At 44.1% G+C, this 55,109-nt stretch overlaps 1 protein-coding gene across 1 annotated transcript; it reads right to left on the minus strand.

Moving 5' to 3' along the window:
* Positions 1 to 2,354: 2,354 nt before the first annotated feature.
* Positions 2,355 to 29,282, minus strand: WDR44 (WD repeat domain 44). The gene is made up of 20 exons (XM_064462987.1): positions 29,068 to 29,282; positions 22,474 to 22,507; positions 19,105 to 19,179; positions 17,988 to 18,615; positions 17,237 to 17,367; positions 17,050 to 17,142; positions 15,955 to 16,091; positions 14,847 to 14,930; positions 14,437 to 14,543; positions 13,309 to 13,460; positions 11,673 to 11,811; positions 11,513 to 11,577; positions 10,170 to 10,283; positions 9,245 to 9,367; positions 8,111 to 8,302; positions 7,843 to 7,944; positions 6,290 to 6,405; positions 4,693 to 4,820; positions 3,878 to 4,009; positions 2,355 to 3,439 (listed from the first exon to the last, which is right to left on the minus strand). Exons 1-20 carry the CDS (start codon positions 29,142 to 29,144, stop codon positions 3,345 to 3,347), a joined length of 2,724 nt encoding a protein of 907 aa, XP_064319057.1. The 5' UTR covers positions 29,145 to 29,282; the 3' UTR covers positions 2,355 to 3,344.
* Between the last annotated feature and the right edge of the window lie 25,827 nt (positions 29,283 to 55,109).

Here is a 55,109-nt window from a genome sequence, read left to right on the forward strand (position 1 = left end):
CAGTTAAAAAACAAAAAAACCCCCTCACAAACCAAAAGGAACAATTACCCCCACCCTTTTTACTTGAGAAAACATGATTGTGCAGCATTTAAAGATCCAATTTTAGCATTATTCATCTACTTGAACTGTTGTTTTTGTCCTCTGCACATGCACTGGGTTTGATGCCCAGCACTAAGAGACAAAGGTAGTAGAGAAACAGCTTTGTTTCCATTCATAGCTGCTTGCTGCCAGAAGTAGCTGGCAGGAGCCAGTTACAGTAGAAATTAGTTGTTGAAGGGAAGAGTTCAAGTGATCTATGACGCTGCCGTCAGCTCATTTTATTGGTTCTTGGGAAGTGAATGAGTTAATTCACCCATCTCCTGCACAACGGCAATTCCTCGCTCCTGCCTCCTGAGAATTCTGAATCATATTCTGTAAGCAGAATTTTGATTACATGGATGTCAACAACTTCTGTTAAAGAACAAAAGGTTAAGTAGGCCCTTGGCAGTAGCTGTCCAGAGAGGAACCCTCCAGCACAAGAAGTGTTTTACTTGAACAGACCTTTACCCGTGCTTTGCTTGTGCTCAAGGGAACATCACTTCCCAGTGCAAGGGCACTACCTGATGTACATACAGTGAAGGCACTTGACTGAGCAAAACAGGCTCAGTGGAGTAACTGACATTTACCTACAAGGAGAACTTGGAGGCTCAAGACAAAAGCAGAACCCAGCCCTGTAAGGTACCAGATGAACCTTAAGACCCAGCAGTGGATGAGATTAGACAGGACACAGCACCACTCAGGCTGGAGTTCCACTTAATTGATGCAACTTTTGGAAGGAAAGGGAAAGAGGCACCGATTTCTGAACCATTAAAAATCTGCAGCACAGTTCAACTGGGGAGAAAGCTTAGAGAATACTAGATCACTGCAGAGGAGCACCAGAACTGGGAGTTCTAGAAGCTAAATATAGAGATAAATGGAAGTCAAACATCTTCCTCAAGATCCGCTTTGTTTACTGCCTGCCCAAGATCCTGCGCAATGAAAAACAATAACCATTTTTTAATGATTACCCGAGTACTTAAGGCATTGCGTTGGACCTGTTGTTAATAGAGCCTCTGGCAGATAGAAGCAAAAATGACAGTTCAACTTAGGTCTCCAATGCAGTCATGTTTAAATCTTCAAAAACCCCCAAACATTCAGATCATTAAGGGGTTCCAGAGGAGACTGTTTGTGTAGAACACCTAAAACAACCTGCCAAGATGTATGCCATTAATGTTGCAGGATCCCTCCTGAAGCCCACTTAGTCGCAAATCCACACCAAACACTGCACGTTGACAGGAACCAGGCCTTCAGTCACTCTGAAAAGATGATGAGTCCAAGCCCAGCTTATTTGTATTTCTTACCAGCTAACAAGTGGCCCCCTCCTCCTGTTACTCACTACTAATTTTTGTCATTGCTATTTTAACTGTAATACGGGGAAAGCAGGAAGGGACAGCAGCACACCTAAAAAAAAAATAAGCACACTCAAAAAACCCAATGCAAAGCCCATATGCCTCTTCCTCCACTCTGGGCCCTTCCTTCCACGGACAGGAAGGACGTACGTGCCAAGACACTAGAGGGAAGGTACCTGTAAACAAAGTGATGATGTTCCCACTGCACAACGCAGCTTCTTAGCTTGTCATTAGACACATAGAATATCTATAGCAATCTGCAGAAGCGTCTGGGATCAGCTCACAGGAATCACAGTCAACTACAGTCTTTTGCATATATAACCTATGACAGAAACTCATTTCTGGCGTCACAAACAGAATGTCGTCTTGTGATTCTCCTCACTTCTGTCAATTCAGTGGACATAAATCTTGAGAGAGTTTAGCTTGTCTCCTCTATACCGGTATTTTCAAATCAGAGCAAACCCATGTCAACCAAAAATAATTTTATACAGCATGTTATCATTTTTGTATTTATTTTGTCTGATAATATACCCCTTGCAAGTGCCTTTCTTCTTAAAGACAATTTTACACAGAGTCATGGTTAAATTCACATGAGTAAAAAAATAATTAAAAGAAGAGTGAGACTCATTTCCTGCCTTTACATGCCTTCATTCTTCCACTACTGGTAAGGGGGATTCTTTACACACTTTCAAAGTCTCCTCCTCACACTAAACTATCATATAACTACTCTTAATTCTGCTTCATATCCAGTTCCAGTACTCCATTCCCCATTACTTCAGAAAGAAAGCTGTTGTCAAAAAAATGGTAAGGTAGGAAAAGTAGAACTCAAAAAAGTTCAGTGCATGCAAGATCCATGATCCGAGAAAAAGGTCAAAACTACTTAGACACATGGCACACTTATGAATCAAAATAGAAAAGAAGCAACAATTTCCAAGTGTGTGACCAAGTTTAATGATACATCTGTTCTGAAACACTTGACCATCAATAACATTTCACGGGTTACGATGCCCAGAATGTTACTTCATAGGTGTTTTATACGAATATTTACAAAGACTTTCAAAATTCAGTGGCACTAAACAGATGAGAAGAACTTAAAACTTTAAGCTACAATGCTTAAAAAATGTAAACAGTTTATTTTACATAGTTGTAAAATATAAGAACTTTCTAATGCAGCTTAATTTTATCTGGAAGGCGAATATATCCTGGTGCCCGTGAACAAGGAATGAGAGAATTCTTTACACAAGTATTGTGCTCCAGTGTGCAAAAAATTATATATAAGAAAGGAATCTAAAGTCCACAACAATTAAAAGACAACAAAAAAATTTTCACGTCCTGAAGTTGAGAAATCTATAAAAACATTTACACATGGTTGCTGACCCATCAAAAACTTGCATAACTTAAAATTCTGAACAACAGCTACTACAAATTCAAGATCTTTCTCGAATGGAATTTTGTGCGAACATCAGACTAGATCATTCAGCATTTTTCCAGCCATACCTCCAACCTTCCTCTCCCATCCCCATTCCTGACATCTAGTGGCCACCAGCACCACCAAAATCCTGTTGATATATATTCAAATTAGTGCATGTAACCAAAAGGCACACACATGTGTGAATACAGTTTCGTGCAGAAACCTGTGCAGGTTCACAATTATGTTGCAGAACAACTGTTCGTAGAAAGTTAGAGTCTAATGTTTGGCAGGATTATTCTTACACATTCCTTTCTATTCTACAAGCCCAGGTTTTAATAGGTAGACACTGCTTTCCAAGGATCCAATATTTGAGTAGCCTTAAAATAAAGATTTAAAAATAAATCAGCCTGTAACATTATTATATTAGATACTTTGCTTTTGCCCGCATTATTTATGGATTTTTAATCCCACAGTACCGTAGCTTTATGCTGTCAGTTGCAAAACAACTAAGATACATATTTCTTTTTGTTAATGAAGACTTTGATTGCTCCAGTAAAGTCAGCTGATAAAAGCACTTCTGTGTGATCTGTCTTCAAAGCTCCTTAATAAGGAAAGAGAATAAACTGTTAGTTCATTGAGGGGGGGGGAAATTGAGCTCTCATTCAAACATAAGCTCTCACTGCGACACCCTTCTATCACATTCCTGTTCTCTATGCCAATACTTCAAGAAACATCTGCATTTCTAGGACAGAGACTTTTTAATCATATATTGGTAAATCTCTACCTCCTAACAGTTCAAGTGTAAAACCAATAATCCTAACTATCACAGGACAACAGCTATGTCCCTCACTTCACATTCTCTCAGGTTTTAAGAATGCAACAGCTGCCAAAATGTTCAACTGCTATGGCAGGAATACATACCCATGCCACTGCAAGGAATTTTGATCTCAAGAAACTCCCCTCCCAAACTGAAAGTGTTCTTCATAATCTTTTCCTCCTCATCCCATGGTATCAAGCAGAGCTCATCTTAAACACCTACCAGAGGGTATGGTATCTGATGTTTCAGAATCTTCTCCCTTACTTTCAACTTCTTGCTTTTCAGAAGTTTCCAGTGACACCATCAAACCAGGATTGGGAGCAAAAATTGCAGATGTGACCACTGCATTGTGCGCTTCAGAAAGAAAACCCAATTTTGATTACCTTATTTCAAGGAATTGTTAATTTTACAAGAATAGCAGGCATAAATTTTAGTAAGTATCCAAAAATCTCAGTGGCACCAGTTAAGCTCATCATTCAAGAAGCAACTGTCACTGTTTTAAGCTTAGGGATTTCAGAAGGTCCTGTAAATGCCCAAAACTAAGTGGCAACAGCTCCAAAACACATCTGATATAAACACAGTCCTGCATTTCCCAAAAACTGCCTGTTTGTAGGAGATGAGAGTTGCTTTTTTTTTTTAATCCTGCCATGAAAGAAAACACGTTTGCATTTGTTTTCAAAGCCAATTTTCTATAAAGGACCTAAGGATTGATAATTACTTTGGTTACTACACTTACACAACCAAGTTCTGCCAGCAAAGCATTACATTCATTCAGAATGTCTTAATGAAGCTGGACAAACTCTTTGCTACTCTGTCTCTTGCCATCCCAATCGTGTATTTGTGAAGAGTTTCCTGTGGACAAGATTTTCTGACAGAGTCCCCTTATTGAAAATCCACCAATTACAATGCATCTTGTTAATAAATTGTTCAAACGAAAAGAGTAGCACTGCTGAGCAAATAAAAACTAAAAGATAAAACACTTCATTTTTTAAATCATATGAGCTTTGATAAAACAAAGATCAAAAGTTGATTTTTACCTTTAATGCCTTCCCAGAAATCATTACGGTCTCTTCTTACAGATGTAAACTTGCTCAAGTCATGGTACGTACTCCAAATATAAACGTATTTATCTTCTGAACCACTTACGATGTAGGTAAAGTCATGGCTAAAGATTCAAAGAAACAAACACATTACTTCTCTCAGCTGTTCAAGCAACTGTTACAATAGCTCTACAGAGGACTTGCAGATTTACAAGTGCAACCAGGCTAAGTTCACAATTCAGATTGATCCTATATTTTAGTGACTGCAGCTCAAAAAAACCCAAACAACAAGGTCCTTAAATGAACGTGCATGCTAGCTTCCTGATGCTCTTCCTCTGGAAGAAAAAGTAGTTCTCATGAATAGCACACAGAAGCTGTTCTCCTGCAGCTTCTTGCATAGAAGAGGGTATAGTCTAACCGCTCTACTCAGCAACAGGAAAATAGCATAATCTTGAAGTGCAATTTGCATCTGTTTGAGTCTCGAACTTGAATGAACACCTGACTGTGTAACAGGAATTGTTTACAATACAATCACGGGCAAAAGAAATCCACACAGGTGGAAGATGAAAGGCATTCAACAAGACTAATGAAATGACTGCACAACGCACACTGACAGAGACAAAACAGTACCTGCAAATCCAACTCAAGTATTTACTTTTAATTTACCTACTGCATGAATATGCCACGTACCTAAACTCTAAAGCTAACTATGCTACAGCCCTGTAAGTAGAGACCACTTAATTTGGGAAATTAACCTTGAGCAGGGGGGCTGGACAAGATGACCTCCAGAGGTCCCTTCCAACCTCAGCCATTCTGTGAATTACTGGGTCAGCCTTAAAGGTGCTTTCAGTGGCCAACAGCTGACAATCAAGATTAAACTTGGCATTATTCCTTAGGCACTGCTGCCCTCCTCTGCTCAAGCATCCAGGTTAAACCCAAGCATTTTTCCCCTTTGGCTTCTGCAAGGCTCAAATAGGGAACAGAAAACAATATTCTTCTCCCTCTACTCCCTCTCTTTTACTGCCTTAAAAACCATGACAGTCACAGTAATATACTCAAATTCAGAAAAGCATCTTATGTCAGCACAGAGATAGAAGAAAAAAAGAGTTCCAACTCAGATTTGCAGGCTGTTTCCTGACAGTGATGATACACAGGCAGTGACCAACAGCCCTGGACAACAGTTGAGTGACCAACACATCTGCAACAATCCCTGACAAAATTAAGGAAATAAAACATATTTATCATGGAGGAGAGAAAAGATGTGGTGTCCCAGCCCCACCAGTTATAGCACAGTTCCTGTATTTACAGCAATAATAATGGACATGCATCATACTGTCAATACAAAAGCATTCACTCATCCACAGAAGCTCCCTGCTCATAGGCAGCTTTGTCATTCTTGACCAGAGCCTTCAGTTACCTTTGTATTCTGAGCCAAGTGACATTTCAGAGGCTCAGCTGCATACCAAGACTAAATTTTAATCTTGTATTATAATACAATATTATACAGTAAACAGATTATTTAAATGAAAACCTCTGTACTTCAGCCAAAGCATTTCCCAGATCTGACAACTCCATTGCTGTAATACTGCCTTACCTAAAGCTGGCTTTGATCTGGCTGCTGCTGTTGACATAACCTTTGTATTTCATAGATAGAGACAGATCTCTTAGGTCATACAATCTGATTCTGGAATCATTTGATGTCACTAGTATCTAAGAAAGAAATAAATGAGATTTAGAAGTGGAAACCATTAGCATGCCCAAGAAGGAGCAAAAAGTTCATTCAAACAGTCAAGAAGTCCTTGTTCGTTGATCAAAAAAAAAAGACATAACGAAGAATAGGTCCAAAGCAGCAGAACAAGATTTAGGACAATGACGTCAAGATCACCCTGACTGCTCTGAACCAGAACAGCTGCTCTTTACTGAAGTGAAATGTGGGCCCAAAGAACAGTCACCGATTTGCAAAGGATATTTTGGACCACATTCCACAATAATATAGCAGAACAGCTATTCTAGTGAGGTAAATTTCTGGAGAGTCACAACCTATCAACCATGAAGCACAGACCAGAGGCCATTACCTGCTACGTAAGTGAACTGAGCTTTTCTTGGTTAATGTGACTTTGCTTCCTTTTCACATTTTTCAAATCAGAAGCTTAAATATACTTATAAGGAGCGGAGAAGTCTATGAAAGGGTTGTCAAAATGAGTAAGGACATCCAGCTGATTAGCCGTTTTGTGGTACCTTAGAAGTGGAGCAGACTGCAGGTTAGCAACAAGTCTCAAGGTGACGCTAGGGAAAGGGTATAGCAGAGTAGCAGTCAAATACGGACCTTGACTTAACTAATCATTCATGCCAAAGTGGCAACTCTCAGAACACCATTAATATCAGATTACAGAACTTCTTATTTGTTTTCAAAAGAGTTTGTGCTGAGCTGTGTTTCATTACATCATCTAACATGCCGATGCACAGGATTTGATGCACACCCAAAGGCACTACTTATTTCTGTATCTTCTACATGTCTTTGGAACGTAGTAATTTCTGTGTCATTGGTAAGAACACAATATAGGTGGCAACAGCTGCTGATCTCTCTCTCTACTAGAGCCGGCTGTTGACCCAACATCACCCCTGAAACTGTATATACAAGTGAGAAACTCTCCAGCTTTAAACTATTACTTTAATAGTCAGCAGCATGTTCTTTGCTTGATGAGAATTTGACCCTTTCAACACAAGACTTCAGCTTAGATTGAAGCTAAACAAAAGGACTGATTCTGAAGAATGGAGTACACTTGCTTGGATAACAGCTTCTGAGCGTTCAGCAGTTTTTCCAGCTCCTGTATGAAGCACATTTCCAAATGAATATTAAATTTGAGAGAGGTTAGTTATGCTAAAGATGTTCACAGAAAGCCATGTGTAAGCATTTTCTCACATTTACATTAATCAGATCATGATCTTATTTTAAAAAGTCTATTTTACTACTGTTTAATATTGTATTAGTCTAAATCAGCTACGAGTAGTGTTCAATTTAGTAGTGTTAAAAGGTTTATGATTTATGTCAGTGACTACAAACAACACTTAGCACAAACTTGATTAAGTATTAGATATAAATATCAGACTCCAGTACTGAGCCAAAGTTGCACTGAAAGACAGTACCTTATTTTCTCCAGGCAGGGGTTCAATGCCAGTAATTTTTCTTCCAACTCTGTTTCGGCCTCTGGTAGAACGCACATGAATTTGTGTATGGTACTTCAAGTGCTGAGAAGATATTAAAATGTATCCCAATTTGAAATAATTGTGTAAAAACTTTAAACTATTTTGCTTCAAGTTCCAATAGATTTGTTTTTTGATATTTAAATAAGCATGATTTTTAGGTCTGTTTGTTATTTAACACCAGAAAAATAGAGTCTCAAAAACTTTTTACCTCCGTGTCATAGAAGATGCATCTTCCATCGTATGTGCCTATGACTGCATATTTGCCATTCTGACAGAAGTTGGCAGCTGTAATCAATTTTGTCTGCCCATCTACTTCATTCCATAATGCCACTTTTTTGTCAGGAATGTTCCAGAGTCGGAGTTTCCCATCCAACGAACCACTTAAGAAGTACCTGTCATCCTGAAAGTACAAACTACATTAATTTCCCCTTGTGCTATGAGTATGCCCTGATTTCCTTAAAACCTTCCCGCCCCATTTCCAAATGGCTTCTCTCGAGAACGTCCCAAATAAAGAGCTCTCAGATGAGTTGATTATAACGTTTAAGATGGCTGAAAAGACAATGTTAAAATCACTCGTAAATGGAGTTAAATTTCTTACAGATTTTTGACAAGGTTACACACACGCAGTGTGTATACCTCAAGTTAGAAAATTGTTCACTGCTACCAGTTACTTTTTACTCTCTCAACGTAAGTCAGAAAAATACTAACCTTGTCAGGAGTTGAAAGCCCTTTTCAGAGTTCCAGATACATCTACCAGTTATGTATGTTCAGGGAACACCAAAAAATGCTGTTCCTCTATTTGAGTTTATTAATATTAGGAAGCTTTATTACAATGTTTTTGTTAAATCATCAAATAAGATAAGTTGGAAGGGATCTCTGGAGGTCTCTGGTCTACCTCCCCTGCTTGTAGCAAGGACAGCCTCAAAAGTTTGATCAGGCTGTAGAGGATTACATCCTGCCAACTTTTAAACATCCCCAAGGATTCTGCGGTCTCTGGACAATCTGTTCTATTTAATTAAATTTTAATGGGAAAAAATCATAACAACATCCCTTACTGGAAATTCTGACTCTTCACAAAGTTACTCAAAACTACTCCAGCTGTGATCTTACAGCCAATAGACAATTCACTTTCAACATCATGCTTACAAACAGTTAAACCACATGGACACTCCTGGTGAGGTTTAATGAAGATGAACACTTAAAGTTATGGTATATTATCCAATAGGGATATTTTTAAAGTGCACAAACTATTATTCTTTTTTTTTTTAATGAAAATAAAGGGGGAGGACTCCTGTAATTTCAAATTCTGCCTCTCTAGAAGGAAGAGGGGAATTACACTTACCCGTGGATGGAATGCTATAGCAGTGACAAAGTCTATATGCTGGAAACAGCAAAGACATTCTCTTCTTGATATGTGCCATAATCTGACAGTCTTGTCCATAGAAGAAGAAAGCAAGAAGTAATTCTGTGAAACAAGAGAATTCCATCTTTATTAATAGACACCAAAGTAACAGAAAATACAGAAGCAATTTGATTGGTAAAGTCCTACCAATTTCTCTGTTGCCATGAAATTAAACATTTTATCCTTTCACATAAAATGTTTTATCAAAATTATCCTCACTCATTGGTGCTTTCCTTAAGCCCAGTACACTGATGCTCAGTCACAGAAAGTTTTCTGGAAAAGTCTCAATGGAAATGAATACTTGGAAAGTAGTTAAAGTATTCAGGGAAGAGTCTCTCCTGCCTAAGATCCTTCAGCCAGACTGCATTCTTAAAACTACAACTGCATTCCAATGTACAGAATTAACTGAATTTGCAAATATTTCACATAAAGCTAAGTTAAGCACAAGGTAATTATCTAATTTTAAGATATATCTATTTATTCAGCAACTTAGAATCTGTACACTGCATAAAACCAGTGACGCATACTGAAGAAAAGCAGTAACGCCGTGAATCCGAAATCACACAGCTCAATGGAAATTCCTCCCAGTCTAAACAATTTAACTTCACTATTGAATACACAATTGTGACTGTTACTAGCTTGATCTTTTTAATTTGTTTTTTTTAAAGACTACTTAATTAGAGAAGCCTAAGAGGTTTGTTCATTTTATCCCAACCATTTCAGCTGGAATAAGCATTGTCTCTACAAATCTTTTCTCTTAACTTCAATGATCATTTCATATCATTTAGATGTATGGTTCCAATGGCAATTGACAAAACAAAAAATGGAAACACAGGAGAACTATGTAGTCTTTAAGGTGCCTTACTTTAGACCAGGAAAGATCAAGAAGATCTGCTGTATGCCCTTTGTATTTGCAAAATGGTCGTTGACGAAATGGGGCATTTTTATCATCTGGGTCTTCATCAACTCCACTGCAAATCTATCAGAGAAGTGTATAGAAACATTTTATAATGTTAGCTGGAAAAATTAACAAGAAAGCAATTACATTGTTACTGGCCCTGTACTTTTTGTAAGAAGTGAAGAACAACTCTTATGACTTTAAAATAAACAACACTACAGTAATAAACAACCAAAGTAAACTTTAAGTATAGTGACCTATGAAACATCTTGAAATTCCAAAATTAAGAAGCTCTATATTTTCCATCCATACAGCTTTTATTAAAGGCATAAGCTGAGAGCAATATAAGCAAACACCTGAAGATAAGCTTTCCAAACAAAGTATATAGGTCTTCAAAACTCCATTCCAATTTAGAATATAAGCTGTAAGTTAAAGCTTCCATATTTCTAGTGCATATCAAGAATGATAACTCCCTAACAAGAGCTCCTTTCAGAATAAACAGGTGCAAAACAAAAAACCCTAGAAGTTCCTATACAATCTCTCTCCAGCAAAAAAAACACTCAAAACAACATCCGTGGTGTGCGTGGCTAAGCAAGCCTATTCACTTACCTAAGGTAAGGAAATATTCCACCTTCCCTCCTCCTCCCCGCCAAAACAGTGTGCCTTAAATAACACTACTGCTAAAACCTTTAAGTTCTTTGTCATGTTTCTTACACTACTAGAAACCAAATATAGTAAAAAATAACCTTAAATAAGTGATTTTAATGGTAAGTTTACTAAAGTATCCGAACACTCTATAAGTAAGAGTGTCTCAATACTTTTGGTCAGTCATGTTCCACTTTATTCTACACAGATGTGAAAAATTTAAAAACGTCAGGCTTTATTATGCTTCCGAGTATCCCATTGTTGAGTTTGGCCTTCCTCAGAAAAGACATCAGGTCAGATGTTAGCCATAAGCAATGCTCCAAGGCAAAACACTAGGACAGGAAGTTCCACAATGTAAGTGGGGAAAAAAAAAACAACCTAGCATTTCACTCAGAAATCTACTCTGGCAGAAGGCCACAGCAAAGCTCTGCAGCTTTTGTAATGCATTGTTTAGCGGTGTACTTTCTTGCTTGCACCCCATACACTTGGGTAAAGCGTATGGGGTAGACTGAAGGCATCTATTGATAAGATAGTTTGCCTATGCCTCAGTGACACAGGGCAAGAACTCTTGAATGTGTATTTGCTTAAAGCAACACTGAAAATCTGGCATTACAGAACAAGGTGACCCCCCCACCTCTTCCCCTCCCCATACCTAGCGTACATACCCCTGCATCAGTATCAGACTTGGAAGAATTCAGACTCTCTTGAGATGGGGAGGGAGAGACACGGCCTAGAACACAGGCAGAAACATCATGGTCAACTCTAAGTTCCCAAGCAACTAGGATTTCTTGTGTTTTAGAGCTGTAGCAATGCATAGAAAGATACCTTCTGTGTTATACTTCATTCGCATGTTATTGAAGTAGTCAAAAGCATTCTTTAAAACCCATATTCTTACTACATTGTCCTGTCCTGCAGATGCAAGTAATCGACCGCAGTGAGAGAATTTCATTGTCCAAACAGCACCCTGTCAAAATGAAAAAAAAAAAGATTAAGTTACATAAAGCACCTTTTTCCATATCAAAAAGTCTTTCTATAATGTAAACTGACAAGATTTAGGACATATACAAGACACCACAAGTAAAATAAGTCGTAGCTCAAACAACCGAAAAGTAACTGTTAAGTCTGGTGGATTGTGCAACATACTTGCAGAAACAGTTTGAAAGGAACAGCCCACAAGGTGGGTTACTGCAAGGAAGGAATTATGGGAGCTCAGCACTACCGCAGCATTCTAGGTAAGACCGGCACAGTTAGTAACAGTCAGCAAGCCAGGGTTCTGAGGGACTTACAACCTGCTATTTGATTTGTGAAACTGGCAAGTATTTGTAGCTGCACTTTTTGCAGCTGTGCTAACACTTTTTTTTTAAATAGAAGTTGTGCTTGGTTACATCAATTCTGGCAACCAAAACGAGTACTACATATAGTTGTTGAATTCAGAATTGCAATGAGGATTTTGCAAAGTCTATGAAGATAACAATTCTTTCTCCACTGCAAAGACCGAAGAGTGAATAGTCAATAAAACACAGTACCACACAAGCAATATTCAATTTCCTCCTGATGTTTAATGAACAGCCATTATGCACTTGACTCCACCAACCTAGCACCCTTTTAGGATGCTTTTGAGGAATTTTGTAGGTTTTAAGAAGTCAAATACTGACATGACGGAAATTAACACAGACGGATTACCAGTAGGACTGGAAACCTTAGCTGTGGATGACAAGCTTGAACTCTCCAGTCACCAAACTGATTGCCACAGGTCATTATCCTTAGCCTAACTCTTCAAAGATGGGAGACTGGTTCAATTGTTGTCAGACAGTTGCTGTCAGCAGAACCACCTGGGAAGTCAGGAGCACTAGAATGTATTTCAGACCCTGCCGGGGAGCATGCACACTTGCAACAGTGATGAACAGGTAGGTTTTTCTGCCTCATTCTCCACAGGCATCTCTGCAAATATTATATTTCCTGGTCTCTCCCCTCCTTATCATTCTGATCCCCATACCCCATTACTCTCTCCCACTTTTGCCTCCAGAACCTATCTAGTACTCCTGTTCAATACTTGTGTTCATCTCTCTCACAGGCAGACTAGTTTATTTGCTGAGTAAGTCAATCCTGCTGCTCTCTGCTCAGTTCTGGCCGTGGCACAGAGCCTATTTCACCCTAAATCTGTAATTGCAGGAACCAAGAAACCAAGTACTACTCGATACCAAAACTCTTTTTCAAGAAAAAGCTCTTGAGAATCCCTGAAGCCAGAGTATCTACAGACTTTATTTTTTTCCTGAACATCTGATCAAACCAGCCAAATTTTCATTTCTTGCCGGAATGTTATTTTCCTGAATGAAACTGCTCTTCAAGAAGAATAAACCTGACAGTAATTTCTGGAGGTCACCAAGTAGATGAAAACTAAAAGCTGAAACTTGGGCTGAGCAGATTCAGCAAAACCACATATGAAATTTGAGAGACCTACCATATGCTCTCCACTGAGATCCTGAACAACTTTAATTTGTTCAAAATCATAAGGTCCCTTGAAGCCATGTGCTGCTTTGAACTTAACTGGTCTTGTATATGGCATCCCTTCATCATCACTGGAAGAGGGATCATCTTGATCTGTATGGAAGACTAAAAGGAACACAAATTCAGCACTACATATCACAGCACACATTTATTAGTAAGCATTTGCCAACACTTTTTGGTAGCAGATCAGTTTTGATTTAGCAAATTTTTATAGGCAACATTAAGATCTTAAACCAAAACAAGAATACTGTTGCATCAAGGACTACAAATACATCTACACTAATCTTAGGTTGCAGTGAATCCAAATACTTAACACTCAAAATAAGAACTGCTATCCTTTTTGGTTCTGCCTCTTTCTTTGCACCAGGTCTTGCATTTATCAGATCCCGCACTAAGTGATTTCTGCCAGTTCAGCATACGCTGAAAATTAGCCATTTCATTATATGGGTTTCTTTGACTGAATATGCCGAAATGGCCTGGTGATTTGCCCATGAAGACTAAGAATTGAAAGAGAGCTGGGGCAAACAACCAGTGGCAGCGTAAGATGCTGAAGTGCAGCAGTTCTACAGCATTTATCTGAGGCTGTGGTTAGACTGGCTTACTGCAGTACTAGAAATCTGTCTGAAAGAAGCACTGATGAAACCAGGAGAATACAGCTGTAGCTGGGAAATCGTCTAACAGGAGCTCAAGCTATATGAGAATTCTAATGGTGGTACTGGTTATCAGACAACAATCTGATTTTATTGAAGTAATGAAGACAACCCCCACTTCTACCTTTATTGGAGTAACTTTCCAAAAAGTTTTACATTTTGATATCCGGACAGCTTTCTAACAGCGTAACAAAAATTATAGTATTCAACTGGTTTAGCTGAAATGGCCTCTCAACTACTACTTTACAAGAATTCATCCTTATAACCCACTTGTCTCAGAATGCCTACCAAACTATAAGCTTTAACTCTAAAAAGCCACAGCAACTATACAGTGGTAGTATACAGCAGTATATGATCCTCAGACAGCTTTGAGTCCTAGAAACCAAGAATAAACAGACTATCCTATAAAAAAACAAGTCAGTGTCACTGACCTTCGTCTCGAACACTCTTAACTTTATTTACAGCACGTTCACCGTATTCTTCAGCAAGGTGCTTTGCTCGCTTTACAGACTTGCCAAGGAATTTTTTCAGCTGGGTCCTTTAAAAAGCAATGACACTTTTTCACCACATAATACTGGCAAATTCTCATTTTTTGCTATTATGAATCAATAGTTTTGATTTGAAATGCAATATTATCTCTTTCTGTTACTGCTTCCTAGAATAAGCATTTAATTTGCCAGCAGTCCTGTAATCTTCAGTTTAACTGCAGAGCAATGGACTTACGTAAATTCAGGTATCGCTTGTAGTTAAAATGTAACTTGTTCAGAAATCAGATGGAGAGCTTCAGCTTAGAAAAACAAACCCTGCCTCTCCTTTGCAGGGACATGAAACAGCATCTTACGTTTTTTGTTTTAGCCTCCCTCCGTCAGTATCAGCTTGTTGTGTCTGCATTTTGTCTTCATCATCAGACTGTACTGCATCATTACTAGAAAATACAGAAAACTTGTTTAATATGAACTCATAATAAATCTAAATGGAATGAAACATTAGTAAAGTAGGATCTGCATTTTAGGATCCATCTTTACTCCTTCATGAAACACATTGGAAATACATGGACGTGATGTTAATCAAATAATAAAACAGACATTTCAACTCTCTGGCATCTTGATACTAAAACTGTGTACGGACTCCAGATGCCAAAGATCCATTACTACCTTCCATAAATTCAAGACTTTCAGCTTATTGTGACACTTTGAAAGCTAAAAACAGACACAATACACTATGTTACTAGGAACTGGTAAAGTGCCACCTTGTTCTCCTACCTTGTTTTCCATAGATCAAATAAATACTGGTTAATTCTGAAGCAGAAATTTGTACACAGAGTACAGTTCTACAGAAGTGAGCTTTCAATGACAATACAGCACTGCAAAAAACCTAAAATTATCTGATGTATAATTCACATAAACGTAGGTTTTTGAAAATAACATCTAGACTAACACAATCCCTGATCATTAAGAAACTATTTTCCTATCAAAGTTTACAGACTCAGTTTTAAATGTTAAGAGGACCTAAAGCCCTGCTGAGGACAGGAAAACCTCAAAGTAGTCAGCTGTACTGATGACCACAGATCTCCAGAGCACTGAATTCTACTAAATTAAACACTGAAAAAGCTGGAGAAGGTGGTAGCATGAACAACAGACAGTACTTAAACATCAACTGTGTTTAATTCAGTATAGAAATGACAACATTTAACACACCAAGTACTAACAGCAGTTCAGCTAGATTTCCAGAGATACTTGCCTGTCAAGATCCAGCAACAACATCAACTTTAAGTTAACTTAAAAGAATTCAATAAACAGCCTAGTTCCTAGAGAACTGGGAATTAGCACTCAAATCAGTCAGACACAGATGGATTGGGACTCTCTACTTGCATAAGAGCTGCCTCCACGCATGCAAAAACGATGAGAACAATGGTATCAGAAAGAGCTGAAAGCTATCATCATTCATACCTGACGTATTCTTTAGTTCTCCTCATGATATGCAAAGTTAGGGGATTAATGCCTGTTGGCAACTTTTCTTCTGCCAAACTCAGGGGTATTTCTTCACCTGTATCAAGGTTTTTTATCATTACACTTGCTAGAATTTCCTATGGAAAAAGTAAGATGTAAAATCAAGATGACTTGATTAGATTCCAAAACCTAGGGCAGAATATTAATCATCCAATATTACAGATTATTTATCTTAATGGGAAATTCTGTAGCTGATTATATATTTATTTTTCAAAGACTAAGTTTAAGTTAAAATTGCCTTTAGCATGTTAGCACAAATATTATCAACCACTATAAACAGATGAACAATTACACATCATTGTAAGCTTCAACTTCGTCAATCAGAAATGCAGCTGTACAGATGTCAGCCGCTGCCTGACACTTTCCACGTTAATACCAAACATATTACGTAATTAAGAGATTTTGAAGTCTTCTCCGTTCAGATATTCTAACAGTTGTAGCTTAGATTTAGTCAAAGTCAACCTTTACTCACAGAAAAAGACATTTAGATGTAACTAGTACTACAAAAAGGAAAAGGGTTTTTTGGAGAATTTAATGATCTGTTCACGATCATGCATTTGTTTAGCAGCGGCAAAAAAGCTATACACAGATACACATAAAAAACCTCGCAGCAGCTCGATAGTGTCATTAGGAATAACGGAAGTTGCCAGCTGAAGAAACTATTTCTTAATGTTAGGAAAATCATTCTCCTATTGCTGACTCCTTCCCCCTTCAGACACAAACTTGGAAACACCAAGTTTCCTGGTGTTTCCTCACATTGAAATCTTGTAACATGTTTGCACAGCTACAAGCACAAAGTCATAGCATTTCAGGTCTAGTACACCTCACTCTTTCAAACGCTAATGCTACATATGACTCAAGGACCAGAGTGCTTAGGTGGATAAAGCCAGCATGCCATCACTCCTGTTCACATCCCTGGTCATGGCATATAGTGGTTCAGAGCGCAAAAAGTGACATGAGACTACTCCAATTCATGTGACAGACTGGAAAAGCAAGCACAAGAACGTACTCTGTACAGACCACATTCATTAATACCTCATCCGTGAGCTCTCTTCCAGAATTAGACCTGGGTCTTTGTGGTCCAAGTACTTCATTTGTTGTTTGGCCATCAGCTGCTTTCCCATTTTCCTGAAATTTTGGAGACAGAACATATTACCTCTAGCGTAACACTGATGTGGTAGACAATGGTACAGTTATTGGACTTAAAATTGTTTCCTGATACCTGTGCAGTGACTATTTTATCTCCACTAGTTGCACTTGCCAAATCCAAAGAAGGCTGAGAATCTTTGGGCATGCCTTCTGTCACTGTACTTGGAGTTAAGAGACCACCAGCTGTGAAGTTCTCGCGAGAAACTGACAAGAGATTCATATTAGAAAGAAGAGCACAACACTTGCCTTAGGATTCTAACAATCTGTAGACTAACATCACACTCCTGAGCACCCTTTCTGACAAGTTTGAGTTTTTTTAAACATCAACTGCCACCAAATCTGCCTCATCAATTGCATATTCCATACATAGTATAGCAGGCACAGGCTCAATTTCACACCTAGTCCTCCTAAGTTTTATTAACAATTTTTAATTCTTTTTAGGCATTTCCCTAGTTACCCAGGACTACTCATTTTCATAGGGCCTCAATCTATATCTTGACTTGTAAATCTATGCAAATACAGATTGCACACATTTTATCTGAACTTTTTTCAGTTTCTATATTGATGAGGCAACTTCTTGCTACAGAAGAACTATTTTGGTAGGAACTATTAGTTTACATCTATGTAAAAGTCTATGAATTAGGAATACTTGTAATACAAAAGGGTGTTTCTCCACTGGAAGAAACTAAGACTGCTGAAGAACTTTTTTCCCCTCATTCATATGTCAACCTAATTAAAAATCACAAGATTGAACAATTCTTCACTTAAAACACAAAAATAGTAACCATGTAGATAACTAGAGCCATCTAGAATAGAATACTTGCCTTCTAGAACAGGTTTTTGCACTTCGAAATCCAGTTCACTCTTCTTCTTCCGGGGTGGTGGAGCTGGCCGTGCAGGCGGTGGTGGTCTTGGAGGAGGAACATTTGTTGGAGGTGGTGGCCGTGCTGGGACAGGCTTCTTTGTGCTAGCAACTATATCAGGTTCTACAGTGAGCTGCCTTGGTGGTTTTGCTGGAGGAGTTTCTTCTGCTGTAGAAAGGTCTTTGGTAGATAAATCTGAAGCCACTTGTTCTGAAGTATTTGCCTCTTTCTTGTCTGTAATGTCATTATTTTTTGATGTTTCTTCCTGTGCTTCAGTTTCATCCATTTTATGGTCAGTTGCATTTGTTACTTTTGTTAGTTTTTGAGTTTCCTGTTGCTCAGAAGTCAAGAAAAGCTTCCCTGACTCCAGTTCAGTGTCCTTGCACACACTCTGATACACCGGTTCTTTAGGGTCTTCTTGTAATGATATTTTAGCAGCTAATACTTCTGGAATACTACTAATGATACCTGCTCCAGAAATCCAAGCATTTGCATCTGAAGTTGGAACAGTTAGTTCTTTTCCTCTGGAAGCTAAAGGATCGTCATCCAGTTGTGCCTTCTGGCTTTCTTCTATAATACTGTCAATAATCTAAAAAACAAAAACCAAAACCATTCAACTGTTAAATAGCAGGCATTTCTAGGGTACACTTACCAGTTAGTCTGTACAACACCCAAAAGGGCTCTTTCATTGAAGAGTTGCTTTGTATACAAAATGTATATTTTGTTTAAAAATTCTGGAGATCTACATACAGAAATAGGCATAACTGAAAAATAAAACAAAGTGAATAACTTCCATTCCTTTTCAATATAATTTGAGAGAAAGTTAGGAAACAAGAACTGTTCACTCTTCAGAGTTCTCATGCACTGCTAAATATGATCCTGTAAATTGCACATAAAATTCAACACTGGTGAATCCTAAATATGTTTTTAGAACACAGTTTCATATTTTCCCTTTAGGTGGACACTCTTACTAACATTAATGACAAATTCTAACCTATGTTAGTTTTAGGATGAAGACAGTTAAATTATTTAATATTTCTCGTGTGATGCTAGAAGCACATAGTAGTATTTAACTAACCTCTTTTGAATCATCTTGTTTCATTTCTTGTACAAAGGTTTCATTTCCAGCTTTGTGTAGATTGCTATCTGTATCCTGTCAAAAAAAAAGATGGTAGATACCATAAGATGATGGTAGTAAGTCCTTCAGTAACATGATCTAACAGAAATATAGCTACAACAAATTAAATAGTATAAAGGGCAAGAGTTCTGCTACCTTTTCACACATAACTGCTGCGAGATAGATGTTTAAACAGTAATGCACAGTACACAAGAGTATTTCACACCACCATACACAGAGAGAAAGCCTGCACAGCGTTAAACAAAGAATGCAGTTATCTTTAAGAGGTTTCAACCTCTACTAAAATAAAATTGAAGGTAGCATGAAGTCTAAAGCAACATACACATTTAATAACCTGCAGCAATATTAAAACTTTTTTTCTTCATCAGCTTGTGGGAAAGGATGCAAGAACTGTATTATCACAACATATAACAAACTTCTTTTAGAAATTTCCAGGTTAAGTCAGGCAGACCTATCAAATGGTCACAAATATGCCTTTGAGGTTTTGACATGGAATTTTGCATTCTAGAATTTATTTCTCATGCACACTGTCTATTTTTGCCAGTCATCTTCATGCAGATCCTTCCAAAATCTAAATAAACTGCAGCAGAACAAATTAAATAACTGGATTTAGGCAAAAACCAAGAACATTCTCAGAACGTTTGGATGAAAGACTGCATGAATAGTCAAAGCTGAGTATACTGTTTATTCTTTATATGTGTATAACCAGCACTACCAGGATATTATACTACTGATGTGAAGTCAGCTTGGAGTTTAAGAAGTACAGTTTCAAGATACACAAAGAGCATCAACACTTTGGCATATCCTATCAAACAAAGACTTAATAAAAGCAATTCACTAAAGGTAGCCTCGTGTGCCAAAATACTGTAGTAAATCTTTGTAATAGTTCTAAGTCTTATTTAATTAAAAAAATATAACGCTTAAGATAGACAGCCCTAGGAATATTAGAATTAGATTATACTTTGGGCATGTTAACTATGTTAACTGAAAATATTCTAGTTGTGAGTGAACATATTCATCAATTCCTGAAAAATCTTAAGTTCAGAAAAGCAAGTAGTGTATATCATAGAAGGATACTGCTTTAACCCGAAGCCTGCTTTAACCTCAGTTAATATGGTCTAGTAGGAACTTCATCATATGCATTCTGTTCTACAAAAATATTGATCACAATGCCTATAAGCATATATATTAGCAATATTTAAAGGGGAATCTGACAGAATCCTTGACATTGGAAGGGTCCTGGAAGGTCCTGTAGTCCTCAAAGCAGAGCCAACTAGAACAAGGTGCTCAGAGATGTGTCCAGTCAGGTTCCGACTATATCCAAGGACGGAGTCTGCACATCATCTCCCTGCAACTTGTCCCACTGTTTGACCATCCTGCACAGTCTATTTATTGACCAAAGATGCAGGCAAAAGCCTGTATGTCTCTCAAAAGAGGAAAAACTCCTCAAAACTACCTCAAATAATTAAGTTACTGAGCTTAAACGTTAAAGAAAAACGAAACGCATCTCAGCTGATTCCCTGAGTTGAGATATAGAACTGCTGTTCTACTCTCCTTCCTGTCCGCAGTTACGAAACTGTTCTGTTGAGGTCAGCAGTCTTCAACTGCCTCCCCACAAGGTTAAAGCGCCCAAAGGCTAGCTGTTACCATTATAAACTATTTTGTTAGGCTACTAATTTAATTCCACTTATATAATTTTGCATATAAACAGGATACCTAATCTCCATATTAAATAGGTATTTTAAAAGACCTCCCCATCTTTTTTTGGACCTTGACAAGATTTAGAGTTACTGCCTAGTACAGATATCTAAGAAATTTCTCCTTAAACTTTTTTGAGACACTTAGCTAGTCAAGCAGAATCTTTATAGCATACTAACATACTATAATGTGTTTCAAAAACAAAAAAAACCCCACACAACTTTTCTAGACATCCATCTCTGAGAGTTCTGACCTCAAGAAATGGCATATCATGTAGAGACAGCTGCAACTATAGAAAAATTCCTCCTTCTCCACTCACTCCCCCTCCTTCCACAAAGTTTTTCTAATCTAAATGCAAGTTCTACTTTGCTTTATTACTAAAATCTAGCTTCAAAGGTATGAAACTTAAATACTTGAGTGTAATCAGAGTCTACAGAAGCTCATTATATTAATTTCTAATTTTATTGACATTAAACTCACACACCTGTTAAACTTTGGACTTAGGAAATATTTCTTACCCATTCCAAGACTAACAATACCATTAGTCACACATTCACTCAGCTGATATGGTATCAAGCAGAGAAGCAAGTACTTTTTCCCCCTTCAGAAACTTAGCTTTGAACAAGTGACTTAGGAAGATACTTAAAAAAATAAAATATCTACAAGCCACATACAGAATGTCATAGCTAATAATTCCATCAACAAGACACTGAAGTTAGTTTTGAAGTTCATTGACTGCATTGAGTTTAGTCAGGATGATAGAGCAACATTTCTTGAATGGCTTACACATGTAACACAATCATTAAATGCACATTAAAAGAGAACACAGAATGGGATAAGTTGCTGTTCCATAAGAGACACTGTAAGGTATGGCATCACTGTAAAAAGATTATTGATTCAGAGCAGAGTGTTGCTGAAAAATCAGAAACGCTATTTCCACTACGATTCCCCAACACTTTGCAGACAAAACAGCAAGCCTTCTTTATGCAGCAGTGTTGCACAGCATCACCTCTGGCCCTTCTGAGACCAGGAAATGAGTGTTATTTGGACAAGGTTCTAATTCCTCACTTTTTAAATGTGTGCCAGATTCAGCTGCACTGTCACTATGCACAGATGCAGCATACCAATTACCTGCGTGGGAAGTGGCAACGCTGTCTTATTAAGCTAAATATAGTGTTCTATCTTCACATAACCTAGAGGGAAGGCTTTTGAAGTACAAACACTAAGATTTTTTCATATTTTCAAGACAGAAGAGAGCAAAGTCAACTATTTAATATAAATCAAGACCAAAAACCAAGTGCTGCAGAGACTTGCTTACTACTCACAAATCACTTGAAAGTAGTTAGTCTAATAATTAAGTAGAGCTCAATTAAATTGCACATATACATTTCAGAATAAAATTAGCTTCAAGATATGTTAACATACCCTAAATAAAAGTAAAATTGGAACTTCAAGAGACATAAGCACAACAATTGCTACCTATCACAAGAAAAGCCTATAATTTCCTGGCTGTGTAGATGTTAGGGCTACCATAGCACATCTGCTTTCAGTAGAAGTGCTCAACATTACATTCACCAATGAGCATTTGATTGATATTAAGAAGAAACTCACCTTTAATACATAGGATCCAACTTTTGTTGGTGACCTGTAAGAAAGAGAAGGCAGACTTAGGTAGAGCTCCAAGAAAAAAAAAATCTTTTGACAATAAGCTTCATATTAAACCGCCTATAATACCATCTTCCTTTACAGTGAATGTATACTTGATACTTTAGACCAGCAAAGTGAACACTTCTCATACCATTCCTTTACACAAAAGGCTCCAGAGTTAAGTGCTCAATTGTCTACAATGCACAGATCCCCAGCTTCTACAATCCCTGAGTTCTCAGTAAAATCTTCTAGAAATCATATTTCTATCACCCTTTTCTAATAAAGTGATGCTATTCCAAGTACAAATTTCAAAACATTTCACATCACAGAGAATTTAAAATTAGCACGTACAGGGAGCACAGGGTGGACATCAAAGAAACCAAAACTCTCAGAAAGCAGAAGTACAAATGCTCTAGTAGCTTGTAAATCAAGTGCCAGAGCTCTCATCTGTAGAGCTGACACTATCATAACCATTCTGCCCTTCAGCCTCTGTAGTAACTATAAGGTCTTATTTCTAATCATGACTCTCAGTATAAATATAAGTATTTACATTATAACGGGAGGGAACTAGTTTTGCACTACTTTCCAAAATGCATACTCTGAAATAATGAATTTGCGTTAGCATCCACTCATATATAATCTTTCATTTCAGTAATTACATGAAAGAACAAAGTATCTTAGGGGAATGGTATAGAATAATTACTTCTCTTCAGGTCACCACTCAATCCAATCAGTGAATAGTCAACTCCTACTATATCCTGAACTTATATTTGCCACAAGTTTTCAGAATTCTTGAAGATATTTAAATATTGAGTCACACTGCTTACTCTGACTATGGGATCTTAACTCTATATATAAAGACGTTGAAAGGCTGGACCAGATGATCTTTTGAGGTCCCTTCCAAACTGGGCCATTCTATAACTCTATTAGTTTGTCAGTCACCAGCAGTGACCAAATTACAGATTACTTCCTTAAAAGCTTACTACCAAATGGACTACAACCTGGATTGTACAAGCATCCCAGCTGGCTACCAAGGTCAGAGACACTTGACAACTTTGAGTATTGTCTTGCACCAAACAATACAGACAAGATGGAGATCTCAGTCTAATTTGCCCCTCCTGCCTCCAACATGATGGTTTCAAGGGACAATACTTCTGAAAAAGGAACTTATTTCCATTTCATTTTAAAGAATTTTAGTTCTTCTCTTTACTGTCTAAAAGTGTTTCATTATGAAAAGAAAAGATACAGCAGAGTTAAGTAAACAAGAAAGTACAGTGGATGATCAAGTATAAAGCCTGTATCATTTGTAACTAATTTAACACCTTAAACCTAGATGCTTCCATCCAGATATTGACACTTAAGATGCACAATATCGATAACACTGTTTCGAAGCATAATCCTCAGAGAAGGTGCTAACCCAGTGTGCAAAAAAGAAAAATCAGTATTTTGACCTGAAAACACAAATACATCTTTTGTCTTCCAAAATGTGTTGTTGGGAAAGGCCACAGACTGTGTTGAATTTCTGGCTACTAAAATGTTTTCAGTTCCACTATCAACTCTTGGATTTCCTTAGAAATAGTGGAAGAAATGTGTGTCCGTTCATTAAATCCACAAGATGACTTTAAAAATAAAATATATTTATAATTACAACATGAATGCCTAGGCTTCATCAAGGTGTAGGGTCCTATCGTATAAGGCACTGCTAAGACTTTACAACCTAAATAAAACGCAAATCCCCCAACTGCAAGTAGATACTTTGGTTTTCTGTTGTGACACTGACCACCAATTAGCATGTCACTTCTGGTACACGCAAACCATTCCTCCACTGGTAACACAAAATAAGGTTCAAAAGACATAGCTAAAGAAGTTGAAAGGGTAGCAATTAGTTTGGTGGAAAATCCACACTCAAGCTAAAACAAATCTTATTTCCCGTGCTCATATTTCACCCTGGGAAAAAACCGCTCAAGTGATAAAGGTTACAGAGATAGCAGGTATAGAATGCAACATAGTGCTGATAGTTTCATATAGCACATGCACATGTCTTACATTAAGGTGAAACTTTGTTGTTAAAATTACACGCTTTTAAAACCTTGCAAAGCTCATAACTGTTTGGCAATAATACCACTTTCAGACCAGCTTATAATATATTTAAATAAGTTTATTGGCTTGCCTGAGATTATTTGAGCTAAGGGTTTATAAGCACCATTGCTCCTTTCATCATGATCAGGTGCTGCTTACGTGCCATTACATTCACAAAGTCAGTCACAGAATAAGTTTAGTAATTGAAGCCTCTTGTAGTTCAACATTATTCTGGCACGGCCTCACCTTCCAAACCTCCTGAAGTTATCAGCCTTCCCCACTCCCTAGTTTTACTTCACGGCCACTAGTTTTATGGACGCAGTATCTGAAATGCTTGCATTTTTTAAAGAAGTATATATAGTGGCAAAAGTGTCGGAAAAGATTTATATGAAAATAAATCCAATGATCAGATACTGATTTTGCTTTGAAAGGTCCATAGCTTTAGTGTTACAAGGCAGAACATCAAGACTGAGCTAAGGCACAGAAAATGTAAGGTGAAAACTTAATCTTGTTGTCTAGTGTGATTGTTTGGTAAACAGTGGGATTTAAAAACTGATAACAATAGATCTTGTAGACTGCAAGTCTACATCAAACACTTCTAACAAGTTTTCTTACACTAGTTTAACAAAGGAAGGTTTCAAGGTTATTTACAAAGATTGAACAAAAATCAAAGAAAAATCCCATTTTACCTACACAGACATAACCAGATGCCTGATTAATCTGAAAGTCAAGACTACAGGAAGCTGCCATTCCCACTACAAGGTAGCTCCAGTCTAGTACCTATTTGACATTTTCAACACATTGTTGCTAAGTTTTGTGACAGAAAACAAAACATTTAGCTCATAAAAACAAAACAAAACACCAATGACATGAATGACCAGCCCTGGTCAAATCCCAGAACACCACTGCCTGCTTTCCTGGGAGGATGTACATTGTTACAAAGCAGGTGTGCTAACAGGCAGATGAAAAGAAGTTTGAAGTGTATGTATAGCAGCAGTGCGCTGCACAGAACATACAGGTTCAGCAACCAGCCCACTAACTGTATTTACTTTACAAGTCCTTCGGCTTGCAGAAGCACAGAGTGTTCTCCTCCCTCTAACTGATGGCTGGCCTGGAAGCTACAATTATTCTCGATGTAGCGCTCTGTGGCAGTCCACACCTTAAAAACCGCAAGGATTCATTACTGCAATGCACTGCTTGTGCTGCCCTTGGAAAGCGTTTGGGAACTTCAGCTAACTCAGAATGCAGAAACTCGTCTGCAGTGTTGCGAGTCACTACATCAACATAACTACACTTCCCACTCCATCTGCTTGCTGCCGAGATCAGCTTTGCATGTTGGCTAAAATACACACCAACAAAGAAGTTGTACTAAGCAGGTCCTGTGTGTCAACAAGGCACATCTTAACCTTAGGTAGCTTCCTACAAAGAAGAAAGCTAGATTCTTTAGGAAAAGCATCGAAGCAAATAAGACTACTGAAGTTAGAATTCAAGACCACCATCTCTTGAATTCAGTGCCTTTTGTTTGGTTTCTCATAACGATTTTTAGGATACGAGTACTCTAGAAACAAACTTGCCCCTTACTGTTAGGCATATGATGTTCAAACTATTAGATTTGGCAGTTCTTGATTTCAGAGTGCATGGATCACTTTTCTTATAAATAATATATAAGCAGGTTTGTCACATGCCTGCATCCAAACAAGTGTGCCTTACATCACATTTTCCTTCTCTCAAAACTGACATCCTCCTTCATGGAACAGTTTGTGCCTCTAAATTTCAGGTCTTTCTCTAAATCTCTTCTGTGGTTAGCCTTTTAAAAGCAGAGTGACAGAGGTTAAATAGAGGCATCTTCTGTCACGCTACCTCTCCACTCCTCTGGCTACACAACAAGCACATGCCCTCACTAAGCAGTCTACAAAGGCACCTAGATCTTCTTTCTAGGGTCTAAAAGAGCATGTAGAAACAGACATTGTCTGGGACCTAGTTATCTAACAGATGGACATTCTCCACACATCCTGTCAAAAGTAGAATTACATGTAAAAGCCAAGATATACAGCAGAAGTGAAGCATACAGGCCTGGCCAGAGGGGATACAATAGTCTCCAAACATCTGGTTTAAACACACTTTACTTTATGGAAGTCACGAATCCAGGAGAGCTATCTCAGTCCATTATCACCTGAAAGAAACATTTTCTAACAAGTTCTGTAATTTTTGCCAATTAATTGTTAAAGAGCACCAATTATATATGTACTCGAGGATGCAGATATGGTGCTTTCCTTGACAGAGGGGCTTAAGCATCAGTACCTATTGACTTACAGTAGGAATTGGGAGCTTATATCCTACTTAAAAATTCTGGTCTTTCACATCACATGAGACAATAAAACAAAAACAGCAAACAAGTCGCAAGTTTACATAAACAGTTGTCACCACTTTCAGAATTTCTGTATCAGCAGTTATTAAACTTCCCCACACGGAACTCGGGACAGGGGGAAGAAGCTACAAACCCCATATTTTTTATGAGGGCAAATATATCTATGCCGCTTCACTAAAAACTGGCTATAGGACATGCTGTCAAAAAGGTTTCCCAAATGTTTTTGCTGATCTTCAGAACACTGAATGCACAAGGAAATGCTCAAACTGCAGAGGGCAATACTCAGTTGTTTTTGATTGCCCTTCCTCCCACAAGAAGGTTTTGATTTTTCTTTTGTGGGACCCAACTCAATGCCATTACGCACACACAGGTCTCAAATCTACAATCTACGAGCCTGCTTCCAAGAAGCGTCCAACGTAAATGTGAAATTAGCTCTCAAGAAATCTCAAAGCTTATGTAGAGAAAACACTAACCATATTGTTAGCACAGATTCAATAGCAGACTGAATTACAGATTCAGTATCTGTATTGCAAACTAAGTCCTCTGAGATCACCTCCTTATTTGACTCAAGCTGACAGGATTCTATTGACTTGAGTCAATAATGCACCCTTATAGGTTACGGAAGAATAATAGAAAAGTTAAAAGCATCTTCCATTTTAGTTGCTAGTGAGTGGCTCCATATCATTGTGTTCTGCTTAGATACAGGTTGAGGAAACCTGCAAGGTCAGGACATATAGCATTATCTGTATCAAGTAAAAGGCAGGATGTGCAGTTGAGCCACGTGTAATCACTCACTTCTACCAAAAGGTCTGGTTCCCCCTTCCTGCCTGCGGCTTCCAGCCACACAAATCCCATACCTTCGCCCCCTCCTGTCCCCACCCTGCCAGGTTCCAGATGCTTTAACCTCTAGAAACAGCAAAACCTATTCAATTTTTCAGCTGTTTTCAATAACTGTGAGTTAAGGCAACTCACAGAAGAGTCTGATGATCACTAGTGTCTGAGCAAGGTAAGCAGCTGGAGCAAAACCTCATTTCAGCACAAGTACTGTTAACTTGGCTTACCACATCTTGCAGAACTGTATGCCAAGATGTGCTTTTCACCAGGCTACATAAAAAGCTGAGTTCAAAGAAGCCTTGATACAGGATGTGCGGGTGAGGAGAACAGATCTAGTCGTTTGTTTGTTCTAGGCATCCAGTGACCACTGACACACAGACTGAAACAAGCCCTTAGTCAATGATTAAAGCTTCAAATGGACGGATCCCACAATCCATATCTTACTGCTCTTCGAACAAGCTACATGAAACCTCATCCTGCAAGGTCAAATAATGGAGAGGTTTGGTCCAGGCTACATGAAAACAGAACTGATACAAGCCATAACCTGTTTAGCACACATCTGGAAAGAGATATCTGCAGTTTGAAGAGAGGGAGCATGTTTGGCTAACATCAACAACACGGTGACACTGTTCGTTAGTTTTGGCGTAACAGCACTAGGAATCTACATTACAAAATGCTGTTAAAACTCCAGTACACAGAACCATACACTGGCTAAGCACAAGACATCGAAGCAACACCATTAAAAACAAATGACAGCGCACACTAGAAGTTGCTTTACACGCAGCAACTGCTAGCCTGTTGCTGAAGAAGCTCGTTCTGTTCTTTTCCTCAGAAAATCTGTTACTTTTATCGTATTTCAGGGATTAATTCTGTCGGTCCCGGTTTCATCTCCGCACGTCTTTCCTGAAAACTACGTACGCCCAGCCCGAGGAAGACAGATATGATCTCATCAAGATAATGGCTACTGCCATCCCCACAAGCCTCGGGTTGTGCACCGAGAACGGCTCCGTTTCTTCACAGACTTTCGGGCTTGCCGCCCGCCCGCCCAGCCCGCCGCGGGCGCAGCCCGGCCCGCCGCCGGGACGGCCGAGCACCGCGCTCGCCGCCGCAGGGCCCTCCGCTCCCCGGCTGGGGGGACGCGGGGCTCGCCCCGTCCCTCCCCCGCAGGAGCTGCCGGCGGCCGCGCGGCGGGGGCGGCCGGCTCCCCTCAGGGCCGCGCTGAGGGAGGGAGGGGAGGGCAGGGAGGGGAGGGGGAGCGGCGGCCGCGCCGGACTCACGGCGCGGGGGAGGCGCCCGCCAGGTGCACGTCCTCGGGCGCATCGTAGAATTCCTCGGTATCGCTGTCGGAGGCCATGGCGGCGCCGGGCCGGGCCCAGCCGCCGGCAGCGCAGCGCAGGGGACGGCAGCGCAGCTCAGCGCAGCGTAAGGCTGGGCAGGGCGGCCTCCGCCGCCACCTCAGGGCCGGACGGGCGGGAGGACGGGCGTGGGCCGCGCGGCTCTCGCGAGAGCAGCGCCGACCCCGCCCTCTGCCGGGCGGAAGCGCCGGCGGAGAGGGGAGGGAGGGCGCGGCCCGGCCCCGCCGCGTGACGTCAGTGCGCCACCTAGCGGAGCCGCCGCGCGCGGCCCTCAGCAGGGGTGGGGGCGCGGTCGCGGGTGTGGGGGGGGGCAGCGGCGGCTCTCGGGCCTCCGGTCGCCTTGGCGCTGCTGTCACGGTGGCTCCTCCCGCCCAACGCAGCCGTGCTGGCTGCGGCCTTCCCCGTGACGGGCAAATGGAGGCCCCGCTCTTAAACGCTGTGGAAGCACTTGGGGAGCGAAGGCCTGGCCGCAGAGGGGAACCAGAATGAAGGAAATCGTGAGAATCAGAGAATCAAGGCACTCTGTTAGATCAATTGCTACAAAGTATTTAAAGGATTTTTTCTCATCAACTTCTGTGATGGATGCTTGAAACTGGTAGCAGGAGTTAAATTACATGGTTCCGTATCTGATTTTCCCTAGATTTTCCTTCCAATAAATTGCCATGTGATCTTCCAGTCATTTTTCCTCCGCCATTGAATTATGAATGACCAGGCAGCAATAACTCACAGAGGAAAGTGGCTTCCCTTGAAACCTGGAGTGCTTTTCCTTTGAATACCCGCACAGCAGACACCTGCTGTGACACACGATACCTGTTTCTGAGCCGAAGCAGCATTCCTTCACTGATGCGTGTGATGATGGCGGGCTGTTTATAACTTTAGGCTTCCTTTGATGCTCTCTGTGTGCTGACCTCCCACCCCTGTTGCTCTCTGGCACCCTTAGCTGGGTTACAACTGCTTTCTGATGGGCTGTCTCTGACTTCTGACAAGCACAGCGTTTCCCGAAGCAGCAGCACAAACCAGAGCTCTCTGCCTATGCACTTAGTTTTGTAAAATGTGTAAAAGCTTTGTACATTTGAGGCAGCTGCCATCGTCAGATTGGTCGACGTGGAGGTGCTTGTGTGTATACAGACATGCACACACGCACCTGCCCTTGCACGTGCGTGTGGTGTGAGGCCATGTCCTCCTGTTCCCTTAAAAAGTCATGAAGCTTCTCAGCCAAACCAGCAGAAGGGCTGGGGTGACAGGAAGGAGACAAACTGGAAGCTCATGAGCAATTTCTCTGATTCCTTTTAAAAACAATGGAACATGACCCTAACATACACCTTAAGAATTGTTGAAGAATTTGGGCAAATAAGTAGTACAGAAAATTACTGACTTGTGATTCCACTGTTCCTGCTCTAACTGACAGCCAAACACGATGATTGCATTAGCGTAAGTAGGATGGTCTCTAAATTATTAACAACAATGATGTAACCTTAGCTAGGAAGGCAGACGGCTCTAGAAACTGGGGAAAAAAAGCTATTGAAAAGCATCTTGAATTGTTTATCAGTTTGTCAGTAACTGACGGCAGCTGCATGACTTCATGTTTCGTTAGGCAGAGGAAATTATATAGTTGCAGAATTAAGGAATATTCAAATAAAAGCCCAGTTCTGACATTTAGTCAGGTCTACACGAGGACTAAAAACCAGCCTAACTGCAGTGATCTTGACCTTCCCACTCCAAACCTATTTGCCTTTGGCATCGGAGTGGCTTCTCAGGGGCTGGTAGAGCCTCTAGACCAGGAGGATTACACTCCACCATGATACAGCCCAGACTACCTTTGTCCATGGAGGCAAATATAATATTGGCTAGAAGATCTCATCTAAGCATCAGGAAACCACTGGCCAAGGCAGAGCCTGAAGAAGAAGGTGTTATTGCTGGCTGGCAGGAGCCGGTGGGGTTATGCTCGCTCCTAACTCTACAGGATGTTGCTGGGGCTTTGCAGAGCATTGCCAGGGCTGACTGCGATCTTTGCTGTTTGTAGAGATCAGCAAGAGGACAATTGGGTGTTACAGGGACAAAATGTCCAGAGATAGAAGATAAAGGTTATAATTAGTGTTTACAAATGACCTGGGTGTTTTCTCCACAGGGTTGGCCCAGCCCTTTCCCAGGCTGCAGGCAGGGATGAGCACCGGGGTGGCAGTGAGCATTAGCAAGGGCTCGTCTCGCCTTGCTATGCAAGTGCCTTGCATGCGCTGATGAAGAGTGGCATGCTTTGGCTTGGAGGGGCTGCGGTGGCCAGCTCTGTAAGGGCCGTGCTGTTTAATCCTCAGACTGACACCCAACATTGCCCCTGGGCCAGTTATCCCAAAAGCCAGACCCACATGAGGAGGAATAGGAGTCATAGGTAAAAATCCCTATGAATGGCAGAGTCTTTGACATAGCAGATAGTACATTTGCAAGCATTTTCTAACATAAAATAATTACACAATAACACAATTTAATTACTTGAATTACTTTCTGGCTTCTATTTCACATTTCACACCCAAGTGATCACAGACTGGTCCCAGTGCTCCCCCGGTACCTTGTGGCTGAGCCCTGAGCCTGCTCCGCTCCTGACTAGGTGATGATAGTTTTTATCTTTTTTGGCTTAGATGTGAACTTCCCCCAGGGACTCCCATGAATCAGAGCTCACATGTCAGCTTGTCCCAAGCACCCTGCATCCTACTGAAACCACTGCTGATGTGTGGGAGTTTCCTGGTCTTTTGCCACTGCCAGGCTGACTTCTAGCATGAAGGGTTGTGTCTGCTTCAGTGAGTGTGCTGCTACTTTTCTGGTTCAGAGGCCCAAAGAGCAGAAGAGTCCCCCTCAATTGCCTCCTAGCTTATTTGCTAGCAGCGCTGATGTTGGCAGGTAGGTCTTGCTCCCACTGAATCTTGATTCACTCACTGCAGACAGGTATAGGGTAGATTTGCAGCCTCTGCAAAATACTGCCAGTCTCCTGATTCATCTGGTCACCTAGGGACATAAGCTCTTAAAGCAAAATTGTTTTTTATCATTGCATTAAAAAATTAAGGGCAAGAAGTATGTTTGAAGAGAACTTGGAGCTGGTTCTTTCCTACAGCAATTTTCTGTGTGCCCTCTGGGCCTGTGCCAGAGGGAGGCAAGGGGGAAGATGTGCTGGAAGAAATGCTGGTCCTCCATCACCCATGAGGAGAAGAGGGTCAAAGTCAAACCCAAAATGTGTGGCTGAACTAAGAATCCCACGGAGGTCACCTGCATCGCATCCCAGGGCTTGGAGATGCTTATCTGTGTGACCTTGCTCTCCTGAGATACAGAGTTTGGTGAGAGTAGGAGACACAAACATGACCAGCAGTGACAACTATGTGGAACTGTGATGTGCTTGGGAATGGCATCAGTGGTCAGATAAGGGAGGGTGATTCCCTCTGATTTAAAGTCCTGAGCACCAAGCCCATGCTGGTCTAAGAGAAGCAGGAAAGCAGGAAAACAGGAAAAGCTGCATACCTTGAGCATGCAGGAGCATCTGTCTTTGCCAACTTGTTTGACAGCCCATTGATGTAAATCATGATTTCTGGTTCTCTTTGTGAGAACTGCTCCTTCCCAGTGCTGCAACTGCTGCTGACTCACTGCTGCCGCTCGGGCAGCTTCCCCTGGCACCCGCGCCGCAGCCGTCACGTGGCAGCGCCCTGACCCCTGCACCGTCCCAGGGAGAGGGGTCGCTCGGAGGTTTGGTGGGGTCACAACTGGCTTGCACAGGCAGCTTTGTGCAAACGGTGGTCACACAGTATAAGTTTTAACTATGCACTGAGCTAACAACAGCCTGACCCTGTCCTTAGAGGTGTTCTGTGGCGTCTGCTGCGGCAAATAGCATCTGTACGTGTGAGTGTGCGCATGCATAGGGGCACACACATACACATGCACAGGTGTGCAGACACACATGCACACAGCATGTTGTTAGAGCTGACACACCAGGAAAGCATGCCAGGGAGCAGGGCAGCATGATGCAGGATACAGCAGAAGCTGAGCAGACCATGAGAAGCTGTGGCCCAGCTATGACCATCCAACCGCTGCTTGTGCACAGCTTGGGCAGTCAGACAGAGCTTGTTTTTGGAGGGGCTTGTGTGCTCTGGTCTGGATTTCCATCACTTGCATCTCCTTTTGCTTTCCCTTGCTTTTTCCTCTACCATGGTCCCAGGTGGAGGCCCAGCAGATATGCTGCTCCCTGGTGTTATCCCATTGCTGCAGGCTGTTACAGAGCCTCCAGAAATAACCACCACCCAAAACAGTGCAGGAGAGCCAGGAAGGTCACGGGAGGATGAGGGGTGAGCAGCTTTGGGAGAGTATCAGCAACGAGAGGAAACGGGAAAGGGGAGGAGGGAGGGAGGATCCCTTCGAGCAGGGAGAAAATGCTATGGGGGATCTCAAATAGTCCTGCAAGGCAGTGAAGTAACATGCTGAGAAATGCAAACACAGGGACAACCAGTGGAATGTGGTTCCGTACCCACCTCCAGGCACAGAGGTGTGGAAAACCTGTGCTGGGACATGCTTCATACCCAGCTGAGGGCTCCCACAAAGCCCTCCCTGTGGCATCCAGGTAACAAAAGCAACAAACCCCCCATAAATACCAAATCAGATCACTGCAAACACGCTGACAAAAACATATCAAGCCAAATGTTTCCTGAAGAAGGTGTGGCAAGGGAGAGAGATGTGGCAATGTTGGATGTGGCTGCTACTGTGCATGGCAGGTGTGGAAACAGACAGTGGCATTCACTGCCTGCTGATCAGTAAGTCATGCTGCAAGACCTGTGCCTGGGCTGTTGACACCAGTAGCGATGGAAGAGGTTTGTATTCCATGCAGGTTATGAGGCTGCAGAGAGCACACAGTGCTGTAACACATGCCTTTCCTTTCTGGGAGCATGGGAAGTGCTCAGCGCCAGGCACGCTATAGGAAAGAAAATATCCCACATAGCTGTGAAATGCAGATGTGGAAAATATTTTCCCTGAATGGACTTGATAGTCTTTTCCTGTCTTGATTAAGAGGAAAAGGTCTTCTGGCCTAAAGAGACTTTGCAGAGTTGGTTTTGTTGGACGGTTCAGGCTCTCACCGAACTGCATGAGCAAGACAGGCTGCAGCATCCTTCGCTAGTGCTGGTTTTCTTCTGTTTGCAGCCCTGATGAAGTAGCAGGTCTTCAGGAAAGGCAGATTTCCCTTTATTCCTGAGATGACAGGCCAGAGGAGTAATGTCCCAGAAGGACATAACCCATGGCATAGATGACTCCAGGTGGATGGTGAGACTTTCCTGTAGTATGACTCTTCTGGTCCTTCAGCGGTCCCAGTGCCACCCTGCAGCCATGAGAGGAGCGGTCAGTCAGGGCTGCAGCCTCCTTCCTTACACGGCCGTGCTTCCCATGCCCGGAGGTGCTCAGCAGGGTATTTTTTATGCAGTTGAGATCGTTGACTTGATTTTTCTTTGCAAAGGCCAGTCCCACCCTTGGAAAATGCAGCAGGAAGTCACCTTTCCATGGCCTGAGAGGTGGGAGGAAGAGGGGTCAGTGCCTGCCAGGAGGATGGTGCTCCCAGCACGGGGTGAGCCCAGCCCGGACCCTGCCTCCATCGCACACCACAGGCGTGGGGACACCGTGCCTGGAGCTGTGCAGCGGCAGCGGGTCCCTCGCAAGGAGGAGCCAGGATGGGCAGAGCAAAACTTGCAACAACCGAGGTTGTTTCCTGCTTCCAGAACCAGAGCATCAAACTGTTACTTTGGAAGTGAAATAGCCGTGTTATTTTTACGGGGAGCTACCCAAAGTGTGAAGGAATGCACCTACTAAATCAAAGGTGAGGTGCAGGCTTGGTGCCTGATGGATGGAGTAAGAAATGGTTGAGAAAGCCCTGTCTGCCTCTCAGAGTGCCCTCCCAAAACTCAGACTGTGCATGGGTTTTTATTCAAAGAATCAAAGAATTTTCCTGGTGCTCTGATTTGTGCTATATCATCTGCTCCCACAAATAAACCAACTTAATTACACAGACATGCTCTTTATTCATTCTTCCTGGCATACTGACAATTTCTGCATGTGCAGATGAGTTGTGTCTAAGCTTTTGCCAATGCAAACGCTCTGCCCTCCAAATTGCCATGGTTTATTTTTGTCTGAAAATGCTCGGTGTATGCATATGATTTCATATACAGTTGTTACGTCTTTGTTTTCTCTATGTTCCATCTTTAAATGCCTAAAAGTGTACTGCTAGTTTATGAATCAGAGTTGGTGCATCACTGTGTAGCGGAACCATGAGTTATGCTTTCCTCTGGAGATCTACTTTTGTTCTTCATTGCAGCTCACCAGAAGTCACGATGAAAGCAATGCACTCTAAAAGGGGGTGCATTAGCTGTTTTTGTAAGGAAGAATGGTGAGCAGCTTGTTTTGAACTGCATTTTGTCAGGTTTGAAAAGGTAATTTGCTACTTGTGAAGATTAAAATAGAATCCAAAATGAATACAATTGTTGAATGAGAAACAAATAAGTACCTTTTACTAACATGGCTTTACAGAGCACTCTTATGTTTGAAAGGGAAGTAGAAATAGAAAAGATAACAACATTACAGTCAAGGAATTACATTGCGTACATTTTCTGTATGGGACCCAAACTCACACCAAAATTACTGCATTCTAAAAACACTCACGAAAATCAGTTCGATTTCTGAAGATGTAATAACACCACAAAGTACTGTGGCATCTGGAAGTTATAACTTTATATATGCCATTAGCATGAAGTCAGTCAGTCCTAAGACAACTTCTCTGGCTCCTGTCATTGCACCTGTATTTAATAACCCGCAGTCGCTTGCCTGGACGCTGCCCCTCTGACGTGGCTCGGGGAGAACCCAGACCCTCTTGGGCTTCACCCAGCAGATCAATGTTTTTAACTGAGCTTTTATCAACTATCGGTCTCTGGTTTAGACTCCCTTCCTCCACAGAACAATTGCAGATGGGACTCAGTCACATGAAGAGAAGAATGGTTGTAAGGAATTTTAACTGGAGCAAAATGAAGCTGTTTTGTCGCTGGGCAGAGCAGGAGCTGGAAGTCAGTAGCTCTGTAGGCAGGACCCATGCTGGAGCTGGCTCGGATTTAGGGCTTGCAGTTGGGATTTCAGTGTTCCAAGTTTCACTACTAAAACTTTTGCTTTCCTGACCAGCTTCTAGTGGTCCCATGGGTGGGCGCAGTTCATGTGTGACCTCTTTTGGGAGCCTGGATTTACTGGTGCGTGTATTTGCACCCTTCAGGACTGCGTTTCCAGATCTTCCCTCAAAACTGGCATCCTCTGCCACAAACGCACCAGCCGCTTTCTCCAGCAGCTCCGTTTCCTGTCCGCAAAATGTCCATAAAATGCCACGCAAACATCGGCATTTTCTGGGAGGTCCCACGGACGTGCTGTAATGCCCGACGGCACCGGCAGGAGTCAGGGTTGCCATGGCAGCCCCAGCTTTGAATTCCCGTGCTTTCATGGTTTCCTGCCTCAGCCTTAGTGTTAGTTTAAACCCAGTTTATATATATAGGTATTTTGATGATGATTACTATTTACCTCTAGTGCCGCCTTCTTCTTCTTTTTCTCTTGACGGACTCCGTATCCCAGAGGAAATTAAATAGTTCATTGCTGCTCTCTCCAGTGTCCAGAAACAGCGCGTGGTGAGTATTTACAAACCTGGCTGGCCAGATGTGGGAGAATAGTCTGAAATGGGCCTTTTGAGATTTTATGGAAAGAATCTACCCAAAAACCATTCATTGAATCACCTGCCCCGTTCCTGGGGATGAGCTGTACTCTCTAGTGCAAGAAGTGATGTTGGCAGAGGACAGAGGCGGGCAGAGAAAACCAGGTGGTAGCAGAGAGGTGTCCATGAGGGGTGGCAGTAAAAGCTGGAATAGCAGTAGTGGAAAGCAGAGTTGCTGGGGTCAAATGAGCCAGAGCCCTCCCAGATCAACGAAGTATTTGCTGTGGGTTTTCCAGGGCACCCCAGAGACTCCACTGCAACTAGTCTGTGTTTAATTTCATTCTCTCCTCTGCTTTTCCCTTGCCAGCAGGGAGTGTGCCTTATTCTGCCATCATACTTCATTTGAAGGGTAACACAGGGTGCAGTGAATTCCTGGCGTACACTTCCATTCCTGCCCCTTTGCTGCTGAATATATTTTTTTTTTTCATTATAGCCAGCAGAAGCAATTTATTTGTTTAGTTGTGTCCAGGAAACATACCCGAGGGAGATCTCTGAGCATGACCACAAAGCTGATAAGGATTAATGGCAGATGATAGAACACTGGATAAGTCTATTCCCACATTTGGGTCAATATCTGCTATTAATAGCATGAGCATTAAGTAAATGAGTATCAGGTTATTATATGTTATTATATTTAATAAGAGTCAGTATTTACTTTTCCTCTAAAGACCGCTGAGCACCACAGTAACATCACTGTACGCTCTGGCAGCCAGGAGAGCAGCCTGCCCTATCTCAGTGGCGGTGAGTTTAGCACAACCATCACATCTCAGCTTTAAAAGGGCATTATGTGGCCTGTATGTTTTATCCTTAGACAAAACTAACAGTATTTGTTTTAGTGTCCATTGCTAGCAGAGAATGCTTTATTAGTGGGGATAAATCTCTTTCCTTCTACAGGTGTTGATATCTGCTGTGGAAGCTAATAGACATACCAGTAGCCATTTTTAAAAGTAGCTCTAAGAATCTAGTGTTGATGTTGTTCTGGCTTATCCAGCAGCTCCAGGTCCCTGCTGTGCCCTGGGTGAGAAATAACAAAGCATCTCCTTTGCTGTCACCTGCACTTTCATTCTCGCCTCCCTTAATTTCCTGCATTAATTAAAAAAAAAAATAATCCCAGAAATATTTAGGAAGTGCAAAAACCCAGCTGTGTCCTGCACATGGTGGGCCAGTGTGTATGCATAAGCCAGGAAGCCCCTCTGCCCCCTGAACAGCTGCATCCATGCAGCCGCTTCCGAATTGCTGCAGCCCATCAGGATTTCTTCCTCTACCCCTACATTTCCTTTGCTGTTTGTCAACCGTCCCCTGCTCGCCCACCACTCCAGCCTGCCTGGTGCCTGCTGTGTGGGCTCTCCAGGGCCACGACTGCCTCTCTGCTTCCCCTGGAATGCTCTGCTAAGGCAGAGGCTGGAGATCCCCAGTACTGACCACCACGGAAATGACATCAAACCAAATCCAGCAATACCTTTTGGGTAGAAAGAGGGGTTGACTGGGAAAGTCTAGTTATCTGTTCACCACTTTGAGTCACGCTATAGGCCTGAGGGAGCTGAAACTGCTCTGGGAATTCTTGAGGCTGTGCTAAAAAAGAACCTGATTTATTGTGCTTGCTTTATAGAGGAGCAAAAACGTCTCTGGCAGTGGGCAATGATCAGTCATCTGAGGGGGTGCAGAAAGCAGCAATGTTAAAGAATATAAAATTGAAGGTATTTCTTAATGACACAGTTATTTGAGAAAGCTGAAGTGTTGAGCACTTCACGCACTGCAGCTCTGCAATCCAAGCTCTAGATGAGCAACCTCGCTGGACCAGCATCTGTACCATCGTGGGACAGTGAGAAACACCCTGCCCCACAGAGCTCACTGAAAACCAAGAGGGACCTGTAGATAGCAGGAGACAAAGCCAAAGAAGGGAACAATGTGTGAGAAGCAAGACTACTGGCATGTTGTTTATCCCATTATTTTATGGACTGCTAGGCTGAAAACCAGCACACCTGGCCCTCGGCAGCAATGGGAACAAACCAGAGTGGTTTCCTGCACCAGACCCCTGGGGATGAGGAACATCTGTGTGCTCCAGACTAGGACCAGCGCCCCGCAGAAATGGTTTTCCCATCCTGGGGATATTTTAAATATTTTAGACTTTTCTGTCCCTCGTCAGCCAAAAATTCAAAACTAGGGAGAAATGGAAATCTCAGACATTTTGTTTTGAACAGCTCTCCATAAATCATGCAGCCTAATAGGCAAAAGGGGTTACTTAAGGTCTTTACTTAGACCTTTGTTCTAAATTTACAGCTTTTACTGGCTTTAAATAAAACCCTTGTTGTTGCTTATATACAACATTTTTCCTTCTCTTGGTTTAATTTTAGATGTGTACAGCTAAGTGTTAAATATGCATTACTAAGTAATTGAAATGTCATAGTCCTAGATTAAACTCCTCTAGTGGAATTAAATTAAAGGTTTCTGCACCTGGTTTAGAAGAGCACAGTGTGAATGTTTTATAGCAGCAGCAAAGCCAGAATTACAGGTTAGGCTCCCAATCTGTGTGCATGACTAACACCAGGAAAAACAAAAACAGTTTGAACTTTTAAAGGCTGGAACCGAGAAACGCTGAAGGAGGTGTAACTTATTTTAGAACCAGCTTTCTGCTGGAAAGATGCAGCTCCTATTATGGCCCCAGGCTCTGGGGCGCTTGATTTGGTGGGACTGGTCTTGCTCCTGCTCACAGCAAAGCCACTAAAGCTGTGCAATCACATCTCTATTTCTTGCTGTAAGTGATTTAGGAGCTCACTTCCATAGCGATTACTACCCTGCCAACAGCTGTACCGCATTGCAGGGTCAGAGTTTCAGCAAACATTCATTGGGTATAGGGAAAGAAATCCCACATAAATATCTGGTTGTGACTGCTCATCATGCCCTCTGCATGGAGCCAGTCTGGAGGTAAGGCATGCTTTCAGGTAAGCTTTTGGGAGAAAATTCAAACTTGTGAAGCATCAGGGTGTTAAAGGCCAGCCCTCCCTGTCGCACTGGCTCTGGCCTGCCGGTGGTGGGAGGGAAGCTGCTGGGAGGGAGGCTAAGGAAAAGCCTCCTCCAGATTTTCCTGTGCCCCAGCTGACCCTGCAAAGAACAAGAGAGCTACTTATGTGTGTTCCCATATTTAGTACGGGAGGGAAATGCCCTCTCCAGCAGGAAGGCAGCATGCTTGACCTCCTTTCTGTGTGTCCCAGCATGCAGGACAGCAGTGACCTTCACCAGTGGGGTGAGGGACACATCTCTGCTGGCTTTTGGGGACAACATGGTGCATTCATCACTGTTGGTCTGAGGCAAGTAGGAGCCCGTCACCATCTTCAGCTCCCCAGTGGGATCCTCTGCCTGAGCTCATGGCTGTGCGGAGGCTGGTGTTATGGAAGGAAGCAGCAGAAAGGGGGAAGCAGACATGCTCCCCGCTGCGCTGGTTTGGTTTCAGACTTTCATTCGAGGAATGCTGAGTCTTTCGATAGCTGTCTTGCTCCACACATGGGCCAAAGCCACCTTGCAGGGTTCAGCTGGAAGGCGCTGCTCTCAGCTGGCCTCCGTTTCGTTTCTTCCTCAGCATCTCAGCCACCTTTGTGACATGCCAGAGAGTACAATTTCCCATTTCCTTCCTCAGCTAGTCCTGAGATGGACAATAAATAACAAGAGGAGTCTTTTATAAGCAGATATAAAGTACTCACATCCGCAGCATGTTACTAAAGTCGTATGGTGATTTGTTCTCAGAGTACCTATCGGTATGAGCAATGTTTGGATAGGTCCATGCTACAGAATGTAGCCAAATAAAATTACAGAGTTTTTTAGAACAAGCCTCAAAAAGGTTAAGATTCTTTACCTAAGAGAACAGGAGAGTTATGAGTCTTTGTAAATAGGTTTTCTTTTATAAGCTTCTATCTAACAAATATTTTGAATAAATGGCAAAACTGTTCGCCATGATCCAAATCCCTGCCAGCCCCTGTGTGCTTTGTGAACACTGCATTTTCACAGTGAGGGCAAAGGACCGCCATATGCAGGGCATCTGGCCTGACAGGGGCTAGCAGCAGCACTGCCAGCAGCCACTGCAGAAGGCCTGGAGGTGTCAGGAGTGTCCCTGAGGACAGTGTAGAACTGGGGGAGGCAGACAAAAGTGCTGCAGGAAAAAATCGAGTGCTGAGCATTAGTGATCACCTGGCAGAGTGGGGTGGGGGTCTTGGAGAGCTGAGGGGCAGAGGATGTGGGAGAAGAAAGCCAGAGGAGGAAGGGATCAGTGAGGGACCAAGGTTGGAGGAGTCTGAGTGAGGGCTGGTCCCAACGAAGAGTGAGAGGAGTAAGGACTGCAGGCAGGACATCCCCAGGCAGGCAGCCCAGGGAAGGGTGCTGTGATATGGGGGGGATAATTCCAGCTGTGTAGCTGTTCGGATATTCCTCTTCCTGGGCGTTCATGGGGTATCACAGCAGCATGGTGCAGCCGGATGACCAATAAATATCCTTTTTCCACAGCTGAAAAGGCAGCGCAGAGGTGGAGAGATTCAATCCCCAGCTGTGGGGAGCAGGAACTGTTTGGGGAGCCACAGCACATAATCTGGGAGAGGCATCCCAAACTTAAGAGTCCCTGCCTCCATGTCGTAGCTATGGCTCTGACCCAGCAATGCAGAGCCCTGCGTGTCGCAGGGCTGCTCTGAGTTACACCGGAGCAGTTTATGCCAGCCACGCGCAATGCCCTTTTCTGGAAAAATGCCTGCATCCTGCTCTCTTGGACCCCCACTCATCCAGACTGGGAAGTCAGGGTGCAACGCGAAGTCCCGTATTGCTGGCGCAGCTCCTGGGGTAGAAGGCACACTGGAAAACCAACCCTGCAGTTGTTCATGAGCGCACTCTCACTCCATAAAAAGAAGCCTGTAACCTGTGTCTAGTGTATTATTTTGCTGACCACGCAGGATTGCATAGCAGTCAGTAACGACACTCCAAAGTGCTGTTTGCTGGTTGAAGGTGTCCTGTTGCCGGGGCTGGGGTGCATGTCAGGACAGGCTGTTGCTCAGCCCAGCAGCGTCAGTGGTGGAAACAACATTCTCACCAAAAGTGATGGCCAGCGGCTGGGCTTGCAGGCTGCACTGGTGCCCTCGGTGTGTGCCAGCAGGGCCAGGCTGCTTTGCAGCAGCAGCGTGCTAGAGCATGGCCAGCCCGACCTGGCTCCGCTCTAGCAGAAGCGCCCTGGGGACAGCGCGGCTGTGATTAAACGCACGGTTGTGGTTACTCCCAGCGCCACGCACGCAGCGTGCAAGGGGCCCTAGCGAGCACAGCCCGGTGACCGCTGAGCAAACGGGTCAGCGCTGGAGCATGGCCAGGCAGTCAGCAAACCTGGGCAATTTCAGCAGGACAAGGGAGCAGGCCGGGAGCCAGCGCTGGGAAGCCCGGGCTTGGCGGAGCCCCATCCGCACCTAGCCCCATCTCCCGGCAGCGTGGCACATCCGCGGCACCGGGCTGCTTCCCCACAACGCAGAGCTGCGGGGTGCTGGAGAAAGGCCCATGTTGGGGGGCGGGCGGGAGGCCGGGGAGGGCAGGCGGGGCGGCTCCGGGCGCGCCCCCGGAGGGTGGCGCTGGGGCCCCGCCGAGCGCGCAGCCGGCACCGGGCCGGGCTCCGGCCGCCCGCCGGGGCGGCAGCAGCAGCCGAAAGGCAAGAGCGGAACGCGTGCTGCCGCGGGCTTTCCTCAGCAGCCCGTAACTCCCGGTGCGCGGCGGGCTGCGGGGCATTGCCCAGAGCAAGGGCACGTCCGAGAGGCGATAAATTAACCGGGTTGTAGCGACAAAAGCAGAGGGTCGTGGCTACGGATTTAAAAGTATGGGAAACGTGTTTTGCCTGGCTGAAATTACCTTGGTTTTGCTTCAGAGCGGTGCACTGATGCCACAGACAGCAGCTGGCTGCGGCGGGGTTCAGAGGCAGCCCCCAGCAAGGTGCCACGCAGAGGGCACAGCCCTGACTGCAGGGTGGGCGATGACCCAGCACCTGGGCACGGGACAGGAGCACGAAGCCCCGGCACCCACACCAGTGCCTCTGCCCACCCAGCCCAGCCGGCCCTTCCATGGCCAGCCTGCATGGTGGGGCCCCAGTTTCAAACCCCGCTGGAGGCTTTTGGGGCCACTGGTTCCCCCGGGCCAACATGGGTTTGATGCTCTGAGGAGACAGGGACCGTGCCCTGCCACTGGTGTCTGAGAGTAAAGCCATCCTTAAGGGAAAAAGGGTCATGCCTCCCTCCTGGGGATGCCAAAAGTAACTAACCCAAAGCCCTTTCTTTGACTCCACGTGAGAGTTGAGCTTGGGTGTGGTCTCACTTGAGACCCTTCTGCTTGCTCGTCTTTGTGGCAGCTCTCAGGTTATTTTGATCTTCTCTCCCTTTATTGCAAGAAGACAGACCCTGGTAGCTTTTTGCAGCTCATTTCCAGCAGTTTGGTTCTTGGGTACCAGTTGAAATACTGGATGCAGTGTGTCCGCAGTTAAGCCAAGCTGAGATCTGCCCCTGCCCCATGCCTGGTTTGGCTTGGCTGGTCTCTTTTCTGACTGAGAAACGCAGAAAGCCCACAGGCTTTCCCACACGGATACTTCAGAAAGGCTGAAAGACAAAATCAATTTTAAATGGATTAAGTCTTATGAGTGTACCTCTGTTTTCTTTAATATATATCACAGAGTAATTTAAATAGATTGGCTCTTGTGAGTTTAGCTCTGTACCCTGAATACCATGGAATTAAGGAAATCTTGTTTCATAAGATCTCTGGGAAGGGCACTGGTTCATCGCACAAAGCCCAGGTCTCACCACAGGCCAGTACATATTGGAAAGAGCTTGCTCTATTGCTTAGGTTGCCGGTTGGTGCTTATGGCCCCTCACAATGCCTTAACGCAGAGCAAACAACATTCTACTGCACCCTTCCTCAGGCAGGAGTGAAAGGTAATTCTGGTATAAGAGAAAAGCACCGCTGCTTCTGCAGTAATGACATGGAAGTACATACTGCTGCGGGGAAGAACAGCAATTTGGTGCAGTGGAAATGGAGCTCCCCCCTTCCACAGCACTGGGGCAAAGCAGCCCCTGGGTAGCAGGGGCAGAGGGGGTCCGGCACTGGGCGCTGTGCTGAGGATGGCACCCATGGGCTCCTCTTCCCCTCCTGCCACATGGGTTTTGGTGTTTCCACAATGCCACAGCACTGCCATGTGCAAATGGTACCGCTACAGGGGACGGTGCGTGCAAGAGTCATGCTGCAGGCAGGGGGGATATCTGCTGCCAGATTCCCCGTGGAGTCATTCTGCCTCTAGAGCCAAAGCAGCATCAGGCTCCCAGGCATGCTCCATTTGGCATAAAGGCTGCTGTAGTTTTGTCTGAATACTTGATTTGGAAGGCAGTTTGCAAAGCCGTGAAGGGCTGCTCCCTCCTGGCACAGTGCTCGCAGGGCAATGCTGGCGTCAGGAGAACGGGCAGACTTGTGGCAGCACAGGAGGTCCTGCAGGGATTGCCAGGGACAAGGGCGAGTGGGCTGCAACGTGGGAACACTGTGAGGTCCTTTGGATGCCTTATGTTAATAATCACATTTTTATCAACTGCTGTCATTAATGTTAGGAAACTTACTGCAAACACATGTTAGAATGCTAGCAAATACTCTTGCAGCCATCCCAGCCTCTAGATCTCCTAAATAATGTTGCAGAACTTAACAGATGCCCATCCTTGGTATGCTTGCAGGCGACTGTCAGTGGTAAATCCACTGTCTGCCCTCAGCACAGGGTATATGAGAGAAGGTCTTAGCACTGAGTCTGTCTGGTGTCCTTCAGCCAGACAGAGTCATGTAAATGCACTAACTCCTGTGAGACCAAGGCAATTCCCTAAACCAAAGGACCTCTGTATTTGTTGTAATTGGGACTGGAGTGCACAAAGAGACCAGGTAACCTCCATCATGTGGAAAATCACATTCATTATGGTTTTTATATCTCTGTCAAATACTTCTCTGCAAGATGTTGTTTTTCTATTGCTTCTCAGGTGGCACAGCCATCGCTGCTTTTAATTGTAAAACCTTGCGTCATAAGCGGGATGGATGAAAGCTCATGGAGCAATGCTCCAACTGTGCCGTTCGGCAGGGTAAGCCATGCACCCATCTCTGCCTGTGCTGGCCTGGATCTGGCAGCTGCTGCAGGCAGGGACCCTGCTTCACCCTCACTGCTCCCGCTGCCCGTTGGGGCCACCACTTCCAATATGGCCCTGCTCCTTCAGTGCAGGCTGCGCGTGCCCCACATGGTGCTTGAAAACGCAAGATTTTCTCCTGCCTTGCAAATTTTGACCCTTCATTTGTTTTTACAACAGGAAGATAAGCAGCTAAATCTACTAAGCCCATAAAGAAAGACTTGCCCTTTCTGGGACTGAGTGTACATCCTTGGGCAGATAAGCACCATGCATGCAGCATAAAAAAAATACATCAAGGAACAGAAGAGAACACTCTAAGAGATGATATCTGTGTATAAAAAGCCCAATGAGTAACTGCTAGTATGAACCTTGAAATAAAGGAGCCGTGGCTGGATGTGAGGGACAGCTCTGCAGCGCCGGCTGCTTCCTCCCCAGGGCGCGAGGTCTGGGAAAGCCTCTCCTGGGGGCTCAGAAACACTGGCTGGCAGCTGAGCACATGCAATTTGCAGTGCTATTCAGCAATAAGTGTGAGATGATGTGCCGGCTTGCAGTAAAAGCAAATATTGACATTTTGGTGAGGAGGGAAGAGAAACTTGTAAATAGCATTTGGGATAAAACTTTGTTTAAGTAGACAGAACATTTACGCTCACAAGCAATGTGAAATCCAGCAAAGATCAAATGTCAGACCGTAGCCTTTAAAGAACAAGACAAATGACCACAGTAAAGGACACATTACAATAAGTAAAGCTGGAATCTTCAGCAGCCCTCAGAGCACTTGAAGGAAACAGAGGCTGCTTCTGCAGACCCCCCGTCGCAGCATCCCCCCTGCCATGATGTGAGGTGCAGTACGTGCAGCAGAAGCCGATTTCTAGCTCATGCTACTGAGGGTGGCCCTGAACCAAAGGCAGACAACTTCTCCTCCTTCTCCAGTGCACGGCAATGGTGGTAATGTGCTGCTTCATGGCACAGAGCAGCTGCACCAGGGGGATTTTCCACTGAGCTCTTCTAAGGCAGAAGAGCAGCATTTGACAAGGGGCAAAATTGTGGGGTTCACGCACCATCACCCCAATGCTGAACACAGCAATGTTCTCCCTGGCACTGGCAAAGCAAGACAGGCATCTACTGACGCAAGGGAGATTTGGGCTGAAAGGACCTTTGTGTGAAAAGGCACCATAGAGCATACTCTGAATGAAAAGGGGCAAGGCTGAGCCGAGCTGTGCAGCAGCGCTGAGGCTTGTGGCATCCTTCACACCCAGGCGGTGCAGGTCCCGGCTGGATGCACTGGCAGGGCAGGGAAGCACGCTCCATGCTTTGCCAGCCTTTTGCTTGTGCCTCTAGGTAGGACTAAAAATAGTTCACTTTCATTAACCTCAACTTCATCACCAAAAGAGAGCAGGCAGATTTAATTCTTTTGAACAGAGCTTCGTCTAGTCTTCAAGAGGAAAATTAAAGCCTGGCTTATTGCATTTGTTATTTATACAGAATGGAAAGCTTTGGGGTGCAGTGGCAGGGCCAGGCAGGGACTTCTGATGGCAACTGTGACAGATTGTCCTTATTCCTGCTAATGAGGGTCAGGCCAGATCCAGTCCTGCCTGTGACAGCAGTTCTGCTGAAGCTGGGGATTACACCAATGCTCACATTACTTCCCCTTAGCCAAGGACTGAATAAAGCAAGATCAGTGGGGCTTAAAGACCATGCAAAAGCCCAGCCCAGCACACCAGACTCTGCACACTCACACGCAGAAATGACTTGTTCACCTCTGCATAGGTGACAGCTGTGCAAGAGACTTTCACAGGGGGTGGCTATCACAGAGCTGCGGTCTCAGGGACGCAGCGGAAAGTGTAGTTTGGTCTGTGTTTCAAAGCATTTGACTCAAGTGGGTGCAGGGAAGTGCAGCTTGTTAGGAAACACAATGTTTGTACTTTTGGTAGATATATCTGGCCCTCAGCATACTGAAATTTAGACTCAAGTATCATCTCAGTCACTTGTGTTTGATTTAGTCCTCAGCCAGGAATGTTCTCTGTATTTCTGCCCACGGGTTAGATCTAAAGAATAACCTTCACTTTTTCTGAAAAGCTTTTGAAAGCACAATTGCTTCAACCTGAGGTCTCACCCAATATTTTATGCTGATGTACACTGACATAAAACCGCTCAGGAACGGGAAACTGTGGCAATATTTGCTTTGGGCCCACTAATCTGAAGTACTCTGGGATGAAACCGTGCCTGCGTTCCCGCCCCAGGGCTCTCTGGTGCATTGGTGCCGTGCCGTGCTGTGCCGTGCCGAGCACTCCTGTTACAGTACAACTGTCCTAATCAAAGGGAACATCAGGGTTCCGGCTCAGGGACTGACTGCTGCTCCGATGCAGATAACACCACAGTCCTGGCTCACAAGGAGACTATTGTGGGAGAATGCTAATGTGACTTTTGCTGCTTATTTGCTGTGGGCCAACACTGGCAGCAAGAAACCGCAAATTGTAGCTGGCTGTAGAAAAGACAAAGGCAACCCTGCAGAGTGACTTCAGAAATCAAGGAAAATGACCCACAGACTTTCTGTAACATAACAGCATACAAATGTACCCGTACCCTCTTCCAAAAGTCCTTCCAAATGTCCTGGAGAGTCAACACCGGTCCCTCCCCTCTGCCACCATACACTGGGCTGCACCATCTATCAGCAAAGCTCCAGCCCCAGTTTGTGCCTTCAGCCTGAGCAGCCTCGTGGGAGCCAAGAGCTTGCCCCAGGACACTATGGGCAGCTCTTTGTTCAGCAAAGGTCAGCATTGATGGGGAGGGGCCTGGGGACAGGCCACCGGCTTGATACATTATTGTGCCCTGAATCAGGTCACTGTGCACGTATCACACCCTTGTTAAACAGAAAATTAAATTGAAAAAAAAAAAAAAAAGAGTAAACTGGGATATGTGAAAACCTTTCAGCACTGCACTGGGTCTGCCTGCCCTGCCACAATGCCCAGGGAAGCATCATGTAAGGAGTCAAGTCCCAATCCCTCCTGTGGTGCCAGGCACCTCCTCAGCCATGGGCCTCTCTAAAAGTATATCCTTGCTGCATAGGTATGGCTGGGTGTTTGCTCATTGTGCCAAATACCTGCTCACACTCATGGAGAGGCAGTTCAGGGCCTCATGCCTGCATACTCCTCATGGGAGGCAGCCCCTGGCTGGGGTCAGGACCACCCTCGTCTTGACACGTTGGTGGCTCAGCCAGGAGGATGGAAAACATTTTGATTTGGTACTGCAGAATGACAGACATCAAACCTCAAAGACCTAGCTCAAAATTAAGTATTTCTTTTATTGGTGGGAAAGAAGTGCTTCAGCACAACCAAAATGTTTCAGTGGAAACCACTGAGTTAGTAGATACCACATTATCTCCTAAGAAATTTCAACAAGAAAATCCGGAGCCGAGTCGGGCTGGCAGTGTGCAGGCGCAGTGGCTTCCCAGGGCTTGCTCAGAGCGAAGTTGCACCATCTTCTCACAAGCACATAGATTTGTTTTGTGCTTTCTCAATTGCACCTTTTAAGATAAAGCAAAAAAATCAACATTATCAGAAAAAAAATCTGGCCTGCCTGGTAGTTGGAAGCTGCTGCTCTGGGAGTGACTCATCTTTATCTACAGAGCAACAGCTTGCTCCAGCGCTCTCTGTGGGGATTACAGATGCCCCTGCGATACTTAGGGTGAATTAACCTGCCCTTCAGCGGTGGCTGGTGTGTGCCAGGCGTGGGTCAGCCGTGGGCACTGGAGCCTTCCTTCCACTTTGGCCCCCGTGGCCATCCTCTCACCACTGGCTGCAAGGCTCCAGAGAGGCTCTCAGGCACCACCACCAACCCTTACACCTTTTTTTCCCACCCACCGTGAGGAGAAGACCTGTCCTTAGCCCACAGCCGTGTCCAGGGTCTGCAGTGTCCACCCCATGGGGCTTGGGGCAGGGAAAACCCTGGGCTGAACTGCTTTCCCCGAGCCCCAAAACACCCAGCAGCCAAGACTAGCAGGCAGCCTTGCTGCAGGGAAGACCTTGCATACTGGTGCCTGAACCCTCCCATTCCCAGGGGTAACACTGGTGCTGATAAAAGACAATTTCCCACACATTCTGCATTTTACACAGTGATTAGCTCCTATGCTAATTCCCAGGGGGGAGTAGCTGAATTATAATTGGATATATGATGTAGCCAGGGTGTAATTTAACTCCTCAGAAGCCCTTTCTGAAGCAGATGGGTATCTTGATTATGCTGTCTGCATTTCTAGTCCAATGTTTGTTGAACAAGGCATATTTGTTATCTAGATCCAGTGCAGCCCCTCCTGCAGCAGGTGCTGAGGCAGCAGCTCTGAGCTGATGGGAGAAACCATGTAAGTGCCGGCAGCTTCAGGAACAGAGCGTCTTCCCCCAGCAGGACAGCCCGAAGCGTGCTCCTTGCAGACACGGGGCAATGCACAGGGACGCGTACAGGCACAGCTCCACTCCTTGCTTCTTGGTCACAAGCATTGGGGTTTGAAATATTGACAGCTTTTTAAAATTGTGTTTTTCTAAAAACCTTATGAATAGCTGGGTTATTTTTAAACTGACATTTTTCTAATAACCTTATCAAGTAGTTGAAATTTTTGTGAAACCACGTACAATTTCAATGGCCCTTTGCATATGTTCTGAAAGTGAAAAATATAGGGGAAAGAGGAGGGGAAAGAGCTGAGGTTCCATTTCCAGGCCGACACACACCAATGGTGAGTGATGTTGGGGCCTCAACTGGTGGGCAGACACGGTGTGAAGGTGGGCCAGAAACATCCCTGTAACTCTCCTGGCCTGCACTGCCTTCCTTCAGGCACAAGCAGACTTGGAAGGACACCCCAAACAGTTCATCCCCATCCAGAGGAGACACCTCTCAAAACGAAACCCAGAGAAGGCAGCGTTGTGGCTCTGCTCAAAGCACGGCCCTGTCTGCCCAGACTGTTTAGGGCAGCATCTCCCTGCAATCATGGAGAGATAATTGTGGAATAGAGCACTGAACTGCGGTGTCAAACGTGAGCAGCTGTTTAAAAGTGCTGCGTTACATGACAAAAGCTTTAATCATTGAAGAAAACAGAGATGGATAAAAATAACACTGAAGGCATGTAACACACTGTGGCACATCTGGTTACATGAGTCACTTTCAAGCACAAAAATTTTTTTGAAGGAGTGGGGACCTTTGATGTTATGTTTTTGAAACTTTAGCAGATGGGCTTAATAGCAGGGGACAACTAGAAAATACTCTGAATACAAGCAGGCACAAGGAACTATATATGTGCTTCAAATATATATATATATTTGCAGCAGAGATTTAAGGGAATAACATCCACATCTGATTTCCAAAGAATCTCTAAGTACTTATTTCTGTCAGCCAGTTTCTCCTTAGGGAATCGTTGAAGAGAAATATGACCCAGAGGCAGCAAAGCAGTATCTCAACAAACTCATGAAAAGACAAGCTGTGATTTTAAAGTTACATGAAGCATTTAAAAAGGCACAATAAGTAGCTGTGAAGTGCTCAGATGTGGCTGGATTTCCACCAGTCTATTTTCCCTTTGGTCCCTTGGGAGCCTCTCCCCAGTAAGTGGCTTCACACCGACCAGGAGGCTTAGACATGTCACAGAATCACAGAATCCCAGAATGGCAGGGGTTGGAAGGGACCTCTGGAGATCATCCCGTCCAACCCCCTGCTTGAGCAGGCACACCCAGAGCAGGGGGCACAGGACCGCGTCCAGGCGGGGTGTGAATGTCTCCAGAGAAGGGACCCCACAGCCTCTCTGGGCAGCCTGTGCCCCTGCTCTGGCACCCGCACAGGGAAGGGGTTTCTTCTCATATTCAGGTGGAACTTCCCGTGTTCCAGCTTGTGCCCGTTGTCCCTTGGCCTGTCGTTGGGCACTAATGAAAAGAGCCTGGTCCCATCCTCCTGACACCCACCCTTTAAACGTTTACAGGTATTGATGAAATCCCCCCTCAGCCTTCTCTTCTCCAGGCTGAACAAACCCAAGTCTCTCAGCCTTTCCTCACAAGGGAGATGCTCCAGCCCCCTGATCATCTTCATAGCTCTCCGCTGGACTTGCTTGAGCAGTTCCCTGTCCTTCTGAAACTGGGGGCCCAGAACTGGACACAGCACACCAAATGTGGTCTCACTAGGGCAGAGTGGAGGGGGAGGATAACCTCTCTTGACCTGCTGGCCACATTCCTTTTTATGCACCCCAGGACACCGTTGGCCTTCTTGGGCACAAGGGCACGGTGTTGGCTCATGGTCACCTCGCTGCCCCCCAGCACTGCCAGGTCCTTCACAGCAGAGCCGCTTTCCAGCAGGTCACCCCCCAGCCTGTGCTGGTGCGGGGGGTTGTTCCTCCCCAGTGGCAGGACCTTGCACTTGCTTTTGTTGAATTTCATGAGGTTCCCCTCGGCCCAGCTCTCCAGCCTGTCCAGGTCTTGTTGGACGGCAGCACAGCCTTCTGGTGTATCAGCCGCTCCTCCCCGCTTGGTATCGTCAGTGAACCTGCTGAGGTTACACTCTGTGCCATCATCCAGGCCGTTGATGACTATGTTGAGCAGGACTGGACCCAGCACAGACCCCTGGGGAACACCGCTAGTGACAGGCCTCCAACCAGACTCTACCCGGTTGATCACAACCCTCTAAGCTCCGTTGTTCAGCCAACTGATATCATCATAGGGGAGAAAACATGCCTAGCTGGGGAAAGGAAATCTTTAGGGAGAGATACACAAAATGCAGCTGATAGAGGTCAACTGCTGTCCTGTGACAGCTTCTGGAGGCTACAAAGCAATGGGATCTACAACAAAAAGCACTGAAGTTCAGAAAAGAAATGTTGAAACGCTGGGCCGGGGGACATGTGGAGAGAAAATGCAAGTTGATTATATGCATGCAGAGGTACTGCCCAGTGCAGCACAGACCTCTACCAGCGAACTCCTTCAAAGGGAGATGTGGGTCTGAGAAAAGGTGAGCAGAGATGGTTTCAACTGAGATGTGGTTACCTGCTGCTGCTGGCTCCATGAGGCATCATTCTTGCTGCTGTTACTTCTGTAGTAGCCTTAACCTGTAAAAGGACACTAAAAATTATTTCTAGAAAACATTTTCTTTTCTATGCCACAGCTTCAGCTTTTGGGTTAATACTCTCAAATAGGAATTCCTTGCATTTATTTAAGAAAATGTGCCTAGTCCAATAAATAGGACAGATGTGGCCAAAAGAAGAAGGGAGAAGGCTTTAGGAGGTGAATGCAGGCAAAAACACGGGTGCAGTGTGTCAGCCTCAAGCTTCTACTCTGAAATATGCCTTGGCCTCACTGAAACGTGCTGCTGCTACCTCTGTCCTGCTCATCTCAGGCACGGTTATGCCAATGCCATCATTGCCAAACAGACATTAATGTGCTCCCTCGCTGCAGCCATCCCAGCAGCACTGAGCTGCATCCATACTGGTTTTTTGCAGCAGTTTGAAGTGCTTTGTGTGACTCACATCCTTGCAACGCTCTGTTCAAAGCAGCTGCCCCGCTTCAAGGAGGATGGGGCATCGCTGGGGCCGGGCTCTGCCAGCTTCGGGCATCTGCCTGGGGCTCATGGGGAGCTGCAGGGAGGAGCAGTCCTTTTTCATTCTCCTGTCAGCCTTGGGTTGAGATTCGTTTGAACATACACATACCATCATAGAATATAATTGTGTTTACAAGCGTGAATGAATCTCATCAGTTTTGCTTATTATTTCAAGGCAGTTTTTGCTTCCTTAATGCTCTGTAGTTATTGTCACTGCTGTAGAAGAGACAAAGCTATGGCTCTGTTCTCAGTCACAGCTATTCATATCTTGTAATAACGCTCCTCAGGATACAAGGAAAGGTGTGAAACCAATACCGTAAAATTAGGGCAAAGACAAAACCTCCAGGGCCTTTCTGCTCAAAAGCTGTCACTAACGTTACTACTTTGCTTTTGTTTTCTCTGCTGGATTGCTCCCCAGCAATTTCTCAGGTAGATGCTCTTTAATTCTGCTTATTTAAGCTTAATTCAAAGCAAAAGGAGTCTGTGTCTTTGGGGAGATCGGTCCCACATTCAGCACTAGACATGCTGAAACCTTCAAGAGGCCAGTGACAATAGATCTTTTAAGAGCCTCCAAATGCTGGGAAAATCAGAGGTAGTTATTGCCAGCACTGGTCAGATAACACCCCAGCTCTGCCATTCATCGCAGCTCTCGCCATGTGCGGCCACTCTGGGTTGGAGGAAGAAGTCAGGCAGAGGAGCCAGGAGACCTGCATGGATGACCAAAGAGCTTCTAGAGAAACTCAAATGGAAAAAGGAGGTTCACAGTATGTGGAAAAAGGGACTGGCCACTTGGGAGGCATATAGGAATGTTGTCAGCGTATGCAAAGATGCGACGAGGAAGGCCAAGGCCCACTTGGAATTAAATCTGGCAAGGGATGTCAAAGATAACAAGAAGGGCTTCTTTAAATACATCAGCAGTAAAAGGAAGACTGGGGATCCAGTGGGCCCACTGCTGAACAAGGAAGAGGCCCTGGTGATGCAGGATGCAGAGAAGGCAGAGATACTGAATGCCTTCTTTGCCTCAGTCTTTACTGCTAAGGCTGGCCCTCAGGCACCTCAGCCCCAGAGAAGAGAGGACAAACTGGGACAAAGGAATACTTACCATCGGTTGAGAAAGACTGTGTCAGAGATCACCTATGCAAACTGGATCCTCGCAAATCCATGGGCCCTGATGGGATGCACCCGCGAGTGCTGCGGGAGCTGGTGGATGTTCTTGCTGAGCCACTCTCCATCATCTTTGAGAGGTCGTGGAGGATAGGAGAGGTGCCTGAGGACTGGAGGACAGCAACTGTCACTCCAAACTTCAGAAATGGCAAGAAGGAGGACCTGGGAACTATAGGCCAGTCAGCCTCACCTCCATCCCTGGAAAGGCAATGGAGCAGTTCATCCTGGAGGTCATCTCCAGGCATGTAGAGCACAAGAAGGCTATCAGAAACAGTCAACATGGATTCACCAAGGGGAAATCACACTTGACCAACCTGATAGCCTTCTACAATGGTGTGACAGCAGGTCAAGAGAGGTTATCCTCCCCCTCCACTCTGCCCTAGTGAGACCACATTTGGTGTGCTGTGTCCAGTTCTGGGCCCCCAGTTTAAGAAGGACTGGGAACTGCTCAAGCAAGTCCAGTGGAGAGCTATGAAGATGATCAGGGGGCTGGAGCATCTCCCTTATGAGGAAAGGCTGAGAGACTTGGGTTTGTTCAGCCTGGAGAAGAGAAGGCTGAGGGGGGATTTCATCAATACCTGTAAACGTTTAAAGGGTGGGTGTCAGGAGGATGGGACCAGGCTCTTTTCATTAGTGCCCAACGACAGGCCAAGGGACAACGGGCACAAGCTGGAACACGGGAAGTTCCACCTGAATATGAGAAGAAACCCCTTCCCTGTGCGGGTGCCAGAGCAGGGGCACAGGCTGCCCAGGGAGGCTGTGGGGTCCCTTCTCTGGAGACATTCACACCCCGCCTGGACGCGTTCCTGTGCCCCCTGCTCTGGGTGTGCCTGCTCAAGCAGGGGGTTGGACGGGATGATCTCCAGAGGTCCCTTCCAACCCCTGCCATTCTGGGATTCTGTAATTCTGTCATACTCAGCCTCTTTTCATTTCTTTATGACTTTTCCAGTAAGATACAGTATTGCAGAGAGCAGCTTTTTGCAGTTCTGCAGCACTCAAGTGCAGCTAGTAACCCCTCTTTTGCGGGGATGCTTTTCTTGGCTGAATTTTAGTGTCAGTTGCTACTGCTGCGGATTGCAAATGCTCACTAGGACCAAAGGCAACGTGCAGGACACTGGCGTTTGTCCCCAGGACAGCACAGCTTAGTCTTCTGAGGTCCCCCAAGGCCCAGAATGGCTCCTGTGGGTGGAGGGAGCCTGGAGTGTCACTCAACCTCTGCTCCCACCAAATGGAGCAGGAGCTGGGAGCCCTTCAGGATGTTTAATGCAAATGCCTCAGTTTGCTCTGCAAGTGTTTGCATTTTTGCTTTGTACATTTGTTACCCTCCTTATTAA

The sequence above is a fragment of the Phalacrocorax carbo genome, chromosome 11 (assembly GCF_963921805.1).
Source record: "Phalacrocorax carbo chromosome 11, bPhaCar2.1, whole genome shotgun sequence".
Lineage (NCBI taxonomy): Eukaryota > Metazoa > Chordata > Aves > Suliformes > Phalacrocoracidae > Phalacrocorax > Phalacrocorax carbo.

What these genes read in the sequence shown, in the direction of transcription:
- WDR44 (XM_064462987.1), bottom strand. Translation starts at nt 29,144, where the DNA reads ATGGCCTCCGACAGCGATACCGAGGAATTCTACGATGCGCCCGAGGAC. An exon ending in TAAGAGTGTTCGAGACGAAG is followed by an intron (nt 13,461 to 14,436) that starts GTCAGTGACACT and finishes TGTTCCTTTTAG; the next exon opens with TCTTCCATACAGATCAAGAT. An exon ending in ATCAGATACCATACCCTCTG is followed by an intron (nt 3,440 to 3,877) that starts GTAGGTGTTTAA and finishes TTCCTTATTAAG; the next exon opens with GAGCTTTGAAGACAGATCAC.